The sequence below is a fragment of the Anolis sagrei genome, chromosome 1, assembly GCF_037176765.1.
Source record: "Anolis sagrei isolate rAnoSag1 chromosome 1, rAnoSag1.mat, whole genome shotgun sequence".
Taxonomy (NCBI): domain Eukaryota; kingdom Metazoa; phylum Chordata; class Lepidosauria; order Squamata; family Dactyloidae; genus Anolis; species Anolis sagrei.
In genome coordinates, this window is record NC_090021.1 from 24852679 (window position 1) to 24924767 (window position 72089).

A 72089-nucleotide genomic window follows, 5' to 3' on the forward strand; every position below is an offset into this window, starting at 1 on the left:
TATGGGGTGTGATGTTTAAACTATTGTTTATGAATCTTTTGTTGTGAACCGGCCTGAGTCCCTCTTCGGAGGTCGAGAAGACCGGGATATAAAAGTTCTAAATAAATAAATGAAATAAATAAATAAACCTCTGCTTTACCCTTCTACCCATCTGCATCTGATTTGGCCTTCTGGGAAGATAGACACGCCAGGGGGTCTGAACCCACGGTTTGGGTGGAGCTGAAATCACTCAATGGATGCACCGTTTGTGCCACACAGAGCTCTGGGAGAGAAGGAGAGAATCTCCTCTCAAAAACCTGAATGCATAGTTCTCCTTCTTTCTCACACAAACAGGTCAGGCTAACCATCCACCTAGAAGGAGGCCAGGACTCCGAAGAGTCGGAAGGGAAGCCAGATGCTGTCCTGTGTCCTGTGGCATAATTGCCGCCCTGCCTGCGTGCAGACAGTCATTAAACGGAACAGGGAACATGGAGCATCTGCAGTAATTTAGCACCCTGCATTCACCCCGGCCATGCAGAGAGGGAGAGCGCTCCATCAATCCTTTTCCCTTGCTGATCGACTCCGCAGGCAGCTCCTTACCTCGTTCCCTGGAAAAGAGCCAAGAGTAGCAACAGCAGGAGAAGCCGCAGCTGCGTCACAAGAGAGTTCCCTGGGACTGCTTTTATCAAATTACAAGTGTATCTGGCAAAAAGCTCCTGGGACAGCGAGAAAGGGAGAGGCCACCGTATCCTGTAGAAATATTGTACTGAGCAGATGAAAAGCAGCACTGCAATCCCTTTGGTATCATACACATTTGCAAGTTCTCTTTTTTAATGTTGTGCCATTGAAGCATTGGATTTGTGGCTGCCTAAATGGAGTTCCACAGGTGAAACCATTTCGCCTAAATTCAAAATGAATTGGATTTACCTATGTGTTGACTCACGATTCAATAATTAATTCAATGGCTCTGCCCTACTTGGGTTTTAGCTATGCAGATGCGTGTGCTTGGACGGTTCATAATTATTTGTCAGTACTTCAGGGAACTGTATTATTTATAGGGATTACAGAAACAGCCAACGTGCATTCTCTGTTGTACAGTGGAGACAATAGGCAGACTCATTGGTGGGTGAACAGTAGTGGCATTCAGCAGAAAGGTGGCATCCAGTATGTAACTACAGTCAACCCTTCACATTCTCAAAGGCAAACTAAAATATGGATCAGCATTTTAACAGCTGAACAGAGAAAAGGAATTAAAATGCTGCAATTTAAAAAAATCATGAGTGGATGGGTAAAGCATGCAGAACTGAAAATTTACAAACTAGTTAAAACCTGGAATCACTGACTGCTCAATCTGGAGGTCAGGGCCCCTGGGGGGGTCGCAAGGGGGCTTCACAGGGGTTGACAAAGACCATCAGAAAATGTATATTTCTGATGGTCTTAAGAACCCCTCTGTCCTTTTCATCCTTTTTGGAAACAGACAGTGAATCCTTCCACCAAAAACCCTCCTCGGCCATGATTGGCCGGTCACTCAGCCAAGGGAAGGGCTATTTCTGAGACTCCAAGAATGGAGGGGAGAGCAGGTGTGCTTGGCGCATGGCACTGTGTTGCGCATGTGCGAGCGAAGGAGAGTGTGTGAGGTTGGAGTGAGGCTTGCACCAGTGAGTCCTTTCAAGGCATGGGGGTTCTGTGTGGGAAGTATGGCCCAATTCCATCGTTGGTGTGGTTCAGAATGCTCTTTGATTGTAGGTTAACTATAAATCTCAGCAATTACAACTCCCAAATGTCAAGGTCTATTTTCTCCAAACTCCACCAGTGTTCACATTAGGGCATATTGAGTATTTGTGCCAAGTTTGGTCCAGATCCATAATTGTTTGAGTCTACAATGTTCTCTGGATGTAGGTGAACTACAACTCCAAAACTCAATGTTAATGCCCACCACACCCTTCCAGTATTTTCTGTTGATTGTGGGAGTTCTGTGTGCCAAATTTGGTTCAATTCCATTGCTGGTGGAGTTCAGAATGCTCTTGGATTGTAGGTGAGCTATATATCCCAGCAACTACAACTCCCAAATGACAAAATCAATCCCCCCTAAACCCACTAGTATCCATATTTGGACATATTTATGTCCAGTGAATGAAAATACATCCTGCATATCAGATATTTACATGATAATTCAGAACAGTAGCAAAATTACAGTTATGAAGTAACAACAAAAATAATTTTATGGTTGGGGGTCACCACAATGTGAGGAACTGTATTAAGGGGTTGCGAGATTAGGAAGATTGAGAACCACAGCTATAACGTTAGGGGTGAAGACCCCTGCAAAAGTGAAAAACCATGAATTAAAAAAAAATCCTGAGAGAACATCTTACTATGATTATCTAAGTTCTCCAGTTCAAGTCAATGGTTAATTTCCACCAGATTGCACCGAAGGACCCAGAAATTCCTTAAGAAATGTCATCCCTAGGTCCTCCTGTATGTAGTTGACCACAAGTTGAACTGAAGGGTCTAGAGAAAACATTTTAATCAAATCCATAAATGTGGGTATAGATTAACTGTGAGTATAGATTTATAGGTTGCAAACATGACTCTGGATTGTGAACCAGGCCTTTAATAATTAGAATTCACTGCCTCAAAAAGCAGCAATGACTTCCAACCTGGATAGGATCAAAAGATGACTCCATAAATGGTTGGAGGATGAGAACCGTCACTGTTAAGTCAAATGTGTCACCTCCAAAGTCAAGCAGTATTCATGCCCCTGTGTGTATGTTATTAGGGAACAGGATGTGCTGAACTCAGTCATTCATGTCTTTTTGTCTGGCTTCCCTAGACAGCCGGCTGCCCACCGTGTGAACAGAATACTGGAACAGCCTTTGATCTGGCCTGGTTCATATGGGTTTCTTTTCCCCTCCCAGAGTTTTGAAAACCAAAACTGAGATGCCACCAAGCAGGTGGGCATAAGAGTTCTTGGTAGCATCACAGCCACACGTTAACACTCGTCCAGTGGCACAAAAAGTGCTGATTTGTATTTTGTAGGTCTTGATATTTCCAATTTAGCTTAAAAGTTTAAGGGTGTGCCTACACTGGAAAATTAGTCCAATTTTGTGACTAAATGAAAATCATGTGATCAGTCACATTAACTCACATAATGTTCTTTTAGATAGATTTAAAATGGTCTTTCTTTGTCCATGTGGAAAATCTTCCTCCAGCAGCTTATGAAGCAAGAGCACATTCCTGCAGCACCTGCATAGCCTGAAAAATGTTTGTTGTTGTTGTTCATTCATTCGATCATTTCTGACTCTTCGTGATCTCATGGACCAGCCCACGCCAGAGCTCCCTGTCGGCCGTCACCTCCCCCAGTTCCTTCAGAGTTAAGCCAGTCACTTCAAGGATGCCATCCATCCATCTTGGTCAGCCCTTGGTCAGCCCCTCTTCCTTTTCCTTCCATTTTCCCCAGCATCATTGTCTTCTCTAAGCTTTCCTGTCTCCTCATGATGTGGCCAAAGTACTTCAACTTTGTCTCTAATACCCTTCCCTCCAATGAGCAGTCGGGCTTTATTTCCTGAAGTATGGACTGGTTGGATCTTCTTGCAGTCCAAGGCACTCTCTGAAAAATGTAATAGTATCCCAAAGTCCCAGACTCAGCTAGCATCCCAGACGTAGCCCAATCAATCAGCTTTGTGCATCTTATTTTACAGTTGACACACACACACTAATTGATTTCTTACATGCTCCAACATGACATTACTTTAACTGCCACGGCTCAATACTATGGAAACCTGGAAGTTGTAATCTGATGAGGCACCAGCATTCTTTGGCAGAGAAGGCTAAAGATCTTGTAAAACTATAACTTTTATGGTTCCATAGCATTGAGCCATAGCACCTAAAGTGTTGTCAAGTTGCATGAGTTCCACAGTGTAGGTACACCCAAGACGAGATAAGCCATGCAGCTGAGAATGGAGCCAACTTGTCATCCTGCTTGGATAGTTCTCACAGTTAGGATAGGGAAAATATCAAATTCCATGTCTTGGTTTCCTTTGTTCACTTTTGCATTATATAATGCCTGGGAAACCATCTTCCATGGGCCTCCTTCAAGATTGGAGTGCACCCCAACATAGGGGCCTTCTTCGGCCAGCCTTTGTCATCCATGAGAAAGTGAAGCTAATGCTTGAGGGGAACAACTCTTCCATTTGTTGGGAGGGAATGCTGGATTCCCATCTACTTAATCACTGGAAGGCTCTATTGGCTATAGATCCCATGCGGCATCAATGCTACTCATGAGACGTATGCCTGATTTCAGTACTAAATTAAGTTTTGGAGAGGCCTTGAATCACAACCAGTTCTGGCTCGGAACAAAAGCATGCTTCCTAATCATCCCGCTCTGAAACCCACCCACCCATTTCCACCGTTGCACACTGCTGAGAGCTACTCTTCCTTCTGTATTCATTCAGAGTACAGTCACCTGGCTTCTGCTGATTTAAAAGCCTGGTGGGTGTTTCTCCTTTTGGTTACAGATACACTTAAAGGGAAAAAACGTAATTGTCTAAGATAGATTGACAACATGTTAAACAATTTCTCAGCAGCTGTAATCTGAAACGGTCAGCAGGAGGTTTTAACGTTCGTGCAGCTTTATTGACATGGATGTGTCCTAGAGGCATGATGCATTCATTCTGTTCCCCATGCTCAAAATAATAACTTCTACAGTAGATGTAATTTTTTTAATGATCCAGGGGCCAATTTCCTTTCCTTGGGACATGCTGCTACCTTGGACATTTTGATAATTGTCCATTTTGATAATTTAATTATATTTTATTTTTTATTTTTTAGTATGTTTTAATTATATGGCACTGATTTTAATTTTTACATTGCTTTGAGCCCAAGCCCTGTGTCAGGGAGAAAGTGGGGTATAAATAAAGAAGAGGAAGAGGATGACTACTACTACTCATTGCAGTTTAGAGTGATGGTTACATGAAATTATTTTGGAAAAACAGGATCTCCATAATCTTTTGGAGGAAATGGCATTCCCAACCATTTAAAAATCATAACCTTTTGTAAATGTATGATCTTCCAGAGAAGAGCCAAAAATTCATTTGAGTAAAATCTTCTCTTCAGTGTATATATGCAAGTCAATTTGGTTTTTCAGTTGTTAGACTGATAACCTAGTTGTCTCTGGTCTGTTAGGAACACAGATTATGTCATGCACAAAATATAGCAGTTCTTCAGAAGTGTTCTTTTCAGTTGCCCAAAAATACATCTACTCCCCCATAAAATATCTTGTTTCTATATCATGCTCTCACGAGAGAAAAATAAAGTAGACTTTATAACATATCTGGTTTACTCACAACCTTCATGTATTTAGCACACAGGTACATAACTTGTTAATCCAGTTACAGGTAGGTTTGAAGTTGTTTCTCTGTGCAGATCACACTGGGCATAATTCTAACAATCAACAGCAACATCTTTACATTCTGAGAGTCTAATGGAGTTTGTCCTCTAAAATGGAGTCTGAGCTCTGAGCAGTCCCAGATTTGATCATTTTTTCTCACAAACTCAAGAAAAAAATAGAGTAAAGGGAAATCTGCTTACCAAAACATACATATACAACCAACAGCAACATCTTTACATTCTGAGAGTCTAATGGAGTCTGTCCTCTAAAATGGAGTCTGAGCTCTGAGCAGTCTCAAATTTGATCATGTGGTCTACAGCCCCTCTCGGAACCTCAAGAAAACATAAAGGGAAAGCTGCATACCAAAACATGCATATACAATCAACAGCAACATTTTTACATTCTGAGAATCTAATGGAGTCTGTTCTCTAAAACGGAGTCTGAGCTCTGAGCAGTCTCAGATCTGATTATTTTTTCTCACAACCTCAAGAAAAAAATAGAGTAAAGGGAAAGCTGCACACCAAAACATACATATACAATACAGTAAGCTAAACAGAATCATATGCAAACAAATTACTAGTGGGGGCTTGAAGAAGATTACTATTTCCAACAAGTTAAAGGAAGCAATTGTCATAAGTCTGTAGGTCATGTCTGCTACGCAAGTTGAACTATCTGGGAAGGGAGAAAGGCAACCAGTTTTAAGACCCATGATGTAACAGGGGGAAATGGTTTGGACCTTGTGAAGGAATAATTAAGGCTGCATCTACACATGGGAGTTGTAGTTTTACAAGGTCTTCAGTCTTCTTTGCAAAATAGTGCTGGTGCTTCACCAAACTACAAATCCCAGAATTCCAGAGCATTGAACCATAGCACTTAAAGTAGTGTCAAAACAGTGTTAATTCTAGTGTGGAATGTACCCTAATTAAGACTGTGGTGTTCAAGAACTAATGTGGGCATGGGAAAACTTCGGCTCTCCAAGTGTTTTGGACTTCAACTCCCACAATTCCTAACAGCCTACTGGAAGTTAAGAATTAGTCCAAAACACCTGGAGGGCCAAAGTTTTCCCATGCCTGAACTAACATTTAACCACTAAATTTTCCACCTATGGCATGCTTGGAAAATTCACTTTTTGTAGTAAAATTATTGGAATCCCCTAAATAGCATGGTATAAAGAGATTAAAAGAATATCGAGGCAGGGTGGACACCACAGATCACACCTCCGCCCTTAGATATAGCGTGGAACAAAAGGCTGAGCCTAAGTGACCGAAGCACTTGGTAAAAATATAGCTGCCACCACCTCAGAATTGCCGGCCTGAGGAACCAAAAAGGGTGTGAATGTATTTTAAAGTAAAAGGATGTTTGAGCTTTTAGACTTCTATGGCTGACTGGAGAGTAAAAGATGTGTTGAGGGAATGATTCTTGAGGGAAACGAATGGATTGAGGCGAACACCAGTTAAAAGTAAACTAATAAAGTGTTTATTTTCACTTGAGAATAACAACAACTCGTTGGAATGAGTAGTACAAAATCTTGATGCAGTTGCAGTAACTTGGTTGCTTGAACACAAACAGTTCTCCTGACAGAATAGCTTTCTCAGCTTGAGTCTCTTTAAACCACTGTTCTATTATTAGACACAGTTTTACTTGGAGCACAGACCCCTGTCTGCCTCCCTCAACTGGCTATAAGGTATCTTTGAAACCTCTCTTAGGCTCAATAAGACACAGCTCTCCTTTACTAGCCTCTCTAGTAAAGCTCTAGCCTAATGTCTTCACCATATACCTTACACCTAGAGACTAGCTACAAGCTCTTCCCTTTCTGTCAGTTCCCTGCTCTAAAAATCTACATCCTTCTCTGTCTAAAACTCAGACTCTTCTCCCTCCTGTCAGATAAGACAGCTCCTTTCCCTCCATTCAGCTGACTCCACCCCTGATTGTTACACCCAATCAGGAGTCAGCCTGACTCCTCCTCCTTCTTTGCTCAACAACCAGGAGGCCAAACACTGCTATGCAGGCTTCGGCCTAGCCGACTAAAAGGTAGTTTTATTACACATGGTCTCTGCCAATGGCCATGACGGCTGTAGGATTCTGGGATATTTGTTCAGAAGCCAGTTTCAGTCCAAAATGCACAGATGTGTTTGGAGTGCAGATGTGCCTCCACAGAACAGAGGCATCAATGCTATCAGCCCACTAACAGATAATAACTTGTCATTTAAATAAGGGATTGATTAATTTATCAATTAAAATTTAATAAAATAGGGATTCTGCCAAATCCCGGCTTTTTGATGTAATGAAAGGCAGAAAGCCAGTATTGTTTGAATGCTAGACTAAGAGATTAAGGCTCATAATCCCAGTTCAGAGTTGGAAACCCACTGGGCGACCTTGAGGAAATCACTTTCCTTTGGTCTTAGATAAAGCAATACATCTGAATAACTCTTGTTAAGACAACCATATGATTGGGTCACAATAAATCAGGGTTTACTTGAAGCGTAACTACGACAATGACAATAAACCTCACAACATAATTTGTATTTCAACTAACATAAGCCATCACCCTATATTAGAAATACAACCTCTTAATATATTGCAAACCCCCGGGTTTTTTTAAAGAAGAAATTAAAATGAAAATAACCTTTTTTTTTTCTTTTTTTTTTGCCAAAAGAAGTGTGCAATTTAGATCCCAAATTCAGCTTTGGATAATGACTATATCAGTTAAAATGGGTGGAAAATGTTTGCCTCAACACACATCAACTGTAATTCCCAGCATTCATCACCATTGGTTCTGCTAGGAGATTTTATTTATTTATTGTGTCAGAAGCTAATTGAGGGTACAGTTATAACATATTTAAAAAGACACAAACAAAGTTAAAAACTTGGCATTATGCTAAATGTTCTTTGACCAGAAGCTGGCCACTTGGAGTGACTCTGGTGTCGCTGTGAGAAAGTCCTCCATTGTGCATGTGGCCGGGCTTAGGCAGCATTGTAGTAGGTGATCTGTGGTTTGCTCTTCTCCACACTTGCATGTCATGGACTTCACTTCGTAGTCCCATTTAGCTCTGCATCTCGTGGTGCCAGAACGCACTCTGTTCAGTGCCTTCCAAGTTGCCCAGCCTTCTGTCTGCCCAGGAGGGAATTTCTCATCCAGTCTCAGCCACTGATCAAGGTTCTGGGGTTTAGCCTGCCACTTTTGGATTCTTGCTTGCTGAGATGTTCCTGCAAATGTCTCTGTGGATCTTAGGAAGCTATTTCTTGATTTAAGGCATTGGCGTACTGGCTGATAGCCGAACAGAGGATGGGCTGGAGATGTCAGTGCCTTGGTCCTTTCAATATAGGCTGCTACTTCCTGATGGATGTCAGGTGGTGCAATACCGGCTAAACAGTATAATTTCTCCAGCAATATAGGACATAGACATCCTGTGATAATGCAGCATGTCTCATTAAGAGCCATGTTCACTGTTTTAATGTAGTGAGATGTATTCCACACTGGGCATGTCTATTCAGCAGCAGAGTAGAAAAGCGCAAGGGCAGATGTCTTCACTGTGTCTGGTTGTGATCCCCAGGTTGTGCCAGACAGCTTTCGTATGATATTATTTCTGACACCCACTTTTTGCTTTATATTCAAGCAGAGCACAGTCCAGTCAGAGCACAGTCCAGAGTAACTCTCAGGTATGTTGGTGTGCTGCAATGCTCCAGTGGGATTTCTTCCCAGGTAAACCTGAGAGCTCAACATGCTTGTCGGTTCTTAAGGCGAAAGGCACACATTTGCATTTTAGATAGATTAGGAATCAGCTGGTTTTCCCTCTAATAGGCAGTAAGAGCTTTAGAGAGCTCGTTTCAACCATTTCAAAGCACCCTACTTGAGCAGTGATGGCACAATCGTCAGCGTAGATGAAAGTCTCTGTCCCTTCTGGCAGTGGCTAATCATTTGTGTAAATGTTGAACACTGATGGAGCAAGAACACTCCTCTGAGGCAGGCAGTTCTTCTGTTTTCGACATTTGAAGCAGAAGAAGAAGAAGAATGCTGGGAGATGCAGTACAACAACTTGAAGACTGCACAATTCCATCCTACTGAACTAAATGTTTCAAAATGTGTGCTTTGGTTGATGAGAAGCAAATGCATGGAAAGTTCCAATTTGGTGAAGCACCAGTACTCTTTGGCCAAAAAGGATGAAGATCTTGTAAAACTACAACCGTCCTAGTATTGAGCCATGGCAATTAAAATTATGCTGAACGGCATTAATTATTCAGTGCAGATGCACACTTTGTTTCCTTAGAGGTGTTGGTTAAAAAAAGCATTTATTTATTTGTTTGTTTATTTATAACATTTCTACCCCGCTTTTCTCACCCCAGAGGGGACTCAAGGCGGCTTTACATACAGGCAATGATTTGATGCATTAAAATATAATGTACACTTAAATAAAGATTAAAATAGAATTTAAATATATATTTAAAACAATTAAAACATTTAAAAACAATACATTCATAGTTAAAAATGTAATCCACGAGGGTAATCTGGGCCATTCCAATGGTCATTGCACATTGTTCCAAGTCTATCTATTGCACAAGTTCTCTAAAGGCCTGGTCACAAAACCACATTTTCACTCTCTTGCGGAAGGTCAGGAGGGAGGGGGTTGACCTAACATTGCTGGGGAGTGGGTTCCACAGTCAAGGGGCCACCACTGAGAAGGCCCTGTCTCTCATCTCCGCTAATCGTGCCTGTGAGGGAGGCAGGACTGAGAGCAGGGCCTCCCCAGATGATCTTAAACTCCGAGGTGGGTCATATAGGGAGATATGTTTGGACAGATAAACTGGGTGTAACACATTGGCCTACCTTGAAGGGTTGGTGTACAGGCAATAAACAGGCCTGGCTTGGGAAAGCTAAGGAGAGCAGAGAGCGTGAAGCGATCAAGGAGCCTCATAGCCAGAGGTGCAGTCTGATTGGCTGATGAAATTGGAGGGAATTGTTTAGCAACTGAAGATGGACGGAGCCAGAGGGAAAGAGAAGGAAGAAAGACAGCCATAGTTTAGTTCAGTTAGGAGTTTGATTTTTGAAGAAGAGTTAGGAGTTCTGAAGGGGAAGGAAGGAAGAGTTTTGGAAACTATTATATGAAAAATACCTCTTTGAGGACAGTAGTTAAAGCTTTCGGGGAGAAGGGGAAGAAATATAGTAGGCCTCTATAGTGATTAGAGTGCTGGTGCAGAAGGAAGATTCAAAAGGTTCAAAATAAGTCCTGTATGTGGAACATTGCTTTTAAAGCCTGACAATTTATTGAAACCACTATGCTTATTTACTGTTCAAGAACAAAATAAACATCATATTCTCGTTTTATTTCACCTAGAGAGTTTGTGAGGCTTTAAAAGCATATTGAAGGAGGTGGTCTATGAAATAATTAATTGCTGGCAGAAATGAAAATACATTATACAGTGGTAGCTTTCCACTGTCTGGCCTTGTGTGTGAGGGTGTGCATGTCTCTCATCTCTCACGGCCTTGCCTTGGGCCAGATCTTGTCGTTTGTCCTCCATCTTTATTGCACTGGGCCAGAACAGTTTAGGGCTTTATAGGCTAAAGCCAGCACTTTGAATTGTGATCAGTAGCAGACTGGCAGCCAGTGGAGCTGACGTAACAGGGGGTTGTCCAGTGAGCAATCTGGCTGCCACCCATTGGACCATTTGTAGCTTCCAAACAGTCTTCAAAGGCTGCCCCAAGTAGAGCATGTTGCAGTAGTCTATTCAGGATGTAATCAGAGCATGGACTACTGTGACCAAGTCTGACTTCTCAAGGTATAGGCGCAACTGGTACATCAGCAGCTCTGCCTATATGTAAAAGTAATACTTAAAGTAGAAAATGTATTGATATTATAAACATTTCTTTTTTGATACCTTGTACAAGCAAAAGAGTTAGTATAATATCTATAATTGCAATCTGACAAGTTAGAAGTGACATATAGCCCTTTTGTTGTTGTTTTAGTGGTAGTATATTAACTGTAGAGCATGTATATCTATGTAATTTTATGTAAATTGTGAGATTTGTTATATTTTCTTGTGTGCATTATTTTTCTTTTTGTATGCCCGCAATGTCATTTCATGTCGTTAAAATATGTATGTGAATACAAATTATTTTTCTAGAAAAGACCAACTTGGCATTTTTTCCAAAGGAGCCACAGTGTGAAATAGGCATGCATTTGTTGTGCTATTAAGGCATCAATGGGCCCAGCAAGAAGAAGAAAAACATAGCAAAATAAAATTTAGGAGCCATTCAGCGATGAAGTGAAGGGAGGCAAGAAAAAAAGGTATGATAAAGTCCTTGTCACCAATGATAACTGATGCATTCTTTGAAGGTTTTGAAAACCACAGTTAAGCTGAGATTTTTATTGTACTCTTAATAAATTTCAGTTATGAAAATGTTTGCTCGCAAATGTAAATATAACTGCAGAGGGAAGTTAATTTACGTGAATGTTGACTCAAGTTTCTGCTTTTACCAGACCAGTGAACTGTTTAGCTCAGGCTGAATTACACAGAGCCCCGGGATAGATCGATGGACAGACATCCATCCCACAAGACAGAGAAAGGACACCAACATACAAGAAGAGGTGTTAGGTCTCCTCTCCTGGAAGCTGTCATATGGGGGGCATGATATAACTGTGTCTCCAGAGTTTCAAACATTAGATTTAAGAGCAACTATATCCTCCAACCACATTACTTTTTCAGTGTTCCTGTTGGCTGGGAGAATCCTGGAAGCTGTGGTCCAAAGAGGTCACTTTCCCAAGTTCTGGTGTTTCCTGCTAGAATATCATCCAGCACAATCTCCTTCCAACAGGTGCACTGCAGATATGGGTTTTAGACCTGTTCCTGGGGTTATTTAGGGCACTGATTCAGAAAATTGCATTGGATAGACCACATCAGCTCTAGTTTCTTAGATATGGTTATCATGGTTTTCTATGCGTAAACAGATGGCAATTGGTAGATGCTATAGGTTCTGTATCTCAAAGACTAGAGTTGATAGGGGAAAACTGGTTCCCTTTTTCAAATCAACAGGTCAAATATACCCAGATACAGGATTAACATTTGATACACCAAAATGTGCGCTGGCCAATGTTATAATTCCCATTATCTATAGCAGTGATCTTTTTTTTTTTTGACCAGGGACACCTTGACCAAGGACCACTCCAACATTAGTAGCAAAAGGGTTATGAACCAGTTTTTGGTCAACTTTAGATTCGGTTTGGTTATTTGGGGTGCTGATTCAGAAAATTGCATTGGATAGACCACATCAGCTCTAGTTTCCGATACAGAACATATACCATCCAATAGTCACAATCTGCTCATCCACAGAAAACCATATTTAATAATCTAAAGCAGATGTGGTCTATCTAATGCAATTTTCTGAATCAGCACCTCAAATAAGCCCAGGAACAGGCCTAAAAACGAAGACACCCCTTTTGTGGGTAGTCAGCCTCTATCCACCCGACTTCCCCGTTGCCTCGGCACTATAAAAGGGTTTCGCGAGACCAGTCACTCTTGTTGCAATGGTGTAGTAACAGTGAGGCTGCGGACCATATTTTAGTTCTTGCAGACCACTGGTGATCCACAGACCACAGGTTGGGAACCACTGATCTATAGCCAGCATAGCTGCATTGCTTAGGAACGGGTGGTTAGATTGAAAACTGGAAGGCCTCTGTCACCTTTAATGGAGGTGCAAAATAAGAATGCTTCTAGAACATGCCCATGCAGCCCAAAAAACCTACAACAACCCAGTGATTCTGGTCATGAAAGCCTTCAACCATACATTGACCCTCCTTTTGTTTGCCTGGTTAAACCAGTTTGTTTGCTTCAGAAACAGGGACCTAGAATGTCCCTCTTTTGTTGTTTTCTAAACCCCTACCTTTGATTAATACAAAACCAGACTAAGAGCCATCAGCATATCTTTGCTCTATATTTCTAGGCTGTGCCCTCCCATGGGGGCGGCTCGGTAGCCTCCACTCTAGACAACTCTGGGTGTAGATCCTAGCCAGCCTCTTTTCTGGCCAACAGGAGAGGGATAATTCAAACTGGGACAATGGTAACTTGGTTGTATAAAACTATTTTGCACAGAACATGTTCTTTTATGCTTGTACTTTGGGCAGGAGCCCACAGGCATCAATTCTTGGCCAAGAATGCAATAAAATACCTCTGTCCTTTGTCTTTGCTTCCTGGTGAGATTTTAATTTCGAACTTTGGATATTAATTTTGGTTAGCATACTGCTTACCAGGCAATTCACTCATATGATTATATTCTAAATTCCGTATCACTAGTACAACACTCGGATCACTACATCATGCTTGTTCTAGTAGGTTTCTGGAGAGGCCAACAACACCACAGCGTTATTCTGTAGCTATAGATTTATTTTCAGTAGCAGAAGTTACTGTTGTTGATAAACCATCAGATTGAGGGCTGCCTATCTATTCGTATGTAGCACATTTCAAATGTCTATTCGAATGTAGCATATTTCAAATGTTCACTTTAGCTCCATTCCTCTTTCTCGTTTTTGGTGACCTTCTTTTGTTTGAGAGTTTATATTGTAAGCACCTCAGGGGAGGGAGCTGTACTTTTATGCTTCAGAAAATGCCATCCACCTTGACATTTGTGACATTTTATAAATCAAGACTTCCCATATCTGCCAGTCTCCAAAAGCATTGGACTACAAACACCATAATCCCAGCCAGTATGGCCACACGAGGGTAGATATAGTGGAATTTGTAGTCCAAACCATCTGAATGGCACCTGGTGGGATTGTTATTAATGATTATAATAGAAAAGTGATCTAGATGAGGGTAGATATGAACACACATCAGATTGATAATCCACAGATCATGTGGCAGAGTATATGCAAAAAGACCCGAATAAATGTAGCTTGGCACCATTTTGAGCCATGGCAGTTAAAGTAGTGTGTATCTACAATGTAGATGCACCCAGTGTTGGTCTTGCCATTGTTCTGTTCCATCAAATTGGTTTCAATTTATGGTGATCATACCTCAGGACTTATCTAGGATGAGGAATGTATGAAATGATGTAAAAAAAACCCCATTTAATTGCATATCTGTTGACTTTTCTTCTTTTACCATTCTTAATCTTCTTTCTTCACCCTTCCTGCAAATATATAATTTAATTAAAATCTTCAGTATTACAGATTTATATTTCATGATATAAACCCTCAAATAATTTAGACAAGTAGAGTTATCCCCCAGCAAGGTGCCTGTTTCAATTTCTTATCCAAGAAATACTATTGCCACAGTGATGAGTGTAAAGGTTACGGGTGGGTGGGAAGAGTCTTGCAGCACAATAAGAGCTGAAACCTTTTGGGGAAGGGCACTGATTTTCCATAGGCAAGAGTATACTAGTTATTAATAGAAGGACGACTATAGCTGGCTCTACACTGTAAAATTAATGCAGTTTGATATCACTTTAATTGCTACTTCTCAATGTTATGAAATTCTGGGATTTGTAATTTGGTGAGGCACCTGCACTCTTTGGTGGAGAAGGCATTGTAAAATCACACCTCCCATATTTCCATAGCATTGATCCTTGGGAATTGAACTGGTGCTGAACTGCATTAATTCTATGGTGTAGATGCGCTCTAAGATGTTCGAAATTTTGGCAACCAAGTCGTATGAGGAATAATTTAGGGAGCTGGGTATGTTTAGCTTGGTAGAGACTGAGAGGTAATATGATGTTGTTGTTTATTCATTCAGTCATTTCCGACTCTTCGTGACCTTATGGACCAGCCCATGCCAGAGCTCCCTGTCGGCCGTCACCATCCCCAGCTCCTTCAGAGTCAAGCAAGTCACTTCAAGGAAACCATCTATCCATCTTGCCCTTGGTTGGTTATGGTTTCGTTCATGGCATCATTGAGGTGCTCAAACTCCAGTGCCTTGCCAAGGCAGCAATCCTTTACTGGAGGGTAATGCGATAGCAATACTTTAAAATACCATATTTTAAATCTAGTACACCATTGAATATAATGCGCACCTCAGTTTTCAAAACCCTGAAACAAACAAAAAAAAACCAACAACAAAAAAGGATTTGCTGGCAAATGTAATGCGCAGTGGAAAGAGAATGGAAAGAAGGAACAAGAAAGAAGGGGAGAAAAGAGACTTGAAAGAAAAGGCAGAGAAAAAGAGGGAAAAATAATAGAATGCAGGTACAATAAAGAAAAGGCAGAGAGAAGGAAGGGTGGGTGGGAGAGAGAAAAAAGAAAAGAAGCTCTGTGGCGGTGGAGCCAAGGTTGACTCTTCTGAGATGGAGACCCTGGTGAGCCAGGGTGAAGGAGGCTGTGCTTGCCGCCTCCTCCTCCTCCTCCACTTCGGGGCCTGCGGCTGATGAGGAACTTCACCGGCCATTCACCGCAGCCTCCAGGAGCCAGGGAGGCCTCTCCTTGCTGCATTTGTAGCTGTCTTTGCCTCTTCCTCATTGGCTTCTGGGGCCACTTGCCACTTTACTACTTCACCTTTTACCAGTTGCTTCGCTGGCTCACCCTTCGACGGCCCACACCTTCACCGGCCATTTAGGTTGCTCTTCACCAGTTGCCTTTGCTGGCTCACCTCTTCACTGGGTGCTTGGCCAGCTCGCCTCTTTGCCAGCTGCCGCTTTGCCTCTATGCCGGCCACTTCACTGGCTCACCCGTTTGCTGGCTGCTTTGCTGGTTTGTCATTTGCCGGCTGCTTTGACAGCCTGCCTTTTGCTGGCCGGTTTGCCAGCTCCCAAGGAGTATTACGTGAATCTAATGCGCACTTCAATTTTGCCAGGCCCATATAGCCAAAAAAGTGTGCATTAGAATAGCATAAATAGGTCACCTTAAAGAGATGACATGCAGAAGATGAAATGAGTTTGTTTTCTCCTGCTCCAGAGACTAGAACAGAAACCAATGATTTAAACTATAAGAAAAGAAATTCTAGCTCTTAGGAAGAGCTTCTTTATTGTAAGAGCTGTTCTACAGTGGAATAAATTGCCTCAGACATTTTTCTTTGTTTTCCCCCCCTTTGGATCTCATTATGTCCATAAATACAGGTATTCCAAAATTCAAAACCTTTTGTATATAGGAATACCCAACTTGTATATGCTCAAGTATTGCCCATGATCTTCTGATAAGCCAAGTTTAGCTTTTATGCCCTGCTCTTTCTTTTTGGTTTTTAACCTGAAATCCCCTGTAGTTCACTTACCAAAGTTGAGAGGGACACTTAGCATGACATTCGTGGCAGGTGATATCACCAGTGAACCTCTGTGTTCCAGTAACTGGATGAGTGGACACTGGATCAGGCCAGATCCAACTGGATCCAGTTGTCCACACTTCAAAACAGTGTCTTAGAGTAAATGCCATTCTCCTTTGTTCTGGATCACTGGCTGGGAGTAGCGCTTCTGTTATGACTCCAGATGTAGATCATGAGATTTGGCAACCTGAATCTTGCTTTCTATTTATATTGAAGAGTCAGCATTGTTAGCAGTTACATTCTTCCATCGAGGGCTTTCAGAACAAACTGAGAGTTCCAACTAAGTTGAGAAAAAGCATTTGTCTAAAAAGAACAAAAGACATCTACTGTATTCTAGGTTTTGGCATTTTCCTCTGTTGCTGTCTAGAAACGTGGACTCCTCATCCGATTCTTTATATTCTTTTGACAGCAATCCTACATGTACTTACGTAGGCAGATGCTCCCCTTGACCTCAGTAGGAGTTTCTTTTGAATCAGAACACATTGGATTGGGCTGCAAAACAGGTTCTGAAAGGCTGTTTAACAAAAGGCTCTCTTGAAAGCTGTAATGCCACTTTTGCATTGCTGATGGAAGACTAAATGGTTTCAAGGGGGAAGGGGGAGAGCTTCAAAAGAGTTTTGACAATTGGAGTCCTTAACATGGTAGCCTTTCCAAGCTCTGTTCCATTTCTGTCTTTGTTTTCAAGAACTCTGACTTCCACGAGAATCCCAGAAACAATACATTAAAATGGAAATGCTGAATACCTATAGACCAAAGCTCTATTGAGAATGAATTCAGAACAAGGAAAGTGAACTTGGGGAAGACACATCATGGAAATCCCAGGTGTGCGGTGGGTGGGCACCTTGGAAGTTTAGAGAGGATGTCAAGGGAGGGTTATGTTTTTTTCCTGGCTTATGCCTGTTTTGGCTTATTATGTGTTCGGTTTTTTAGCTGAAAAATATGTCTCTGGGCCTCAGTGTGGAACTAGTTTCTAGGGATGCATCTATACTGTAGTTTCTAGGGGTGCATCTATACATTAAGCCATGGCTTAATGCTGCGAATGCCTGGGATTTGTAGTCTGGTGAGACACCAGTACTCTTTGGTAGAGAAAGCTTAATACCTTGGAAAATTACAACCCCAAGATGCCATAGCATTGACCCAAAACAGTTAAAGTGGTGTCAAAGTGCATCAATTCCATAGTGTAGCTACATTCCAGGTTATCCGGGCAATGGGTGATAGAACAGAAAAATGTGGTTTGTTTAGCTCAGATCCCAATATCCCTTTGAATTCATGTCCCTGGGCAAGCTTGTTTTATTTTATTTTAATCTCACTTTTATCCTGATTTAGGGACTTGACGCAGCACATTTAGTGAGATCATTTTGCTTTCTAAGAAATGAGCATTTTGGGACCATGGCAACCATTTTATAAGTCTATCCATGACACTCAAAATGCCAAATGGGACCACCAACTTCATGCCCCAAGGGTAAACGAAGAGCCTGGACAAGGAACCTCATCATAAAGGAGTATGGGGCAGGCAGTGTCTTGTCAGTCGATTTCATGTATATTCTTTTGGTTTCTCATGGTTTAAGATGATTTTATTGAAATGTCAGAATCAGATTGAGCATCTCTCATCTGAAAATCTGAAACACTCCAAAATCCAAAATTGTCTACTTTGGTGACTGAGAAAGTGACACCTTTGCCGCAGTTCGAAGCCATGGGTCGGGCTGAGCTCCCACTGTTAGCCCTAGCTTCTGCCAACCTGGCAGTTTGAAACATACAAATGTGAGTAGATCAATAGGTACTGCTTTAGCAGGAGAGTAATAAAGGTGCCCATGCAACCATGCCAGCAATGCAACCAGAGAGGTGTCTATGGAAAACAGGCTCCTCGGCTTGGAAATGGAAAAAGAGCACCTTCACATGACCAGAGTGAGCACTGTCTCCAGAAGCCAGAAATGAAAGAGGAAGCCTTTACCTTTGTTCTGTGTGTTTGTGTGTCATTGTTATTCTACTGTATTAAATGCATTGAATGTTTGCCTCTCTGTGTATGTTGTAATCCGCTCTAAGTCTCATCGGGGAGATAGAGTGGAATATAAATAAAATGTTGTTATATTATTATTATTATTATTATTATTATTATTATTTCTGTTGGTTAAATGTACACATTTTTTTCAAGCAGAAATTGTTAGAAATATTGTGTATACAATTGCCTTCAGACTATATGTGGAATGTGTCTATAAAATATAAATGAATTTTGTGTTTAGGCATGGCTCCAAGATATCTCATTATGCATATATACACATTCCAAAAATCCCAAATCCAAACACTTCTGGTCCTGGATGCTTAACTTGTATATGCTCCAGTCTTTCTTGAGATTTCGAGACTCATACAACCTATATGTACTCTTTTCTTTTGGTTTTTTAACCTGAAAATCCTGATGGCTCTAATAAGGAAAGCTAAAACAAGAGATTTCCCCATCTTTAAAGCCAAAGATTATTTCAAAACAATTTGCACAGCTTTCAACGCTTGCCTGAGCCAGTCTTTCACTAGGTCATCCACTTTAGTCGGTGGGAAGGAAAAGATCACTTGCTAGGGTCGAAAGGGGCAGTTACCATGACATTTGTGGCAACCGCTTCTCTGGCACGCTGCTTGCTTTGTGTTATAAACGGAATAAGAAAAACTGTTCTGTTGGTCTCTATTTACACAAAAGCCCTAATTGGCCAGTACCACAAATGTAGGGTAACCCGTTGGGATGGGAGAATCAAGGAGCTTTAAGTTTCAGAGAACTACATCTACGCTTACCAAAATAAGTGCAGCCCTGATGCTGTACAAGAGCATTCCCAGAGCCCATTTGGTGTCCAGATGACTGGCTGAGCCAATAGCATATTCAGACCACTGCCATCATGGTTTTGCTGGTCAAAAGCAGCTCCCCGTCAGAGCCGTGCAGACAGTTTTCCTTCTGATGGGTCACAAAAGGGCATTCAGCAATGTGATCAACAAAAGCGACGTTGCCATTAAGGCTCTGTGTTACAAAGGTGGGTCTATTAGATGTGCAGACATTGGTTTGGGCCAGATCCAGACAAATCCTGCTGTCCACACCTCAAAAATAACAGAATCACTTTGGAGTCAATTCAATTTCCCCTCATTTTGGATTAGCAGTTGGAAGGTTTCTTTGTGCTGTAGATATCAGGTGCATAGCAAGTGGATTTGCCATAGCATTTGCAAAGTATTTGCTTTATTTCGCCCATGTAGACTCAGCCTAAGACAAGTATGTTTGAGCAGAAATGATGTTTGGGGGAAAAATAACCTTTTAACATTCTTTCTTCTCACTTCCATTAATGTTGCCATGGCATAATATACCTACAGTAAAATGACAGAGAGGCAACCAGGTACACAATAGTATATATGAAGCCCTCGGTGGCACAGTGGGTTAAACCGCTAAGCTGCTGAATGAAAGATTGGCTGTTTGAATCCTGGGAATAGGGTGAGCTCCTGCTGTTAGCCCCAGCTTCTGCCAACATCGCAGTTCGAAAACATGCAAATGTGAGTAGATCAGTAGGTACCGCTTCGGCGGGAAGGTAATGGTGCTCCATGCAGTCATGCCGGCCACATGACCTTGTAGGTGTCTATGGACAACGCCGGCTCTTCAGCTTAGAAATAGAGATGAGCACCCCCTCCACCAAGAGTCAGACACATTTAGACTTACTGTCAAAGGGAAATCTTTACCTTTACCTTTTACAATAAAACTACAGAGAGGCAAGCAGGTGCATAGTAGTGTATACGAAGCCTTGATTGTATTTCTTGTATAGCCTTGGTTGCACTGGGATTCAGTTATAATAGGGGCAAAATATGGACATTACTTCCTAAAATAAGAATTCAGCCCTTCTCCTGTGACCTTTTGCTTGGGTTCACAAATTTCTCACATTGCAGAAAGCGATATTGTTGTGTTTTTATCCCCTTGATACCTCTGCCTCCCCCCCCCCCCCCTTTTCTTTGGGTGCCTAAACACCACTTCTACATGCTAATTTGAAATGTTAAGCTACTGAAAAATTAGAAATTTTGTGATGAAGAAAAAATTCACAGGGTAGACAAAATTCCTATTTGGAAGGGGAAGTAACACCCGCTCCATGAGTTATACTACTGAGTTTCATTGTTTATTCTTGCTTACTTGAAAGCAAACTCTTTTGGACTAAGACATTACACACTTATAACACTATTATTCCTCTTTAACTCCCATGGCAACATTCTACAGAATCCTCGAATTTGCAGTTTTGGGAAAAGTACTTAGGATTCTCAGCCAGAGAGCTCTTTGACATAATCAATCTAGGACTTCATCACACGCAATAAAACCAGCATTTCAACACATTTAAGAATCGGCAACCTACGGAGCCCATCACATGATGCAAGCTTTAACTATGGGTTCCAGGTATTTCACCAGTTCTAAAGTGTGGGTAAAAATGCCCAATTTAACATGCAAAGGGAATCCCCCCTTGACTGTTTGTAAATAAAATGATGACATCATCATGGAGGACGGAGTCGAGATCGGCAGTATTGTTTCCTTTCTTTCGTCATTACCGTTTTGGGACCAAGGAGGAAGGAATGGTAATTGATCTCTTTTCAAAAGTAACACAAATAGATTTTGCTTTTTAATTGAGAGATATCTGTGCTTACATAGTAAATTAAATATGCTGTATACGTCAGGGGATTATTATTTCATCTCCACCTGTCTCCTTTGTGACGGCAAATCAAATGGATAAATCTTAAAGAAAGTGGAGAAAAGGATTAGGTATAATGGGGTAGGAAAATCTTTCGTCTAATTTCAAAACAGGGCGTGGAGAAGCTTAAGGGAACCAATAATCTCAAACATTTTACTTATCCTGTGGGCTTAAGTCTCTAGAAACTCCAGAATTTCACAGGGTGTTACCAGGACCATTAAAGTAGAACATAACCCCATAACAAGGTAGAATTGGCAAAGTGTGCTTATGCATCACTAAACTGTTGGATCACGTAACAAATCAGTTAGTGTGTGTGTGTGTGTGTCAACTGTAAAATAAGATACATAAAGCTGATTGGTCGTGCTATGCCCAGGGAGCTGGCTGAGCCTGGGACTTTTGCTTACTGTTAAATTTTTCAAGCTCGAGCTATACAGGTGCTTGCAGAGAGAATCAGAGAGAGACAAGTTTGGAGTGTGCTCTTGCTTCATGAGCTGCAGGAGGAAGATTCTCCACTTTGGACAAAAAACGACCATTTTAAATCTCTCATAAAAGGACATTATGTAAGTCGATGTACCGCCCAAATGATTGTAAATATGTTGTTCTGAATTACGAAGAGTAAACTACTTGTTCTTTGTTGATCATCTACGTCAGTGTTTCTCAACCTGGGGGTCAGGACTCCTGGGGGGGTCATGAGGGGGTGTCAGAGGGGTCGCCAAAAAGCATTAGAAAACACAGTATTTTCTGTTGGTCATTGGGGTTCTCTGTGGGAAGTTTGGCCCAATTCTATCATTGCTGGAGCTCAGAATGCTCTTTGATTGTAGGTGAACTATAAATCCCAGCAACTGCAACTTCCAATTGCCAAGGTCTATTTTCCCCAAACTCCACTAGTGTTCATATTTGGGCATATTGAGTATTCATGCCAAGTTTGGTCCAGATCCGTCACTGTTTGAGTCCACAGTGCTCTCTGGATATAGATGAACTACAACTCCAAGACTCAAGTATATGCCCACCAAACCCAGTATTTTCTGTTGGTCGTGGGAGTTCTGTGTGCCAAGTTTGGTTCAATTCCATCGCTGGTGGAGTTCAGAATGCGCTTTGGTTGGGGGTGAACTATAAATCCCAGCAACTACAAATCTCAAATGACAAAATCAATCCTCCCAACTCCACCAGTATTCTAATTTGGGTATATTGGGTTTTTGTGCCAAATTTGGTCCAGCGAATAAAAATACATCCTGCATATCAGATATTTACATTACAATTCATAACAGTAGCAAAATTACAGTTAGGAAGTAACAATGAAAATAATTTTATGGTTGGGGCACACCACAACATGAAGAACTGCATTAAGGAGTCGCGGCATTAGCAAGGTTGAGAAACACTGATCTAAGTGGTATATTTCCTTTCTCTGACAAGGCAGTGTGTGGGCTGATCAAACGTGAAGTACACATGGTTTATTTTACATTACACCACATAAATTACATATCCCAGGATTCTATAACATTGAGCCGTGGCAATTGAGGTTGTATCAAACTATTAAGTCTATAGTGTAGATGTGGTCTAAGTAAGATGGCATAAAATGTGCAGGATCTGGCTACAGATTCAGAATTAAAGCTAAATAAAAATAATGAACAGGAAGAGAGAGAAACAGATGCTGGAGCCTCATATTTTCTTCTTTACCTACATCTGTATACAAAGTTCAGCAATTTGAAGCTTCCTGCGGTGGGAAAAGAGGATCACCTTGCCAATTTTCTCTTTCTATTCTCTGAGACCAGGCTACCAAATTACAAGAACCCTCTCAGGTTGAGCATACTGTGCAGAAAGAATGGCTGCACCTGCTCCTTAATTTGGTCAGAATAGGTTTGCATCCCCAGTGCCCCAAATGGATGCACACAGAATTTCCAAAGATTAATTTTAAACTATATATTAGGTAGACTTTGTTCTTACAGGAAAGGGTTTGGAACTGAGCAGTAACACGATCCCTGTGGTGACAAATGAAAGCTGTTTTCAGCCCCTCCATTATTTTTGTTTAATGCAGCCGAAACTTGCATCCGCCTCACACTCCAGGTCAACATTAGATCAAATATCACAACTGAAAAAGAAAAAAAGGTGAGAGCCCAAAAGATCACTGCAGAAAGACACGAGAAAAAAATGTTAAGGCTTGGCCTTCACTTTATTGAAAAGAGAAGAAAAGTGATGGGGGAGGGAGGGGCAAAACTGGAACGGGAGATCATGAACCAGCATGTTTCCACACTGGAACTCAAGGTGGGTCTGAAACGGATGCAAGCCCTATGCCCTCATCCCAGACAGTCCCCAGGAATTTAATGGGGCAAGCAGCAGACACAACTTTCTCCAACCATCCCAGAAAGAAAGGTCACCAAAATTGTAAAACCATATGTATCCAACAGGTGTAGAATAGATGCTTTCCTCTTATTTCCAGATCTATTGCAGTAGCAGAATTAGCTACTAGTTGACTCAAACAACTCATGAAGCTCAAAACAACTTAGAGTTGATTCAACAGCTGACTCAGTTTTGTTAGTCACCTTATTCCTCACTGTTATCCACTGAGCTGATTTTGATCCTGGAGCTGCTCCACTTCATGGATCCACCTGTCTGGACTTTATGGTCTGCTCATTCGCACCTTGGCACCAACATTGCGGTTTGTCTTGTCTCACTCCACCACTGTCCTTATCTCAGCCCAAGGAAATTCCAAATTCCAGCAGCATATCTGTGCAACGGGAGGAAGGGAAGAGGGTCACTCACAAACTTTCTGGAAGGAGCAGCACTGACTCCATGGGGCTCAGTAGAGACTCCTTAGTCCTTCTCTGCATCTGATCCTAAGGATCACAGACAGAAGGTATTACTCATTGCCCAGTGTGTGGAAACACAATGTGTCATGTGTTCTCCTGGCCCAGTCCCTCTGGGCAGGGAGTCTGGTTCTGGGGTTTCAAGAGATGCATGACAGGCTGCTGCTGGGAAGTGGTGTTATGTGGTTGTGGGTCTGCAGTGCCAGATCCTGCCGGCGTGTGGTGCAAGTGCTTCCTGTACTGCACAAACATGCAGATCTTGAGAGCAATGGCCAACACATTCTTCCCCATGAAGATACCAGAGACACGGATGTCCTTGAAGAACACCATGTTACTCCCTCGAATGAAGATGGTGGTGATGTTGATGGTGAGCATGCTCAACATTGGGTAGAGCATCATGCGGTGTGGCACGATGCTGATCCCTTGCATGCTTATTTCGCAAAGTGAGACACATGGGAGGACCAAGAGCAAGATGTAGCAGTAGAAGAACATCAGGCCTTCAGCCCAAATGGGAAGCCCTTTCTTCTGGGGCTCCCAGAGGTTGGCTTGGATATCCAGCACATCCAGCATGTCGACAATGACCCAGAAGAGACGGTTACGAAGGTCCTCCTTCTTCTTGAACGTCCTGACATACTCCATGTGCTCTGTCGCCACCAGCAGCACATAGAGGGCTGGGATGCAGATGGACAGCAGAAGAGTCAATGCCTTGCGGGCCATGAGGTCCAAACTTTTACGGTCCGCCTTATAGTTCTGATAGATGAAGTAGACTTTGATCTCCAGGACAAAGACGTACAGGAACCAAAGGATCATGGCATAGCCTCGCTTGGCTGTCCGCACCTCGGCCCCAACCCAAACTGCCACATACCTCAGTATAATCAGGAAGCAGATGTCTCCAACCGAGACCATGATGCAAATGCCCAATTTCCTGGAGCCTTGATTTTGTTCCACCAAATAGGCGTCCATCAGCACCATGCTACTCATGATGAGTGTGGTGGATAGGCAGACGTGGGGTTTGTTGATGGGCGGGGGAGGAACCATCCTGAAACAAGGAACACACACATATATTCATTAGTCAAACAGACTGAGATTCCTGTTAAAGCACAGCCCTGCACTATACTCACTCATGAAAGACTGGATGCTCTGCATCTCTTGATGGTAACGCCTGCTCTCCATCTCTCAGCATCTAATGACCCTTCAACTGCTCATTGCAAATTCATCTGTCCTTATTTCTCAGGGGAACCTAGAATGGATCTAGGACTCTGCACAGAGATTTTTTAAAATTCAAGCTAGCCTGAATGCACTAAATTTGCATTCCAAGCAATAATATATGATATGAAGGTAATAGCAGGGCTGCCTCTCTCTATGGGCAGAGAGATGGAAGCAGCAGACTGAGGATGTCACAAAAGAGCAGGAAACTGTCATTGTTTTACTGCCAGAGATGAGCAAGAGGTGCTTGTGGGATTTTCTGCCTTGTAGAAAAAAACAAAACCTAGATTGGTTTGGAGTATTATGCCTTTAAAGTGAATGAGGAGGAAATGTCATTTACAGCTTTGCCCCAAGCAGCCAAATTTATCCAGTTAGCCTTGGATAATACTACTTCAGGCATATCCAGACCGATTATAAAGACCAGAAAGCCTCAGATTTTGTTCCTATTTTATTTTGGAGATTCATACTAAATTTGTTTATCCCAGAATATTTTCTGTCAGCTTCCGGTACAATCAGAGACATTTTCTATGTGTTCCTCAAGTTGGTTTATTTGACCCAAGATAAAATTGGTAAGAACAAGAACAAAATCTGGGACTTTTCAATCTATCTGGATGCAAATTTCATCCTGAGCCCTTAGGGCAGCGTTTCTCAACCTGGGGGTCGGGACTACTGGGGGCGTCACAAGGGGGGGGGGGTCAGAGGGTTTGCCAAAGACCATCAGAAAACAGTATTTTCTGTTAGTCATGGGAGTTTTGTGTGCCAAGTTTGGTTCAATTCCATCGTTGGTGGAGTTCAAAATACTCTTTGATTGTAGGTGAACTATAAATCCCAGCAACTACAACTCCCAAATGTCAAGGTCTATTCCCCCAAACTCCACCAGTGTTTACATTTGGGCATATTGAATATTTGTGCCACATTTGGTTCAGATCCATACTTGTTTGAGTCCACAGTGTTCTCTGGATGTAGGTGAACTACAACTCCAAAACCCAGGGTCAGTGCCCACCAAACCCTTCCAGTATTTTCTGTTAGTCATGGGAGTTTTGTGTGCCAAGTTTGGTTCAATTCCATCGTTGGTGGGGTTCAGGATGCTCTTTGATTGTGGGTTAACTATAAATCCCAACAACTACAACTCCCAGATGACAAAATCAATCCCACCCCCAACCCTAGTAATCAAATCTGGTACTAATGGGTATTTGTGCCAGATTTGGTCCAGTGAATGACAGTACATCCTGCTGCTGCATATCAGATATTTACATTACAATTCATACCAGCAGCAAAATTGCAGTTGTGAAGTAGCAATGAAAATAATTTTATGGTTGGGGGTCACCACAACATGAGGAACTGTATTAAGGGGTCGCGGCATTAGGAAGGTTGAGAAACACTGCCTTAGGGAGAAAAGTAATTAATACAAAGCATAGAGATGGACTCTTAAGTCCTGCTGAATGAATGGAAGAGTTCCTTCTGTCAGAGGGTCTCTAATCCATTGAAGGCTTTCACTGGAAGAGGAAACAGAAGAGATTATTTGCACCATTTTTCTTTCTTCCAGGTGCAACAACCTTCTCAAACAGAGGAGTATGGCCTGTAGGAGGAAGGGGTATTGGTAAACATTTCCTTTCATTCTCTGCCAATGGAAACAGCATGCCCATGAGTAAAATTCCTTTGAAGACCTTTAGTACAGATTGAGCATCCTTCATACAGATTTCCAAAATACAAAATACTCCAAAATTGTCCACATAGATAGTTGAAATAATGACACCTTTGTATACCAATGTATACCAACTTTATTTCATGCACAAAAGTATTTCAAATGCTGCATAAAATTAGAATCATAGAATGCTAGAGTTGGAAGAGACCTCATGGACCATCCAGTCCAACCCTCTGATAAGAAGTAGGAAAATTGCATTCAAACCTCCCTCGACAGATGGCCAGCCAGCCTCTATTTAAAAGCCTTCACCACACTTCAGGGCAGAGAGTTCCACTTCTGAACAGCTCTCACAGTTATTCTGGTGGAATCTCCTTTCCTGTAGTTTGAAGCCATTGTTCCGCGTCCTAGTCTCCAGGGCAGCAGAAAACAAGCCTGCTTCCTCCTTCCTATGACTTTCCCTCACATATTTATACATGGCCCTCATCCTGTCTCCTCTCAGCCTTCTCTTCTTCAGGCTAAACATGCCCATCTCTTTAAGCCACTCCTCACAGGGCTTGTTCTCCAGGTCCTTGATCACTTTAGTCGCCTTCCTCTGGACACATTCCAGCTTGTCAATGTCTCGCTTCAGTTGCGGTGCCCAGACACAGTGTGGTGCGGCCAAGGCAGAATAGAGGGAGCTAATATTTAGATCCATGACTTCCCTGGATCTAAATATTATACTCCTATTTATGCAGGCCAAAATCCCATTTGCTTTTTTAGCTGCCGCATGACATTGTTGGCTCATGTTTAACTTGTTCCCCACAAGGAATCCAAGATCTTTTTCACACGTACTGCTATCGAGTCAAGCGTCCCCATTCTGTATCTTTGCATTTCATTTTTTCTGCCTAAGTAGAGTATCTTGCATTTGTCCCTGTCGAACTTCATTTTGTTAGTTTTGGCCAATCATCTCTATAATCTGTTCAGATTGTTTTGAATTCTGCTCCTCTCTTCTGGAGTATTGGCTATCCTTCCCAATTTGGTGCCGTCTGCAAACTTGATGATCCTGCCTTCTAACCCTTACTCTAAGTCATTAATAAAGAGGTTGAACAGGACTGACACCAGGACAGAACCCTGCTTATGGCACTCCACTTGTCACTTCTTTCCAGGATGAAGAGGAAGCATTGGGGAGAATCACTCTTTGGGTTCGTTCACTTAACCAGTTACAGATCCACCTAACCATCGTTTTGCCTAGCCCACATTTGACTAGTTGCCTCCATATATAAGATGTAAATAAAACATAATTAGATTCAATGTTTAGATTTGATTCCACTTCCAAGTTTTCATGTATATTCAGATATAGCTATTCCAAAATCCAAAAATATTCATAACTCGACTTTTTCCAAGCATTTCTGATAAGGGACATTCAACTAGAATTAGTCTAAGCCCAAGCCATTGTTTTTAATGAAGAAAATAGGCTAACTGCGGCTGGAAAAATACTTAATGCTTGATTGGAGCTGATATATACACAGATTTCTTTATTTGTGTTAATTTATCAACTGCTTGTCATTTAAGGGAAAATCATGAGCTGTATAAGAAGAAATAAGATCACCAAATGAGAAGGGGAAAATAAGCCCATACAAACTACAAAAAACAATCACATTATGAAGCCCTTAGCTGATAATTTAATCAAGGGATGCTTGCTTGAATAGAAATGTCTTTAGCAGATGCTGGAAGCAAAGCAGTGTTGGCCATGTGCCTGACCTCAGCAGGTAGGGACTTTGACAGAGCGAAAGCCGGTGCACTAAAAACTGTACTCCAAATTGATTTCAGAACAACAAGGAACATCTCTATACAGAAAGACATGTTAAATGACCATCCCAGTGTGCTGGGAACAGAGCTGTAATTCCTGGGTAAATTTATTTTGAAATCTTTAGATAGAAACAAAGGATGTCAGCCATAGACGCAGGCCAAATGTCAGGAGAGAATGCTTCTGGAACATGGCCATTCAGACCAAAAAGCTTACAGCAACCCAAAGTGAAGAAGGTGCATCAGACAATACTGTGGATATTGTCCATCTTTCAACCCAAGCCCTGAAACTCACCTTGAAATCTGGGTACTTGAGTTCTGTGTGGCTGGAAAGCAAGGTGCTGAAGGTTGATACACCTGGCTGTTTTCATCCAGCAAGTGAATATCCATCTAGCAGAAACAATGATCTCTATGGGGTCTTATTACAACTCCTTGTTGCACCATCATTCTGGTGGGAAGTAGATAGATCTATCATCCTTCATCACCTAGAAGAGCTAAGTAGATTTTAAATAGGGTTTGGAGCAGTGTTTCTCAACCTGGGAGTCAGGACCCCTGGGGAGTCACGAGGGGGGTGTCAGAGGGGTCGCAAAAGACCATCAGAAAACACAGTATTTTCTGTTGGTCATGGGGTTCTGTGTGTGAAGTCTGGCCTAATTCTATTGTTGGTGGGGTTCAGAATGTTCTTTGATTGTCGGTGAACTATAAATCCCAGCAACTACAACTTCCAAATGTCACGATCTATTTTCCCCAAACTCCACCAGTCTTCACATTTGGGCTTATTGAGTATTCGTGTCAAGTTTGGTCCAGATCTATCATTGTTTGAGTCCACAGTGCTCTCTGGATATAGGTGAACTGCAACTCCAAAATTCAAGGTCAAAGCCCACCAAACCCTTCCAGTATTTTCTGTTGGTCATGGGAGTTCTGTGTGCCAAGATTGGTTCAATTCTATCCTTTGTGGAGTTCAGAATGCTCTTTGATTGTAGGTTAACTATAAAGCCCAGCAACTACAACTCCCAGATGACAAAATCAATCCCCTCCAACCCCACCAATAGTCAAATTTGGGCGTATCGGGTATTTGTACCAAATTTGGTCCAGTGAATGAAAATACATCCTGTATATCAGGCCCAGCTTACCTGTCTGAATGTATCTCCTGCTATGAACCATCACAAAGTCTAAGATTGACGGGAGAGGCCCTGCTCTTCGTCCCACCATCATCGCAAACGTGACTGGTGGAGATGAGAGACAGGGCCTTCTCAGTGGTGGTCCCTCACCTGTGGAACTCTCTACATAGTGACATTAGATTGGCCCTCTCCCTCTTATCCTTGAGAATGAAACTCAAAACTTGGTTATGGGACCTAGCGTTCGAACAATAGAGACAGCGATTTAGAATGAGACCCAATTTGTGTGAATGACAATGGACTGACGTGGACTATGATTTAAAATCTGCATAATTTAAACAATGTTTTAGTAATTTTAAACCATTAACAAATTGTTTTGATTGTGTTTATAATTTATTACTGTTGTTGGCACTGAATGAATGCCTGTTGTGAAGCTGCACTGAGTCCCCCTCCGGGGATGAAAAGGACAGGATACAAATATGTGAAATAAATCTATATAAATAAAATGTAATGTTTGTTTGTGGGATTAACATAACTCAAAAACCACTGGACAAATTTGACACCAAATTTGGACACAATACACCTATCAGGCCAACGAGTGACCGTCACTCATAAAAAACACTGGAAGAGATTTTAAAAGCCAAAAAACAAAAAATACATTACAATGCACGTGCAAAACCACGTATATACACAAATACACATATATACACATATACACAAATATATACACACACATACACATATATAAACATACAAAACACACATATATAGACTGAGCCACAGCAATGCATGGCAGGGGACGGCTAGTAAATAAATAAATAAATAAATATCAGATATTTACATGATTATTCATAGGTAAAGGTAAAGGTTTTCCCTGACATTAAGTCCAGTTGTGTCCAACTCTGGGGATTGGTGCTCATCTCCATTTCTAAGCCGAAGAGCCGGCATTGTCCGTAGACATCTCCAAGGTCATGCGACCGGCATGACCGTTACCTTCCCGCCAGAGTGGTACCTATTGATCTACTCACATTTGCCTGTTTTCGAACTTCTAGGTTGGCAGAAACTTGGGCTAACAGTGGGAGCTTGCCCCACTCCCTGGATTCAAACCTGTGACCTTTCAGTCAGTAAGTTCATAACAGTATGATTCATACTGTTATGAACTTGCTGACCGAAATACTGTTATGAATCATAGTGTTATGATTCATGACAGCAGCAAAATTACAGTTATGAAGTAAAAACAAAATAATTTTATGGTTTGGGGGGGTCACCACAACATGAGAAGTTGTATTAAGGGGTCGCAGCATTAGTAAGGTTGTGAACCACTGATCTAGCAGAAGCAAGGATCTCTATGGGGTCTTATTACAACTTCTTGTTGCACCATCACTCTAGTGGGAAGTAGCTAGATCTATCATCCTTCACCACCTTGTAGAGCTACGTAGATTTTAAGTAGGGTTTGGAGGGATATTGTGAACGAGTAGGAAAAAGTAATGAGGACAAAACCATAACTCATGGCATCCTAGCTGTTTAATAGGATGCCATCTCTAACTTGAAAAAGTTATGGTTTTGGATTACAACATCTAGAGTCTTTGTTCATCACTCTGGCTGGGGAAATTGGGGAGCTGAAATCCTCTGAATAACCTTCCCAGGATAAGGCAGCAAAGTATTTTGTTAAGTACCGCTTGTGGGTTTCTTATATGAGCGGGTCTTTTTTCTAGCCTAATTGCACTGCATCTGAGATTCTTCTGTAGATAAGGCCTCTCCAAGGACACATGCATGTGAATGGGAAGGAAAGTGACATCCTTGATCAATGTTAAGTACTGAATGATAGAATCCAAGATGACTCTTAACTATCACTTCTTAAATTGTATTCAGGAGGATCTTAGAGCTCATTGGGGAATCCTCAGTGATGAAATCATAATGGAAGATAGCTTTCTCCGAAGAACACCTTGCTAGTACAGTACTACTCTCTCTGTGCAGCTATAGTTGGTACCACATCTCTCCTAGCAAAGTTATATTTCCATGTGTTCAGGCAGGCATTCTCCTTTCCCTTTGTCCAGAAAAAAGGGTACGGGTACAGTAATCAATTTCACACCTCCAAAGATCCTCTCCAAAGCCTCAGGTTGAGAGTTTTCCACTCTAGTCCCAGTTCATTCAAGATCAGGAAGACATCCAAAAGATGAAACACTTGTGGCACTTGGCCAGCTTGATTAGTACTGAATAGCCTTGCAGCTTCAAAGCCTGGCTGCTTCCTGTCTGGAGGAATCCTTAGTTGGTAGGTGTTAGCTGGCCCTGACTGTTTCATGTCTGGACAAGTTTACATAGGGACTACCAAATGCAGAAAACTCACAACAACCCAATTATCCTTATGTATGGTATGTCCAAAAAGTAAAGGGAAAGATATGTGCGTAAAAACCCTTGAGATTTCACCAAATCATCTGGTGAATGTGGTTACCTACCAAAGGTGGTATATCCCCTGCAGTATTTAGGATCTAGCTGGCCCTGATTGTTTCATGTATGGAATTCCCCAGTTTTGTGAGTGTTGTTTTTTATTTACTGTCCTGAATTCCAAATTCTTTTAATATTGGTAGACAGATTTTGTTCTTTTTCATGATTTCCTGCTTTCTGTTGAAATTGCCCACATGCTTGTGGATTTCAATGGATTCTCTGTGTAGTCTGACATCCAACAAAGGATCCTCCAGGCAGGAAGCAGCCAGACTTTGAAGCTACAAGGACATTCAATGCTAATCAAGGTGGTCAATTGCAACATTCACATGTTTCTCAAGCAGACAAGAGTTCTTTCTCCCACCCTGGACATTCCACAGATACAAAAACCTCACTTGCCTAGTTTCCAAGAGACCTTGCAACATCTGAAGATGTCTGCCATAGATGCAGGAGAAACGATGGCAATCTGTCGAGGGAGCTCTGAATGTAATTTTCCTGCTTCTTGGCCAGGGGTTGAACAGGATGGCCCACAAAGTCTCTTCCAATTCTGTGATTCTATGAGTCTGAGTGCAACATTCACACTTGGCTCAAGCAGACAAAGAGTTCTTTCTCCCACCCCAGACATGATTCCACAGACATAAACCCCACTTGCCTAGTTTCCAACAGACCTCACAACCTTTGGGGAGGCCTGCCATAGATGTGGGTGAAACATCAGGAGGGAATGCTTCTGGAACATTGACAGACAGCCCAGAAAACTCATAGCAAAATACAGATACCATGCAGCTGTGGACAAGCCTCCATAGGAACCACCGAACACGAAACAAGGAACATAAAAGTCACTGCAGACTACTTCAACCAGAAAGGTGACCCATAGCAGAGTACTTGATGAACCATCCTGGAAAGAACATATTATTTGAAAACACAGAAATGCTGGACCACACTAACAACTGCTATGTCAAGCTATACAAAGAAGCCATTGAAATCCACAAGCATGTGGACAATTTCAACAGAAAGGAAGAAATCATGGAAATGAACAAACTCTGGCTACCAGTATTTTAAAAAACTCTAAAATTATAATAGTACACAAAGAACAACACTGAAAAACAGGGGAATTCCAGACAAGAAACAATCAGGGCCAGCTAATCATCTCCCAACAAAGGATTCCCCAGGCAGTAAGAAGCCAGACCTTGAAACTGCAAGACCATTAAATGCTAATCAAGGTGGTCAATTGCAACATTCACACCTATCTCAAACAGACAAGAGCTCTTTCTCCCATCCTGGACATTCCAAAGATACATAAACCCTACTTACCTAGTTTCCAACAGACCTCACAACCTCTGAGGAGGCCTACCATATATGTGAGTGAAACATCGGGAGAGAATGCTTCTGGAACATGGCCAGACTGCCCAGAAAACTCACAGCAAAATACAGATCACATTTTTCCACACAAAAATATGCCCCTGATTAACCTCAAACTCTCTTTGGGTATCTAGACCTGCTTTCTCTACAATAGGGCAGAGCTGTCTAAAGTTACCTTTTGGGAGCTACGATTCCCAGACTCCTCAGCCAGCATTATCGTTGATTAGAGGATTTAAAGAATTATAGTTCAAAAGACAACTTTTCCAGGTATCTGGAAAGGGAACGTTACACCTTTTGAACATTATTGAGCTCCCTTTTGCCCAATCCAGCATGACAAATAGTTTGAGGTGTTGGGAGCTGAAGCACAACAACATCTGGAAGTCCACAAGTACCCTACTCTTGTTCTAGGAATACCTGGCAATTGTTATTCAGTGACAGAAATCCAGCTGTTTCTTAGTAAACATAAAAATAAGAAGGTAAAGATGGGAAAGCAGTGCTCCTGAACTGCTAGCATCAACATTTGGGAACAAAGGAAGTAACATCACAGCTTGCTTTGCACATCAAACCATTCAAGCCATGAGCTGCTGAAAATGGGACCTCATCCTACTGAGCGAAATGACTTTTGAAACACAGATGTACTAAAGATCAGGTTGTTCATCCGCGTTCCTGCAGATGTCAAAGGCAAAACCATGATATCGTCAGTGCCTATGGCTCTCACACTTTTATTAGCTGCACACGATATTGGGAAAGTTGGGGTGGTGAGATTTGTTAAGGCTTCTGCGAAGTTGATCTTTCAAATGCCAAGGATGAGCGCTTTTGCCGCGATGAGAAACCCATGTTCCAGAGAGATATTAGCAGAGAGAGGGAAAGACTGAGCTGTGCAATAATAGAGAACAGCATGAGAGAGGAACAAAATGCTAAGTGGCTAAACAAGGAGGAGAGGAAGGAGGTGAGAGCTTATCCTTGTTTTCAAACCATACGTTGATCACAAATGCAGATCTGAAAGTGATAATGTCAAATGGCAAAGGCTGCATGCAGCCACAACGTTGGGTAGCACTGAAATTTTAGCCCTACTATATTTCCCAGGTTTTTTTCCATGCCAGGAGAGACTTAAGAAACTGCAAGTCACTTCTGGTATGAGAAAATTGGTCATCTGAAAGGACGTTGCCCAGGGGATGCCCAGTTGTTGAAACTGAATCCAGACAAGACAGAGGTACTCCTGGTCAGCCGAAAGACCGAACAGGGCATAAGGTTACAGCCTGTGTTGGATGGGGTTACACTCCCCCTGAAGACGCAGGTTCACAGCTTGGGAGTGATCCTGGATTCATCGCTCAGCCTGGAACCTCAGGTCTCGGTGGTGACCAGGAGAGCTTTTGCACAATTAAAACCTGTGTGCCAGCTGCTCCTGTATCTTGGGAAGTCTGACGGTGGTCCACACTCTTGTTACATAGACTACTGCAACACACTCTACATGGGGCTGCCTTTGAAGACTGCTCGGAAGTTTCAACTAGTCCAATAGTCGGCAGCCAGGTTGCTCACCGGAGCGGTGTACAGGGAGCACATGACCCCTCTGTTACGCCAGCTCCACTGGCTGCCAATCAGCTTCCGAGCATAATTCAAAGTGCTGTTTTTAACCTTTAAAGCCCTACATGGTTCTGGCCCAGACTACCTGTCTGAATGTATCTCCTATTACGAACCATCATGAAATTTAAGATAATCTGGAGAGGCCCTGCTCTCGATCACAAACACAACTGTTGGGGATGAGGGACAGGGCCTTCTCAGCAGCGGCCCCCCATCTGTGGAACGCTCTTCCCAGGGACATCAGACTGACTACCTCCCTCCTGTCCTTTAGAAACTTAAGACTTGGCTATGAGACCAAGCGTTCGACCTGTGAATGGCAGCAAATGAAAGAAGACTTAAGCAACTCGTGACAATTAATTGACCCGGACTTGGATTTTGGATTCTTATTTTAATAGGTGTGTTTTAATCTATTGTTTTAATCTATTGTTTTAATATTTTTAATGTATTGTTGAATGTTTTATGATGCTGGCATTGTATGGTGCCCTGAGTCCCCCCCCCCCAGGGGGGTGAGAAGGGTGGGGTATAAATATAGTAAAGGTAAAGGTTTCCCCTGACATTAAGTCCAGTCGTGTCTGACACTAGGAGTTGGTGCTCATCTCTTATTTCTAAGCCAAAGAGCCAGCGTTGTCCACAGACACCTCCAAGGTCATGTGGCCAGCATGGCTGCATGGAGCACCATTACCTTCCCGCCAGAGCGGTACCTATTGATCTACTCACATTTGCATGTTTTTGAACTGCTAGGCTGGCAGAAGCTGGAGCTGACAGCAGAAGCTCATGCCGCTCCCCAGATTCGAACCTGCGACCTTTCGGTCAACAAGTTCAGCAGCTCAGTGGTTTAGCCCACTGCGCCATCGGGGGCTCTGGTATAAATATAGGAAATAAATAAATAAATAAATAAATAATTTTTTGATGTTTTACCATCCTTGTTAGAGGCTTTTCTCATGTCCCTGCATGAGGAGCTGGAACTGACAAAGGGAGCTCATCCGTACTCTGCCCGGATTCAAACCTCCGACCTGTCGGTCTTCAGTTTATTTCAACCATCAGTATTTCAGAGTTACATAGACAACAACAAAGTGTGCATAAGCAATAGCTAATACATACATTGTAATCCTTATCTGAGGATAATGTGACCAGTACAAAAGTTTTTTTAGGACTTCTTGTTGATGAGGATGTTTCTCAGGGTCTGGCACTATATATAATCATAACATCTGGTTGTTGGCCCTGAGCACGCAATCTTGCAGTTACAGCATTTTTAGCATCATGCAAACGACAGAGCTCAGCAAACAATGCAGGCCACGGGGAGAGGTTAGATATTGACAAAATGGAGTAGATTGGGCTTACTGAAAAGGATCAGCATTCAGTTGAATCCTTAATTATAATTTTCCACCAACAGTTCATCGCTTTGGTGCTGTCGCGACCTATGCCCTGCCCAACAACAATATTATTTAGTCTTCTTTTCCCCCTGAAAGAACATGATTAGCTTAGTATTATAAGGGAGAGTCAGCATGCCTATTAGCCAAAGTAAGGCAGCCAAATACTGCAGTAAGAGCTTTGTAAAATCCTCAATTGGGTTGTTGTGAGTTTTCCAGGCTTTATGGCCATGTTCCAGAAGCATTCTCTCCTGACATTTCACGTACATCTATGGCAGGCATCCCCACAGGTTGTGAGGTTTGTTGGAAACTAAGAAAATGGGGTTTATATATCTGTGGAATGTTTAGGATGGGAGAAATAACTCTTGTCTGCTTTAGGCAAGTGTGAATGTTGCAATTGGCCACCTTGATTAGCACTGAATGGGCTTGCAGCTTCAAAGTCTGGCTGATTCCTGCCAGGGGAATCCTTTGTTGGGAGGTGATTAGCTGGCCCTGATTGTTTCATGTCAGGAATTTCCCCGTTTTTGAGTGTTGTCCTTTATTTACTGTTATGATTTTAGAGTTTTTTAAATACTGGTAGCCAGATTGGGTTCATTTTCATAGTTTCCTCCTTTCTGTTGTCTGCAATGCCTTTTATATTCCTTGATTCGTGTCTGAGCTGCATTTGGTGGTCCCTATGGAGACTTGTCCACAGCTGCATGGCATACGGTAGACTCCTGCAGAGTGTACCTCCCAACAAAGGATTCCCTCAGCCAGTAAGAAGCCAGACCTTGAAATTGCTAGGCCATTAAATGATAATCAAGGTGGTCAATTGCAACATTAACACCTACCTCAAGCAGACAAGAGTTCTTACTCCCACCCTGGACCTTCTACAGATATATAAACCCAATTTTCCTAGTTTCCAACAGACCTCACAACCTCTGAGGATGCTTGCCATAGATGCAGGTGAAATGTCAGGAGAGAATGCTTCTGGAACATAGTCATACAGCCTGGAAAGCTCACAACAACCCGGTGATTCCAGCCATGAATGCCTTCAACAATACATTAAATCCTGTCCTCTCTTGACAGTCAACTCCTCCTTGACTGAACATCTCCAAACAACTCATGTTCCTCAGTGGAGATGGAGGATACCATGCCATCATCAATATGTGTGTCTATATGTGTGTGTGCCTTCACATCACCTGTTGATTTATGTCAACCCCATGAATTTAATTGGGTTTTCTTAGGCAAGGAATACTCGGGGAGTGTTTTGCCAGTTCCTTCTTCTGAAATGTAGCCTACAGAACATACTATTCATTAGTGGTCTCCCGTCTAAATACTAACTAGGCCTGTTTACCTGCCAAAGTCAGACAGGATTTGGAGCCTTTTGAGTATTGATGTTCCATCATCAATACTGATGTAAACTCCAATCATTGGTCCAGTTAGCTTCTCCACATGGAGTAGAGGTACAATCCCAACCTTAATCTCAGGTAACAAGATGTTTTGATCCTATCCTGACTGTACTTCAAGGATGGAGCACATTCCTTGCATTCTGAAGGTCACAGATTTAGTCATCAGCGTGTTTTGGGACATGGAGGGCTGGAAAAAAAATCCCTGGCTGAAAACTTAGCGGGTTGATGACAATCCATTTCAATATGGGACTCAACGGATATGTCAACATGATTTCCTATGTCTCTGTGATTCACATTACTTCTAGAGTGTGCAAGCCCTACTCATGAAACAAGCTCCTTTTGGGCATTTTCTTCATGCATATGCTCTATATCAACATTTCTCAACCTGGAGATTGGGACCCCTGGGGGGGGGGGGGGGTCATGAGGGGGTATCAGAGGGACCATCAGAAAACACTATAGTTATGGGAGTTCTGTGTGGGAAGCTTTGCCCAATTCTATTGTTTGTGGGGTTCAGAATGCTCTTTGATTGTAGGTGAACTATAAATCCCAGCAACTACAACTCCCAAATGTCAAGGTCTATTTTCCCCAAACTCAACCACTGTTCACATTTGGCCAAGTTTGGTCCAGATCCATCATTGTTTGAGTCCACCGTGCTCTCTAGATGTAGGTAAACTACAACTCCAAAACTCAAGGTCAATGCCCACCAAATGGTTCCAGTATTTTCTGTTGGTCATGGGAGGTGTGTGTGCCAAGTTTGGTTCAATTCCATCGTTGGTGGAGTTCAGAATGCTCTTTGATTGTAGGTGAACTATAAATCCCAGCAACTACAACTCCCAAAGTGAGAAAATTAATCCCCCCCAACCCCACCAGTATTCAAATTTGGGCGTATCAGGTATTTGTGCCAAATTTGGTCCAGTGAATGAAATTACATCCTGCATATCAGATATTTACATTACGATCATAACAGTAGCAACATTACGAAGAAGCAACGAAAATAATTTTATGATTGCGGTTCACCACAACATGAGAAACTGTATTAAGGGGTCGTGGCATTGGGAAGGTTGAGAAACACTGCTCTATATGCATTAAAAGACAGCAGTGTGGAAATGCTCCAGTCTTTCCTTCACCACTTTCTATGTGAGGATAGTAATCAACTTCAAAGGAGAACCTCTCCTATTCATGGAAGCTTCCCTCAAGGTTTCAGAACACATTTCTCATGTCTTGTTGCTAACAATAGTGCTCAAGGAACCGAAAGACATAATCATAAAAGAAAACAATACGGCTATTTATAGTCAACACAGTAATCAAAACCATGAAAATCACAACAATCAATATTCATCAATGGACAACAGAACAACAGCATCCACAAGATAATACTTCGGAACCGGTGCTCTTCCAGATGTTGCTGAACAAGAGTTTTCAGCCAGCGGGTCCTGAGAGATGAGAGAAATAATAATTCATCTAGAGAGGATTTAAGTGGCCTTAGCAGCAAAAGAGGGAGAGATGCCTCTCCCTACCTACTTTCTATCCATAATTCTATTCTTCTTCATACTGTCTCCCTCAACCAACCTCTTCCTCCCAAATGAAGTAGTTGTAATCTTTCCTCAAAGGGCAATTACTCCAGTTCCTTGATCATTTTGGTTGTTCTTTTTGTACCTTTTCTAGTTCTATAGTATCTTTTAAATAGGTTTGGTGGTTAGAAATGAATATAGTATTCAAGGTGTGGTTTCACCATACGTTTGTGCATAGTAAGACTAGCATAATTGCAGAATTCATGAATACGGCTTCACTTAGCCATGCCTGGTCTCTCAAGGAATTTGCCAGGCCCTCCAGGCAATTCTGTTACACCCCCCAGGAGGTCTTCTGATGTGGACAACAAGTTAAACATGAGCCAACAATGTCATGCGGCAGCTTAAAAAGCCAATGGGATTTTTGTCTGCATAAATAGGAGTCTAGTGTCTCGATCCAGGGAAGTCATGCTACCTCTCTATTCTGCCTTTGTCAGACCACACCTGGAATACTGCGTCTAATTCTGGGCACTGCAATTTAGGGGAGATGTTAACGAGCTGGAATGTGCCCAGAGAAGGGTGACTAAAATGATCAAGGGTCTGGAGAAGAAACCCTATGAGGAGCAGCTTCAAGCGCTGGGCATGTTTAGCCCGCAGAAGAGAAGGCTGAGAGGTGACATGATAGCCATGTATAAATATGTGAGGGGAAGTCATAGGGAGGAGGGAGCAAGCTTGTTTTCTGCTTCCCTGGAGACTAGGATGCAATGGAACAATGGCTTCAAACTTAGGAAAGGAGATTCCACCTGAATATGAAGAGGTAACTTCCTGACTGTGAGAGCTGTTCAGCAGTGGAACTCTCTGCCCCGGAATGTGGTGGAGGCTCCTTCTTTGGAAGCTTTTAAATAGAGACTGGTTGGCCATCTTTTTGAGGTGCTTTGAAGGCAATTTTCTTGCTTCTTGGCAGGGGTTTGGACTGGATGGCTCACGAAATCTCTTCCAACTCCATGATTCTATGATTCTAACCCTATGGTATGACAGGATTCAAAGTCAAGTAATTTAATAGAAATTGGTTGTATCCATGGTTTTAGGCAACTGTAGTTCATTTGGCAACCTATTCCTCGTAGAATCAGGGATCTTACTTAATTAGAATATTATTGTACCTCTTCTAATTATATCCAACAAGGAATTTGCCTTTTCTACAATAGCTGCACGCCGGGTTGACATTTCCATTGAGCTACCCGCCACAATCCTTTTCCTGACTTAGTCACTGCTACCTTAGTAACCATCAGTATATAGGTGAAGTTGAGATTCCCCCCTCCCTCAAATATTCATAATTTATTTTTACCTTTTTATCTCCCACATAAAAGCTAATACATACATTCTTATTTGGGTTGTCTTGTGAGTGAGAAAATCAAAGTGCTCTTCCAGCAGACACCAGCCAAGCCTTCTGCAATGCCAGAAATACAGCATAATTGTGTAACATTAGAAAATGTTGAACTTTTCCACTACCTTGACAGCCACCTCTCCACAAAAAAAAATCAACATTGACACTGAAATACAACACCGCCTGAACTCTGCAAGTGCAGCATTTTTCCGAATGAAGCAAAGAGTGTTTGAGGACCAGGACATCCGTAGGGATACCAAGGTGCTTGTTTATAAAGCTATTGTCCTCCCAACCCTGCTCTATGCCTGTGAAACGTAGACTGCCTATAGGCATCACACTCAACTCCTGGAACAATTCCATCAGTGTTGCCTCCAAAACAACCCTGCAAATCTCTTGGGAAGACAGGTAGACAAATGTCAGCATGCTGGAAGAACCAAAGACCACTAGCATTGAAGCGATGCTCCTACGCCATTAACACCACTGGACTGGCCATGTTGTCCGAATGCCCGATCACTGCCTTCCAAAGCAGTACAAAGATTTAAAAGGTTGTGTTCGTGGTTTAAAATGAAAATATAGAGAGAAAAGTGGTGGGAGGGGTAGGGAAAGCCGATGGGAGGAGAGAAGAGAAAAAAAATACAAAATGTAATATGAATGAATCTGTAAAGAATGTGAATAGATAATATAGAAATACATTATCATAATGTATGTCTACAATAGACAGTTGTTATCTGTTCAAATATGCTATTTTGTTTTCAATTAAAAAAATTTTTTTGAACTTTCTTCTAAAGCAGTTACTATACTTCCAACTCAAGAACAGAAAACGTAATGTTGGTGGACAGGAAAAGTGATTTAAAGACTGTGGCATAGACACCGAGAACTGAGAAGCCCTGGCAATTGAGCACTCTAATTGGAGGTCAGCTGTGACCAATAGTGCTGCAGAATTCAAAGAGGCATGAATGGAGGATGAAAGGGAGAAACATGCCAAGAGGAAGACGCATCAAGCCAACCCTGACCGGGACCGTCTTCCATCTGGAAACAGATGCCCTCACTGTGGAAGAACATGCGGCTCAAGAATAGGGGTCCGCGGTCACCTACATATCCATCGCCAGGACACTGCCCTTGGAAGGCCATCATATATCATACCTGGCTGGATCTTGGTTTTAGTGGCACGTTATTTTATTGTTAATGAATTTGTTAATCTATTGTATAATGGTTTAAATTGAGTATTAAGGTTTTAATTGAAAATTTTATTGTATATGTTGATAGCATTATTGATGCTTATGTGAGACTGCCCTGAGTCCCCTTTGTGGGGAGAAGGGTGGGGTAGAAATGAAATAAATAAATAAAATAAAAAGATACACCCCAGCAAATGCATTACTTTAGGACCATCCTGTGAACTGGGTTGTTGTAGGTTTTTTCGGGCTATATGGCCATGTTCTAGAGGCATTCTCTCCTGACGTTTCGCCTGCATCCAAGGCAAGCATCCTCAGACGTAGTGAGGACCTCACTACCTCTGAGAATGCTTGCCATAGATGCAGGCGAAACGTCAGGAGAGAATGCCTCTAGAACATGGTCATATAGCCCGAAAAAACCTACAACAACCCAGTGATTCCGGCCATGAAAGCCTTCGACAATACATCCTGTGAACTTTTTTCAGAAGCCAAATTTCAAAAGGAAGACTAAATGGATGGACAGAATTATTATTTCAACAGTGATCTACTTGCGATCAAACCATTCTGCCACCATTATCCATGCAGCATCCCTAAGAAAGTATAGAGAACATTATTGTCCCCATTTTACAGCTGAGGACTCTTCCGCTTAAAAGAAAATGGCCTGTTTAAGGCCAGGAACATTCGAGCTGACTCTCATGCCATGCATTTCTGTGCACTGCTATTTGGGGGAAAAAATGCCACATTGACCACAGCAGGATTTACTTCTGACTCAAGGTGCGTAACAGTAGGTCGTTAGGCACAAAACAGCGCTAGCTCTCGAGAAATTTAGTTGGAAAGGGCAATAGCCATGAGGATGGTTGATGGGGGAATCAGGGATTTGTTTAGCGATTTCCTTAAGAAGAGAGAGTAATCGCATGCACGAGTGCAGATGTAGGGAGCTGTGTGAGCACTAGCAAAGACAAGTGGGAAGCGACAAAAGAAACAACCGAGATTACAGACAAAGGCAGAAAATAGCCTGGCGAATACACGAAGCCAGGATCAATGCTGCTAACAGACCTGCCTATGGAAGCGGAAAATGCCCAAAGGAAAGCAGAACTCAAGAAGAAGAAGAACAAAATACAACAGCTGAACACTGTCACTAGGGCTTCACCTATACTGTAGAATTAATGCAGTTTGACACCACTTCAACTGCCATGGCTGAGTGCTATGGAATTCTTGGAGTTATCGTTTGGCGAGGCACCAGCACTCTTTGGCAGAGAAGACTAAAGGTCTTATAAAACTACAAATCCCATTATTCCATAGCATTGAGCCATGGAAGTTAGAGTGGTGTCAAACTGCATGATTTCTATAGCGTAGATAACCATTGGTGGCTTCCATGTCAGTGGGACTGTGAATCTTTTCTGGGTTTCATCTGAACATTAACAGCACTATCCAAGATGCTGAAGCAATTTTGGGATGTTAATGTTTGGACTAAACTCACAATGGAGTTATCACATGGTAATATGTTGGAGCATGTGAGAAATCAGTGTGTGTGTGTGTGTCAGCTGTAAAATAAGATGCACAAAGCTGAATGGTTGGGCTACGTCTGAGGAGTTGGCTGAGCCTGGGACTTTTGGTTACTGTTACATTTTCCAGGCTTGAGCTATACAGGTGCTTGCAGAGAGAATCAGAGAGAGACAAGTTTGGAGTGTGCTCTTGCTTCATGAGCTGCTGAATGGACAAAGAAAGACCATTTTAAATCTCTCATAAAAAGATATGTGAGTTGATGCACATGATTGTAAGTATGTTGTTCTGAATTACAATGAGTAAACTACTTGTTCTTTATAGATAATCTGTGTGGCATATTTTCTTTCTCTGGTAAGGCAGTGTGTGGACTGATCAAATGTGAACTACATGTGATTTATTTTACATTATGCCACATACTACTTTCACCACTATAACCCAATGTTATGGAATCTTGGGAGTTATAGTTTTACAAGGGTTTTAACCTCTCAGCCAAAGAGTGCTAGTGCCTCTCACCAAACTACAGATCCCAGGGTCTCATAGCATTGAGCCATGACAGTTAAAGTCACATCAAACTGCATTGATTTTACAGTGTAAATGCTCCCTACTGTACTTGAAATGTGCTGTTTTTCATGCACAAGGAGATCTTCTGTGCACAAAAACCCAGTGCAAATTGTATGTGTTCTGTTTATTGTTTTTGGCTACATTCAATTCTCCCTACCATGTTTTTAAATAATGAGGAAAAGAGCTCCAAGTTGGAGCACTATTGGTATAGATTTGTGCTGTACTGAATTTATGCCTCCTCTATATGTAACTGGCTTTTAAGAGCCAGGTATTAAGTTGCACTACACCATTAAGTAGTAAGCAATAAAGCATCAGGTCAAAGACCCAGGGCCTGAACAAGTTGAGCCAATCTGCTTCTCCTGCTCAGTCCTCCGTTGACAGAAACACACCTGGACAGCTGTGGACTAATCAGCCTTCACATTGGGACTAAGAATAGCTTCCCCTCGTGTACCACATACGAGTATTTATGGGCAAGTAAAGACAGCTGGTTAACACTAAGAGAAGCTAAGCAGAGGTGGCATCTCTGGAAAATGTCTTATTTAGTTCAGAGGGTGCTTCCTAAGAACACTCTAATCTGCTAAACCAGACTGTCTGAGTAGTGAACAGCTAAATTTGTCTACGGGTGCATCTATACTATAGGATTAATACCATTTGACACCACTTTCCCTGCCATGACTCAGAGCTATTATGGAAACATTTGTCATCTTAAGCTTTTTCTACCAAATAGCACAGGTGCCTCCCCAAACTATCACTCCCATGATTTCAGCACTGAACAATGGCAGTGGTGTCAAGCTGAATTAATTCAACAGTGTAAATCAGTGGTTCCCAACCTGTGGTTCGTGGACCACCAGTGGTCCCCAAGAAGGAAAATATGCTCTGCAGCCTCACCGTTACTACACTCTTGCAACAAGAGCAACTGATCTTGCGAAACCCTCTTATAATGCCAAGGCAACAAGGATGTTGGGAGAGGAGAGACTGACTATACACGAAAGGTGCGACAACAAGCCTCCTGATTGCTGCTTCTCTTCCTCCTCCCTTCTCCTGAGTGGAGCCGTTCCAAATGTCACCAGGAAACGGGGGAGTCTTGGTGTCTTCATTTTTAGGCCTGTTTCTAGGGTTATTTGGGATGCTGATTCAGAAAATTGCATTGGATACACCACATCAGCTCTTGATTATTAAACATGGCTTTCTCTGGGCGAGCAGATGGCAGCTACTGGATGGCATAAGTTCTGTATCAGAAACTAGAACTGATGTGGTCTATCCAATACAATTTTCTGAATCAGGAACCCAAATAACCAAACCAAATCTAAAGTTGACCAAAAACTGATTCATAGCCCTTTTGGTACTAATGTTGGAGAGTGGTCCCTGGTCAAAATGATCCCTGTTCAAAATGGTCCCTGGTCAAGTGGTCCCTGGTCAAAGTGGTCCTTGGACAAGTGGTCCCTGGTCAAAGTGGTCCCTGGACAAGTGGTCCCTGGTCAAAGTGGTCCCTGGACAAGTGGTTCCTGGTCATAGTGGTTCCTGGACAAGTGGTCCCTGGTCATAGTGGTTCCTGGTCAAAGGGTCTCTGGTCAAAGTAGTCCCTGCTCAAGTGGTCCCTGGTCAAAGTGGTCCCTGCTCAAGTGGCTCCTGTTCAAGTGGTCCCTAGTCAAAGGGGTCCTTGGTCAAGTGGTCCCTGGTCAAGTGATTCCTGGTCAAAGTGGTTCCTGTTCAAGTGGTCCCTGGTCAAGTCATCCCTGGTCAAAGTGATCCCTAGTCAAAAAGGTTGGAAACCACTGGTTTAGATGCACCTTAAATAAAACTGGCATTCAAGAACTAAAGTGTTACAGTAAAGTTTCCACTGCTGACACTGATGACTCTTGAGAACCACAGAAGATTTTCATACTTTCCCAACATTGTAATTCAGCTACTTCCACTGAGCCATGGCAGCTAAATTGGTGTCAAATGGCCTTAAACCTACAGAATAGATGTCCTCTAGGACAGATTTCGGGATTTCTCAAAACTTAGGAATAATTAAGCAGAGGTTGGATGGCCATCAGTCAGGAGTGCTTTGCTTCCTGCATGACAGACTGGGTTTGGCCTGAAAAAAAACTTGGGTGTCTCTTTCAAATGTTTCATTCTATGATCCTATATTAAAATTAACGGTTATGGGGGAGGAGAGGAAACCTATACAAAAATAAACTAAACATAAAAATGCATTATTAATATATTCTGCATGCTTAACTGCTGAAGGTAGTTACAAAACTTCCACGCTGCCTAATACATGTGGAGTCACAACCCAAGCAGCATAAACAATTATTTTAAAAATAGAAAATAACTTCCTAGGGCTTTAGGGGAAATCTACATTACAAGCCAATTGAGTTTAGAACCAAGAGAAGCCTTTTGTCAAAGTCTAGATTTTGGAATAATGGTTTATGCAAAAAAAGACTGGGCAGGCTTTTTAGAAAAACCAATAATCTGATTAGAGAAATCAGTTTTGGAGTCCATGGACGAGCTGTGTGGCTGTCAGATGGAACAGAGAAGGCTGATCAAAGAGAAGGCGCCTAAAGTATTTGGAACGCCTTGAACCTCATCTCAGGGCTCTCTCATTCATAATCTCTGGTCTGGAAGTTAAGCATGCAGTATGGAAATGCATATTGAAGCGACCCACCATTTTGAGGAAGGCAATATAAACAACGCCTATTTTAAATATAGTGCTCTGCTTCCACATCTCGGTTACAGGTGCATTTTTCATCCTTGTTAGCAAAAGAAATGTGTGGGCTGCACCCTTGCCTTGCAAAGATGTATTGCTTCGTAGTGAATGGAAATGTGGAAAATCAGCTCACAAATACTTCTCCTAAATTGTTATCGCACGTCACTTGTCACCGGTGGATCTGAAATTACTGCTTTGTTACAAAGCTGACTGCTTTGAAATTGCATCTGACAGTAAATCAAGTAGCCTGCTCAAGATTATTTAAGAGATATCGGAGTGACTGGAAAACATTATAGATAGGAAAGAAATGTAGGAAGAGTCAACTGCTATCGTCAACATCTCTTTCTGTATGTTTGTATTTATTTGTATTTTATTTATTACATCTGCATTCCACTTTTGATCCTCCAAGGCACAGCTGCTCCTTTTTTAAAAGTTCATCTATTTCAGCGTTTCTTAACCTGGGGGTCAGGACCCCTGGGGAGTTCACAAAGGGGGTTTCTGAAGGGTCACCAAAGACCATCAGAAAACACATATTTCTGATGGTCTTAGGAACTCCTTTGGCAGAAAAGGCTGAAGATCTCTCTGTCTGTCCTTTTCTTCCTTTTTGGAAACAGATAGTAAATCCTTCCACCAAAACCCCTCCTCCTGCTTTCTGGATGTAGGTAAATTAACACTCCAAAACTCAAGGTCAAAGCCAACCAAACCCTTCCAGTATTTTCTGTTGGTCATGGGAGTTCTGTGCACCAAGATTGGTTCAATTTCATTGTTGGTGGAGCTTAGAATGTTCTTTGAGTGCCGATGTGCTATAAATCCCAGCAACTACAACTCCCAAATGTCAAGGTCTATTTTCCAGAAACTCCACAAGTGTTCACATTTGGGTATATTGAATATTTCTGCCAAGTTTGGTCCAGATCCATCATTGTTTGAGTCCACAGTGCTCTCTGGATGTAGATGAACTACAACTCCAAAACTCAAAATCAAACCTTTCCAGAATTTTCTGTTAGTCATGGGAGTTCTGTGTGCCAAGTTTGGTTCAGTTCCATCATTGGTGGAGTTCAGAATGCTCTTTGATTGTAGGTGAACTATAAATCCCAGCAACTATAACTACCAAATATCAAGGTCTATTTTCCAGAAACTCCACCAGTGTTCACATTTGGGCATATTGAGTATTCGTGGCAAGTTTGGTCCAGATCCATCATTGTTTGAGTACACTGTGCTGTCTGGATGTAGGTGAACTATAACTCCAAAACTCAGGGTCAATGCCTATCAAACACTTCCAATATTTTCTGTTGGTCATGGGAGTTCTGTGTGCCAAGTTTGGTTCAGTTCCATCGTTGGTGGTGTTCAGAATGCTCTTTGATTGTAGGTGAACTATAAATCCCAGCAATTACACAACTCCCAAATAACACTCCAACCCCACCAGTATTCAAATTTGGGCATATCGGGATTTTGGGTCAAATTTGGACCAGTGAATAAAAATACATCCTGCATATCAGATATTTACATGACGAGTCATAACAGTAGCAGAATTCCAGTTATGAAGTAGCAACGAAAATAATGTTATGGTTGCGGGTCACCAGAACATGAGGAAATGTATTAAGGGTTCATAGCATTAGGAAGGTTGAGCAACACTGATCTATTTGAATGTGCTGTTTGCTCAGGGCAAGTAAGGAGCAAGTACTCAGCACAGTTATTTGTGTTAATGAGCATATCAGCAAAGCAGATCTAAATTGCTACACAAAAAGAACGCAGGAGCTGACCTAGGAAGAGCCTACTGCTATCTCTCTCATATCTGTTGTGTTTGTGTGTTTATTTTATTTGATCTGCACCCCACTTTGGGTCCTCCCAGGCACACCTGCCCTCCACTAGACCTCTTTAGAGTTAATCCATTTGAGTGCTAAGTTTGCTCAGGGCAAGTCAGAAGCAAACACTGTTATTAGCAAAGTTATTTGTGTTAATGAGCACATCAGCAAAGCAGATCTAAATGGCTGCATAAAAATAATGCTAGAGCTAGCACAGACATTATATTCACCACAGGGAATCGGCATTCGAATGGCAAATCCCCTACCTTCCCTGTCCTGGTCATGGATTGAATCAGGACTGGGAATTCGAGGCCACCCAGACTCTAAACTGATCAGTCAATATGTAGTAGGGTCAATACCAAGAGTGGGAAGAGTTGCTGTTGCATCAGACAACATACAAAAAGCCACAAGCTCCTTGGACCTGTTCTGCAATGATCTGAACAGCAGTCAATGGACCAAGTCATGGAATGAGTTCCAAATAACACAAAGCTCTGGTGTGATTGCAACAGCAGATCTCTCATGATCCACCAGATCTAGCATTATCCTGGGGGAAAAGGTGCGGTTCAAGTACTACACAAAGAAGAGGCACCTACAGTGTAGAATTAATGCAGTTTGACACTATTGTAGCTGCTCAGATTCAATGCTACGGAACAGTAGTTCTCAACCTGGGGTCCCCAGATGTTTTTGGCCTACAACTCCCAGAAATCCCAGCCAGTTTACCAGCTGTTAGGATTTCTGGGAGTTGTAGGCCAAAAACATCTGGGGACCCCAGGTTGAGAACCACTGCATGGAATCATGTGAGTTGTAGTTTTATAGGTTCTTTTCTCTAGCAAATAGTGCTAGTGTCCCACCAAAACCCAGCTCCAACTGTCCCACAGTTCCATTGTATACAGCATTGGCCATTAAAATTGTGTCAAACAGCATTCATTCTACAGTGTAGGTCAGGCATGGGCAAATTTGGACTCTCCAGGTGTTTTGGACTGGAACTCCCACCATTCCTAACAGCCTCAGGCCCCTTCCTTTTCCCCCTCAGCCGCTTAAGCGGCTGAGGGGGAAAAGGAAAGGGCCTGAGGCTGTTAGGAATGGTGGGAGTTCCAGTCCAAAACACTTGGAGGGCCCAAGTTTGCCCATGCCTGGTATAGGTGCATCCAAAATCAACAAACCCATCTTTCTTCCTTCTCTTCTTGCTAATTTCCCATCTGAAATATACCATCATTGAGACATTGTGCTTCTTTTCATGTAGGGATAATAGGGATGCACAAGAATGCCCTTTGGATGTACTGATCCCCAGATCCTTTTGGACAGAATGACTGATAGCACATCATGAGTCCACATCCCCATAAACCAAGTAAGAGTAACAGTAAATAAAGAACAACACTAAAAAAATAGGAGAATTCCAGACAAGAAACTGTCAGGGCCAGCTAATCACCTCCCAACAAAGGATTCCCCCAGGCAGTAGGAAGCCACACTTTGGAACTGCTAGGCCATTAAATCAAGGTGGCCAATTGAAATATTCACACCTACCTGAAACAGACAAGAGTTCTTTCTCCCACCCTGGACATTCCACAGATATCTAAACCAATTTTCCTAGTTTCCAACAGACTTCACAAACTCTGAGGATGCCTGCCAGAGATGCAGGTGAAACGTCAGGAGAGAATGCTTCTGGAACATGGCCAAACAGCCCGGAAAACTCATAGGATTCTCCCAGGCAGGAATCAGCCAGGCTTTGAAGCTGCAAGGCCATTCAATACTAATCAAGGTGGTCAGTTGCAACATTCACACTTGCCTCAAACAGAGATGACTTCTTTCTCCCACCCTGGACATTCCACAGATATATAAACTCCACTTGCCTAGCTTCCAACAGACCTCACAACCTCTGAGAATGCCTGCCATAGATGCAGGTGAAACATCAGGAGAGAATGCTTCTGGAACATGGCCATACAACCCGGAAAACTCACAGGGTTCTCCCAGGCAGGAATCAGCCAGGCTTTGAAGCTGCAAGGCCATTCAATGCTAATTAAAGTGGTCAGTTACAACATTCATACTTGCCTCCAACAGACAAGAGTTCTTTCTCCCACCCTGGACATTCCACAGATATCTAAACCCATTTTCCTAGTTTCCAACAGACCTCACATCCTCTGAGGATGCCTGTCATAGATGTAGGTAAAATGTCAGGAGAGAATGCTTCTGGGACATGGCCAAACAGCCCGGAAAACTCACAGGATTCTCCAAGGCAGGAATTAGCCAGGCTTTGAAGCTGCAATGCCATTCAATGCTAATCAAGGTGGTCAGTTGCAACATTCACACTTGCCTCCAACAGACAATAGTTCTTTCTCCCACCCCGGACATTCCACAGATATCTAAACCCATTTTCCTAGTTTCCAACAGACCTCACAACCTCTGAGGATGCCTGTCATAGATGTAGGTGAAATGTCAGGAGATAATGCTTCTGGAAAATGGCCCTACAGCCTGCATAATTCACAGCAACTTAGTGATTCCAGCCATGAAAGCCTCCAACAATACAAGTAAGAGTGATCGCAGCCTTACCCAAACTGGCATCCATGCCAACGAAGCACCACAGTTCCAATCATCTCCAGCCAACATCCTGGCTTCTTGAGGATGACAGGAGTTATGATCCGACACATCCAGTAGGAGAGTGCTAAGTTTGGAAAGGTTGCGCTGTGTCAAAACACAGGGGATCCACCTGCCATCCTATCTGCCCGCTTGAGCATTGCAAATGAGGCTGATTTGTACATGGTGAAGCTTTCACAATGGCACTGATGGAAAATGACCCACTCGAAACGTTATTGCCGAGCTCGCTTGCCACATGGCAATGGCATCTTACGCGAAGCATGTTCCCTCTCCCGTGCATTCTCTCCTCTGCTCTCTGTGTTTGCTGCCTTGTACATTGCTCTAGTTAACTCTGCCAGAGGCATTTAATCGAATCAGCACAAAGAGTCTGTTCAGAGACTACAATGCAGGCATCCTGCAAGCTGGCCAGGAAGTTTCCCCATCCTTCCACTCCTCCCTGCCACATCCTCCTCTCGCTGGCCGGCAGCACGTGCCCACCTGTTCCCCACTCACCAGGGCTCCTTCATTCATACAATTCTCTGAGCCCGGGTTGGACCGAGACACCAATTGTACGGCTGCCAATCTCTGCTGAACCTGGGTCAGCTTTTGGCATTCAACCATAATTGCAGGGTTTTCAGTAGTGGTGGAAGAGGGCAAGAGACAAAAGGCAACCAAGGCTCAGTTTAGCACATGGTGTGCAGGCAGGGAATGGGGAACCCTTTTGCCCAGGCTCAATGCACTGCAGCAAAGAAGGCACTCAGAATGGGAAGGATCTGCCACTGGGTCAGTCAGGCAAACGGATTTCTTTATATTTATTTATTTACTCTATTTATATCCAGCCTTTTCTCTACCCCGAAGGCGGCTTTATATATGGAAACTAATCAATGCCATTGGATAACAAACAGTTAGAATACACTGGGTTGCTGTAGGGGGGTTTTTTGGGTTATATGGCCATGTTCTAGAGGCATTCTCTCCTGACGTTTCACCTGCATCTATGGCAAGCATCTTCAGAGGTAGTGAGGTAGACCTCACTACCTCTGAGGATGCTTGCCATAGATGCAGGCAAAACGTCAGGAGAAAATGCCTCTAGAACATGGCCATATAGCCCAAAAAAACCTACAACAGCCCAGTTAGAATACACTTAAGTTAAAAAAATAAAATTAAATGCACATTAAAACATATATAATATTGCATTCACTACTGAAATCATGCCATCCTCAATCATAATCCGGGGCCATTCCAAAGATCAATTGCACATATTTCAAGGCTATTATTGCACTATAGATTACTCTCCAAAGGCTTGACCCCAGAGCCAGGTTCTCACTTGACAAGTCTTCTGAAAATGTGAGAGAAGGCAACCAAGACGGCTGAATTCGTCTTCCAGCAGGAGCCCAAAGCATGCAGCACAGACCGAGAAGCAGGAGGAGGAAGCAGTGTGTGTAGAAGCAGTGTGTGGAGATAGATGTTCATTGACACGGCTCCCTCAAATATGCAGGACTACTAACCCCATTGTCCGCAAGACACACTGGATGGTGTGATGGGGATTGCAGTACAAACACATCTACAGGGTGCCAAGTTGGGGAAAGGATCTGTATCTCTCTGCACATAGAGCACATGAGATAGAGAAAGAGAGAGAGAGAGAGAGAGAGAGAAGGCTAGATTTCATGGGTGGCACAGATAATATGATTCTCAAATAAGGGTTCTATAATAATAATAATATTTTTTTCATGTCAGGAGCAACTTGAGAAACTGCAAGTCACATCTGGTGTGGGAGAATTGGCCGTCTACAAGGACATTGCCCAGGGGACGTTTGGCTCTGTTACCATCCTGTGAGAGGCTTCTCTCATGTACCTGCATGAGAAGCTGGAGCTGACAGATGGGAGCTCACCCTGCTCCCCGGATTCAAATCACCAACCTTTCAGTCAGCAGTCCTGCCGGCACAAGGGTTTAACCCATTGCACCACTGGGGGCTTCATAATAATAATAATAATCATCATCATCATCTATTTATAATCCGCCCTCTCTCTCTGAAGGGACTCAGCGGCCACTCTCAAATAATTTCCTTTTACCAGGTAGGTAAGGAGAAGCAATCTGGACTGCTGGCCACTCCTGGTCCCAGCAAGGAAGAGCCTCATTTTGGCCACTTCTGTATTGAATTCTGCTGCTCCCAACCTACTTGTCCACTCCCAATCCCACCAAATAAAAACACAGAAATACTCACTCGCTTTTGAATTGGATCCTAAATATTTCAAGGGATGTGCCACCTTTGGTGGGTAACCACATTCACCAGATGGATTTGGTGAAATCTCAAGGGTTTTTTATGCACACACCTTTCTCTTTACTTTTGAATATACATAAGGATAATTGGGTTGCTGTGAGTTTCCTGAGTTTGATGGTTCCCTATGCAGACTTGTCCAGGCATAAAAATCAGGGCCAGCTAATCACCTCCCAACAAAGGATTCCCCCAAGCAGGAATCAGTCAGTCTTTGAAGCCTCAAGGCTATTCCGTGGTAATCAATCTGGCCAAGTGCAACATTCACACTTGCCTCAAGAAGACAGAGTGCTTTCTCCCACCCTGAACATAATTCCACAGATATATAAACCTCAGGCAAGAAGCAGCCATGCTTTGAAGCTGCAAGGCTATTTGGTGCTAATCAAGCTGGCCAAATGCAACTCTCGTCTGCTTCTAACAGACAATAGTTCTTTCTCCCACCTTGGACATTATTCCACAGATACATAAACCCCACTTGCCTAGTTTCCAACAGACCTCACAACCTCTGAGGAAGCCTGCCATAGATAGATGTGGGCAAAATATAAGGAGAGAATGCTTTTGGAACATAACGAGACAGCCCAGGAAAATTCACAGCAGCCTAGCAATTCCAGCCATGAAAGCCTTCGACAACACATAAGGATAAGGAACAACCACATTTTAGTGGCTGTCCAAGTTTGCAAAGAATCACCAAATCTGAATGCTTGGTGACCAAGAGCCACCTTGGTACCAAATAGCCCTACTTTCATGAGGACCTCTCCATCCTCACAAGGAGCTCATCAACACAGTCTTGGGCCATCTATCTATCCCAGCATTTCTCAACCTGGGGGTCAGGACCCCTGGGAGGGTCATGAGGGAGTGTCAGTCATGGCGTTCTATCTGAGAACGCCCATCTGTTGGTCATGGGCATTCCACTTGAGACGTTTGGCCCAACATTATGGTTGAGGGGGTTCAGAATTCTCTTTGATTGTAGGTGAACTATAAATCCCAGCAACTACAACTCCCAAATGTAAAGGTCTATTTTCCCCAAACTCCACCAGCGTTCACATTTGGGCATATTGAGTATCTGTGCCAAGTGTGGTCTAGATCCATCACTGTTTGAGTCCACAGTGCTTCCTGGATGCAGGTGAACTACAACTCCGAAACTCAAAGTCAATGCCCACCAAACCCTTCCAATATTTTCTGTTGGTCATGGGAGTTCTGTGTGCCAAGTTTTGTTCAATTCCATCCTTGGTGGAGTTCAGAATGCTCTTTGATGGTAGGTGAACTATAAATCCCAGCAACTACAACTCCCAAAAGACAAAATCAATCCCCCCCCCCCAACCCCACCAGTATTCAAATTTGGGCATATCAGGTATTTGTGCCAAATTTGGTCCAGTAAATGAAAATACACCCTGCATATCGGATATTTACGTGACAATTAATAACAATAGCAAAATGACAGTTATGAAGTAGCAAGGAAAATAATTTTATGGTTGGGGGGGGGGGTCACTACAACATGAGGAACTGTATCAAGGGGTCCTGGCATTAGGAAGGTTGAGAAACACTGATCTATCTCTATCTCTATCTATTATCAGGAATGAGCAAACTGGGATCCTCCAGGTGCTTTGGGCCATATCTATAGCTCTATCTCTATCTCTATCTAACTCAGGCATGGTCAAACTTGGACCCTCCAGGTGCTTTGGACTCCAACTCCCACCATTCCTAACATCCTCATGCCCTTTCCTTTCCCCCCTCAGCCGCTTAAGCGTTTGGTGATCCCTATGTAGACTTGTCCAGACATTAAACAATCAGGGCCAGTTAACACCTCCCATCAAAGGATTCCCCCAGGCAGGGAGCAGCTAAGCTTTGAAACTGCAAGGCTCTTCAGTGCCTGAGGATGTTAGGAATAGTGGGAGTTGGAGTCCAAAGCCCCTGGAGGGTCCAACTTTGCCCATGCCTGATCTATCTGCTTTGCTTGAGCAAACCCTTTTGGGTGCTCTCCAGAGAAACCCCCCGTGCTTTCCCCATCCCTTCCTCTTCTCTTTCCCTGATATGAAAATCGAAGGGTGGGATTCAGTGATATTACCTCGTGCTGGTCTTGGAAGCCTTGGGACTTTCCTCCGGCGCCTGGAGCAGCAGAAGAAGGAAAGAAGAGTCCTCCTAAACAGGGATGAGAAGGCTCTGGACGCGATCCAGTGGGTGGACCAGCTGCTTGAGGCGGAGAGAAAGAAAGAGAGAGAGAGAGAGAGAGAGAGAAAGGGATCCTCTAAACCGGAGAGGAGAGCCAATCAAAACCCCGCGAGTCCTGCGCTTGGATCCTAAGGAAGCTCCGCACGGATCCCAGTTGGGGGAAAGCGAGGCCAGCCTTTCTCATCCTCGCCTAGAAGACCCCAAAGTGTGAAGGCACCATGGCTAGGTCCGGGTCTGCCTCCCTTCGCCCCTTGGAGGCTTTTCGGCTTCTGCTCTGGCTGCTCTCCTTTCTCTCCCAGCCGATCCTTGGCACTCTCTCGGCGCCTCTGCCTGGCTTCTCCTCCTCCTCCTCCTCCGCCTCTTCCTCTCGCTATTGGCCAAAGGGGCCACCAGCAGCCCTTGGCCACCCGCCCTGCAGGCCTGGAGCCCTGGAGCCCCTTTGGCTCCTTTTCCCCATCTTCAGAAGGTCGGCACAATTGCGCCCCAACGCCCTCGTCATGGTTTCTGCCTGGCGGGCTCTTCTTTGCCTCCTCAATCCTCCCGAATCCACTCCCACGAGGAAGAGGGGAGTCCTCTTCTTGCTCCGGGGAAGAAGAATTGTCGGAGGAAGGGAGGTGGGAAAGCCGACACGCGCGTCTCTCCGGCGCGCACTCGCCCCAATGCCTCTGGCGGCTTTTGCGCAAAGTCTTTGCCTCCAGCCGGGGCTTCCAATGCCTTCTCCTTTCGGGTCTTTCCTGCCCCTCGTTTCCCGAGGAATGAGCCCGGGAGGGAGGCGGGGAGGCGGGGAAGAAGGAGCCCCGTCCCTCTCCAGGAGTCCTGCGCCGTGGCCGCTTGGCTTCTGCAGTCTGGCAAAGGACTGCCTGCTTTGGGAAGGCTGGCGGAGAACTGGGTGGATCTGGAGCCTAAAGAGACAGGGCACTGAAGTGGGTCCCTCCTCAGGTTGGAGGGAGGGAAGAGAGGGACGAATTGAGCCAATCGAGGGTCTGCCACTAACCCGGGGGGCATCTACCCCAGCAGGTATGGGCAAACCCAGGCCCGGGGCCCGGAGGTGGCCCCTTGGGATCTTTTCTCAGGCCCTCCCTCTCACTATCCTATCTTCCCATCCTTCCTCCTTCCCTCTCTCTTTCTCCCTCCCTCCTACCTTCCCTCTCTCTCCTTCCTTCCTTCCTTCCTTCCTTCCTTCCTTCCTTCCTTCCTTCCTTCTCTCTTCCCTTTCTCCTTCCCTTCCTTCTCTCTATCCTTCCACCTTTTTGCCCTGAATTACTCAATCCCTTCCCTCTTTCCTCCTTCTTTCCCTCTCTCCCTCTTTCTCCTTCCATTCCTCCCTTCTACCCTTTCATCCTTCCTTCTCTCTTTCCTTTTTCCTTCCCTTCCTTCTCTCTGTCCTTCCACCTTTTTGCCCCAAATTACTCAATTCCTTCCCTCTTTCCACCCTCCTTCCCTCGCTCTCTTTCTCCTTCCATCCTTCCCTTCTACCCTTTTGTCTTTCCTTCCTTCTCTTTCCTTTCCCCTTCCCTTCTTCTCTCTATCCTTCCACCTTTTTGCCCTGAATTACTCGATTTCCTTCCCTCTTTCTTTCCTCCCTCCTTCCCTCTCCCTTTCTCCTTTTATCCTTCCCTTTTACCCTTTTATCCTTCCATCTTTCCTTTTTCCTTCCTTTCCTTCGCTCTATCCTTCCACCTTTTTTCCCTGAATTACTCAATTCCTTTCCTCTTTCTTTCCTCCCTCCTTCCTTCTCTCCCTCTTTCTCCTTTCATCCTTCCCTTCTACCTTTTCATCCTTCCATTCCTTTTCTCAATCCTTCCACCTTTTTGCCCTGAGACACTCAATTCCTTCCTTCTTTCCCCCCTCCTTCCCTCTTTCTGCTTCCAACCTTCTCTCTACCCTTCTCTCTTCCACCCTACCCTTTCCTCCTTCCTTCCTTCCTTCCTTCCTTCCTTCCTTCCTTCCTTCTCTTTCCTTTCTCCTTCTCTTCCTTCTCTCTATCCTTCCAGCTTTTTGCCCTGAATTACTCAATTCCTTCCCTCTTTCCTCCTTCCTTCCCTCGCTCCCTCTTTCTCCTTCTCCCTCCTTCCCTCCCTCTTTCCCCTTTTGCCTTTCCTTCCTTCTCTTTCCTCCCTTCCTCCCACCATTCCCTTCCACCCTTCCTTCCTTTCATCCTTCTCTTCCTCCCTTTTCTTTCTTCTGTCCTTCCTTCTCTTTTTCTTTCTTTCCTTCCTCCTGGGGGATGTTTGGCTGGGAGAAGAGAAGGTAGAGAGGGAACATGAAAACCATGCTTCAAGATGAGGAGTGGGTCCGGGGGGGGGGGGGGACGGGACGGGACTTGCTGCTGCCCTAGAGACCAGGGCACAAGGGGACGATGGGTTCAAATGGCAGGGAAAGAGATTCAAGTGAAAAGATTAGGAAGAACTTCCTGGAATGGGATAGGCTTCCTGGGAGTGTGGTGGAGGCTCCTTCTCTGAAGGCTTTTCTGCAGAGTCTATCTATCAGGAGTGCTTTAATTCTGCCTTCCTGCATGGCAGGGGGTTGGGCTGGATGGCCCTTAGGGGGTCTCTTCCAGCTCTAGGATTCTATATCAGGGTTAAGTAGGCAATACGGGGTCTAATGGATACACTTTTTCTCTCTTGTCCACCATCTCATTCTGACTAAAGCTAACCCTTTTGTGATCCAAACATTTTCTGTTTTCTGTGATCCATCACTTTCTGCCTCCAAAAGAGAAGAGGAAGAGAAGGAAAGAGCAGGGAGGGGTCTTGGGGCGAATCCCCTCCCTCCTGGCCCACCCATCCTGTTCTGACCCACCATGAGGCCCCCAGGTTAGAAAGTTTGCCCATGCCTGATCTACACTGTGGAAGGAATGCAGTTTTCACACTGCTTCAAAGCTAGGAAACACTTTTGTCAGAGAAGCTGAAAGACCTTGCAAAACCACAAGCTTTGAGGATTCCATAGCATTGAGCCAGGGCGGGTCAAGTGGTGTCAACTGCATTAATTCCACAGTGTAGATCAGGCCTGGGCTAACTTCGTCCCTCCAGGTATTTTGGACTTCAACTCCCACCATTCCTAACAGCCTCAGGCCCTTTCCTTTCCCCCCTCAGCCACTTAAGCATTTGATGATCCCTATGTAGACTTGTCAAGACATGAAACAATCATGGCCAGCTAACACCTCCCAACAAAGGATTCCCCCAGGCAGGAGGCAGCCAAGCTTTGAAGCTGCAAGGCTCTTTAGTGCTAATCAAGCTGGCCAAATGCAGTTGTGTCAAGGTGCATTAATTCCACAGTGTAGATCAGGCCTGGGCCAACTTCGTCCCTCCAGGTTGGCCCAGGCTTAAGCAGCTGAGGGGTTAAAGGAAGGGGTCTGAGGTGAGTCCAAAATGCCTGGAGGGCCAATGTTTGCCCATGCCTGGATTGGCGTCATGATCATTCAAGTGGTATCCAAGTGTTATAACTGTGCAGTGTAGCTGCAGCCTTTGACAGTTTCGAAAGGGGATTAAACTGGGCAGTAATTAGGGGCACAGGACCCCTGGAAAACCATGAATAAGAAATGCACTTTTTTAACCCGAGAGAACAGATAAATGTTTTTATATCCCTTCTCCAGCTATTTATAGGACTCCCCTTCCCCATAAATAAATGTCTTCACAAACAAGAAAAAACTATCATTTGAAACATGAATAAAGCAAGGTAAAGCCAAGTACCATCACTCTACCATTGAAGAAAAATGAAAACAGTGTAAGGAATCAAGGCCAAACTCCTGGAAAATGATACCAAAGTGAAACATTTGTTAGGTCTCTAACACTAAGGTTAGAATACTGATCTGTATCTTTTAGTATGTTTTGGAATACACCAGGAATACTGTGACTAATTCTGAGCACCGCAATTGAAAAGAGATATTGACAAGCTGGAGGGCGCCTAAAATGATCAAAAGTCTGAAGAATAAGCCCTATAAGGAGCGGCTTAAAGAGCTGGTCATGCTTGGTCTGCAGAAGAGAAGGCTGAGAGGAGACATGATGAGGGCCATGTATACATATGTGAGGGGAATCATAAGGAGTAGGGAGCAAGCTTATTTTCTGCTTCCCTGGAGACTAGGACATGGAACAATGGCTTCAAACTAGAAGAAAGGAGATTCCACCTGAACATGAGGAAGAACTCCTGACTGTGAGAGCTGTTCAGCAGTGGAACTCTCTGCCCCAGAGTGTGGTGGAGGTTCCTTCTTTGGAGGCTTTTAAGCAGGGGCTGGATGGCCATCTGTCGGGGATGCTTTGAAGGTGATTTCCCTGCTTCTTGGCAGAATGGGGTTGGACTGGAAGGCCCACGAGGTCTCTTCCAACTCTATGATTCTATAGAAGAAATCCAACCTGCTCCCAAATTTCTTGAATGTGCTAGATTATCTCGATTTTGGAAACTAAGTAGGATTAGGCCCGGTTGGTACATGGATAGGCGACCACCAGGGAATACCAGGAACTGTAAACTAGATAGACAGCTCTCCACATTATCTGAGGTTAGAAATTGAGGAATGCCTGCAAATGCAGAAATACTACAAATAAGAAACCACTGGTTTTTATCTTTACCTAGGAGGACATCTATCTTGAAAAGTCTAGGTCTTCCAGTGTGACTCTGTAGACCATATTAATCAAACTGGCAAATAAACAAATCTGTAAAAGTTAAATCTACAAATGTGGAGGATTGGCTGCATTTCAGAGGAAGGCAATGGCAGAACACCTTGTCTAAGAAAACTCTGAAATTCAAAAGATCTCACAATACTACAACTCCCAGGATCCCACAGTGTTGAGCCATGGCAGTAAAAGTGATGCCAAATATCATTAACCCTACAGCAGTGATTCCCAACCTTTTTTTTTTCTTTTTTGACCAGGAACCACTCTCCAACATCAGTACCAAAAGGGTTACGAATAAATTTTTGGTCAACTTTAGATTTGGCTTGGTTATTTGGGGTGATGATTCAGAAAATTGCATTGGGTAGACCACATCACCTCTAGTTTCTGATACAGAATGTATGCCATCTAGAAGTCACCATCTGCTTGTCCAAGAAAACCATATTTAATAAGCCTCACCACTATAAAAGGGTTTTGTGAGACCAGTCGCTCTTGTTACAACGGTGTAATAATGGTAAGGCCACGGACCATATTTTAATTCTTGCGGGCCACTGGGGTCCATGGACCACAGGTTGGGAACCAATGCTCTGCAGTGCAGAATGATTCAGCCATGGAAGGAATTGAGTAATCCAGGGATGCTTCATTGTCTGTCTGTCTGTCTGTCTCTCTTTCTCTCTCTCTCTCTCTCTCTATAGAGAGAGAAAGAGAGAGCTCCCTGATACGAAGTCTGAGCTAGTGTGAAATTTTCTTTGCTGTTGAAGAATTTCCGGCTTTGCTAAGCCTCATTATAAAAGACAGACCTTCTATCATGATCAGAAAAGAAAGTTAAGTCCTCAAAAGCAATCCTCAGCTGGATGGATTCATTAATGTAAAACTGACAACCGGTGTGAGATAACGAATAGGGGATTAACCCAGTGAGTTCACTAATAATGTTCATATCCTATATCAAAATGGGATAAAGCACTCCTTTCTGAAGCCCCCCACTAGTTATTTGCTATCTATATAGTTCAGATTGCTTACTGTATTGTATATATGTGTATTGGTTTGCAATTTTACGTTATCTCTTTGTTATGAGAGGGGTTGCAGACCATGTGATCAGAACTGGGCATGTTCAGGACTCAGACTCCATTTTAGAACACTGTTCAGTTTACACTTCAGTAGGAACAGAAGTATGCTTTAGACCTCAATGCTGGAACTGTATGCTTAGAGACTATACCAGTGGTTTTCAACCTATGGGTCCCCAGGTATTTTGGCCTACAACTCCCAGAAATCCTAGCCATTTCACCAGCTATTGGGATTTCTGGGAGTTGAAGTTGAAAACATCTGGGGACCCACAGGTTGAGAACCACTGGACTAGACAGAGACTCTAAAAATGGAGAGATGCTTTGGACAATGGACTATTGATTCTAAAGAAGATACCCCATGTTACCTACACAGAGAAACTACTTAAAATCCTATTGTAACTGGATTCATATGCAAAGTACCTATATGCTGAGTACATGAAGTTTGTGAGTAAATCAACAATGTTTAAAGAAGTCTGCTTGTTTTTGTCTCTTGAGAGCATGATTTAAAGGCAAATATATTTTATGGGAGAGTAGATGTTTTGGGGCAATTAAAAAGAACACTTCTGAAACTCTGCTGAATATGTGTGTGTGTTGTAATCATTGGGTTTCCAAAAGGTTATGAATCCCATTTCCCAAATGGTTATGGAGCTTCACATTTTCTAATAGGATTAAGCACTCCCATCACCTATGTAGCTGCTGAATGACCTCAATTCCAAATACCTGGACTCTCAAGGACGCGACTAGATTACAAAATGCAAACAAGTTCTTTGCAGCATTGTGGATTATCAACTCATAATCTAGAAAGCTGTTCTCTGAGGCAGTTGTAGGAACTAATTAATTGAAATCAATTAAATTGCCAATTAAGTTGGCATTTTCTAATAAAAAAGGGGAAATTCAATTAAATTTATTTTAAACTATAGTGATTGACTTACACTGTAATTTCAGCATTAACTTAATCCCCGAGTTAAGTTATTAATTAGTTAAATGAGAGATAGTGCTAAAGAGCCATTGCATTTTATATTTCTCACTGGTTACTTTACCAAACGAGAGTCTGCATGGTGCACTAGTTTGAGGAACTTTAGAAATCAGTGTTTAAATCCCCATTTGGCCATGGAAACCCATTGGGTGGCCTTGGGAATGCCACACTATCTAAGCCTCAGAGGGAGGCAAAGGCAAACCTTCCCAAGAAAACCTCATGATAGATTCACCTTAGTGTCACCATGAGTCACTACTATTCACATTTTTGTTTAAGTCCTTCACGATTGGCAGATTCAAATGTTTAATGTCACAAGTTCCTGTTTGTTCCTGTCATGATTAAGGTATGATAGTTTACTTAATTCTAGAAAATTTTAAACCAGTGAAATCTCTCCAAGAAAACCCTATAATTGCATCACCATAGGATCTCCATAAGTCAGAAACTACTTGAAAGCAAACAGCAGCAACAGTAGTAAGGCCAGGTTGGATGGAGGTGGCTATCTTTGCATCCAGATTATTTGCCTGTATTATATGCTCTATAGCAGTGCATTATATGCTCTATAGCAGCCTGTATTATATGCTCTATACAGACTCCCTCATGTTGTGGTGACCCCCAACCATAAAATTATTTTCATTGCTACTTCATAACTAGAATTTTGCCACTGTTATGAATCATAATGTAAATATCTGGTATGCAGGATGTATTTTAATTCACTGGACCAAATTTGGCACAAATACTCAATACGCCCAAATTTGAATACTGGAGAGGTTGCGGGGGGGGGGGGGTATTGATTTTGTCATTTGGGAGTTGTAGTTGCTGGGATTTATAGTTCACCTACAATCAAAGAGATTCTGAACTCCACCAACGATGGAATTGAACCAAACTTGGCACACAGAACTCCCATGATCAACAGAAAATACTGGAAAGGTTTGGTGAGTACTGGTCTTTAGTTTTGGAGTTGTAGTTCACCTATATCCAGAGAGCACTGTGGACTCAAGCAATGATGGATCTGGACCAAACTTGGCACAAATACTCAATATGCCCAATGTGGACAGTGATTGAGTTTGGGGGAAATAGACCTTGACATTTGGGAGTTGTAGTTGCTGGGATTCATAGTTCACTTGCAATCAATTAGCATTCTGAACCCTACCGACGATGGAATTGAACCAGTTTTGGCACACAGAACCCTCATGACCAACATGAGCATTGGGCATTGACTTTGAGTGGTAGTTCACCTACATCCAGAGAGCAGAAGGAGGGCTTATGGTGGAAGGATTCTGTTTCCAAAAAGGAAGAGAAGGACAGGCGAAGAGGTCTTCAGCCTTCTCTGCCAAATGGGTTCCTAAGACCATCAGAAATATGTGTTTTCCAATGGTCCTTGGTGACCCTTCTGAAACTTGCCCCACGACCCCCACTCCCCCCCCCCCCCCCCGGGGTCCCAACCTCCCGGTTAAGAGAAAACGATAATAGAGAATCCTCATTTGTCCCAAGAAAGTTAGATTTTAATAATACATTTTGTTCAAAATGTTATGCAAAGTAAAAAAATATATGATAAGGAAATTCAGTTTTGAAGCTCTTAAGTCTAAGACTTTTCCAGTGATCTCTGTTGGAATCAGTAAACTAAAGAGGCAGTGATAAGGCAAGAAGATGATAGGGAGGCAAGGGAAAAGAAGATAAGGGGCCTTTGTAGGCTGGATTACAAATATGGTTTCTGTAATTCACACAGCTGTTTTTCTCTCTCTCCAAAACCCCAAAGAGGGAGAAATAGAGGAAGCTCTTAAATAATAGATGGTATTTTTTTCAGCTTCATTCTACTAAAGCTTTTAGTGCAGGCGTTTAACTTAAATTTAAATGGCTATTTAAGATAAAATTCATAGTTACAATTCGTCCTATCATCAATGCACTTGAATTAGATGTTTAGATGGTTAACGATTAGTTGGACACTCTAACAGCACACCTTTCTATTTACTTAAAAATATTCACATTGAGCATACTTTTATCAGGAATGACAAAATACGAACTACTCAGAAAATCAAAACTGTTCACATGTGTGGCTGAGATAATGATCTCTTTGCTTTCTGATGGTTTGGTGAGCACAAACTTTGTTTCATGTACGACATCATTAAAATATTGTATGAAATTACCTTCGAGCTATGTGTACAAAGTGTCTGTGAAACATAAATGTGTTTTGTTTTTAGACTTGGGTTCCACACACACACACACACACACACATATATATATATATATATATATATATATATATATGCATGCAAGTACAAGCATTCAAAAATCTGGGTGGAATATCCAAGCACTTTGGATAAGAAATACTCAACCTGTATTGTGTCTTGACCAAGGAGGAATAAATACCCTGTTTCCCCGAAAATAAGACAGTGTCTTATATTAATTTTTGCTCCCAAAGATGCCCTAGGTCTTATTTTCAGGGGATGTCTTATTTTTTCTTGAAGAAGAATTCACATTTATTGTTGAACAAAAAATAAACATTTATTACATACTAGTCGTCCGCTGCCACGTGTTGCTGTGGCCCACTCGGGTGGTCATGGGAGTTCTGTGTGGGAGGTTTGGCCCAATTCTATCTTTGGTGGGGTTCAGAATGCTCTGTGGTTGTAGGTGAACTACAAATCCCAGCAACTACAACTCCCAAATGTCAAGGTCTATTTTCCCCAAACTCCACCAGTGTTCACATTTGGGCATATTGAGTATTCCTGTAGAGTTTGGTCCAGATTCATCATTGTTTGAGTGCACAGTGATCTCTGAATGTAGGTGAACTACAACTCCTAAACCAAAGGACACTGCCAACCAAACCCTTCCAGTATTTTTCTGTTGTTCATGGGAGAACTGTGTGCCAAGTTTGGTTCAATTCCATTGCTGGTGGGGTTCAAAATGCTCTTTGATTGTAGATGAACTATAAATCCCAGAAACTACAACTCCCAAATGACAAAATCAATTTTTTGAGTGAAGGACATACATTGGGTTGTTAGGTGTCTTGTGTCCAAATTTGGTGTCAATTCGTCCAGTGGTTTTTAAGTTATGTTAATCCCACAAACAAACATTACATTTTTATTTATATAGACTGTATAGTCAAGAATAAGGCTCCACAGTCACCTACGGACCCTGGAAGACTATCCTACTCGGACAACGAGGGATCACCTAAGTAAGTAAGTACTGTACAGTAGTTGTCTGCATATAAGTACCTGGCTCCCACACACTGTCTGGAGACTGTAACAATCTCCCATAGCAGTTCCTGGACCACTTGTACAGCAGGAATGGTATTGCAGCTTCTGGCCACCAGGGGGAGCATGCTTCCAAACAAAAACTTTGCTAGGTCTTACTTTTGGGGGAGGCCTTATATTTAGCAATTCAGCAAAACCTCTACTACAGTGCTTCTAATCCTTCCTAATGCCAAAACCCCTTAATACAGTTCCTCATGTTGTGGTGACCCCTAACCATAACATTATTTTTATTGCTACTTCATAAGTGAAATTTTGCTAGTGTTATGAATTACTATGTAAATATCCAACATGCAGGATGCATTTTAATTCACTGGACCAAATTTGGCACAAATACCCAATATGCCCAAATTTGTATACTGGCGGGATTGGGGAGGGGGGTTCATTTTGTGATTTGGGACTTATAGTTCACTTACAATCAAAGAGCATTCTGAACTCCAACAGCAATGGAATTGAACCAAATTTGGCACACAGAATTCCCATAACCAACAGAAAAGACTGGAAGGGTTTGGTGGGCATTGACCTTGAGTTTTGGAGTTGTAGTTCACCTGCATCCAGAAAGCACTGTGGACTTAAACAGTGATGGATCTGGACCAAACTTGGTATGAATACTCAATATGCCCAAATGTGAACACTGGTGGAGTTTGGGGAAAATAGATCTTGATATTTGGAAGTTGTAGTTACTGGGATACATAGTTCACCTACCATCGAAGAGCATTCCGAACCCCAGCAACGATAGAATTGGGCCAAAATTCCCACACAACCCCTATGACCAATAGAAAATAATGTGTTTTCCGATGGTCTTTGGTGACCCCCCCCCCCCTGACACCCCCCTCACAACTCCCCCAGGGGTCCCGACTTCCAGGTTGAGAAATGCTGTTCTAATAGGTCTTATTTTTGGGAGGAAAGGGTACTAGATCCTGGCTGATCTTAGAAGCTAAGCAAGGTCAGCCCTGGTTGGTGCTTGGACGATGATGATGATGATTTATATCCCTCTTTTTTCTCCACAAATGAGACTCAAAGCTGCTTATGTATGGGAGATCACCAATGAATGCCAGCTCCTGTAGGCTATAATTCAGAAGAAGAAGCTGTCAAAACCATCATTTAGTATTCCTTGGCTAAGAAAACCCTAAATCAGTGGTTCCCAACCTTTGGTCCTCCAGGTGTTTTGGACTTCAACTCCCAAAATCCCAGCCATCTTACCAACTGTTAGGAATTGTGGAAGCTGAAGTCCAAAACACCTAAATAGTGTTTCTCAACCTTTGGTCATTCAGGTGTTATGGGCTTCAACTCCCAGAAATCCCTGCTGGTTTACCATCTGTTAGGAATTGTGGGAATTGAAGTCCAAAACACCTGGAGATCCACAGTTTGAGAACCACTGCCTAGTGAAATTCATGGGATCACCATACACAGAAGTACACCTACATTGGCCACCACAAAAATAATTATAAGTACATAACTATATATCTTCTCCTGAGTCCCCAAACCTACCTTAACAGTCAACAGCCCTACTAAGCAACAGAGGTCTGTTTTGCTGGCAATTGAGACACCGCACTGTCACAACAGTAAACATGAATCTATTATTGTTGTGATCCTTCAAGTCATTTCCAACTTATGGTGACCCTATCATGAATTATTCATTCATTCAAGCTGAGAGAGAATGATTCACCCAAGGGAAACCAGTGAGTTTCCATAGCCAAGTAAGCAATCGAACCCTGATCTCCAGAGTTGTATTCCAACACTCAAGCCACTTCATCATACTGGCTCTGTTAACATTAAAATATGCAGGGATGTGCTCAGCAAGATGCTAGTCATTATTTGCAACTCTTATGATATAATGACAGTTATGAAATTTAAAATAATTTGTTGTCACAATAAGCAGATTAATTGACGTATAGCTTGAAATTTTTCGATTAGATGATAACAGAGGTCCTTAGAGATACTGGTTCCTTCCCAGGACAGGCAGCACCTCACATGCATAGCCCTGTACAGTTGCCCTGACATATCCGTGGATTCTGCATTCATGGATTCCATCATCCACAGCTTCAAAATATTATTTTGAAAATCCCAAAAGCAAACCTTGATATAACCATTTTATAGAAGGGACACCATTTTACTATGTCACTGTATATAATGGGACTTGAGCACCCATGGATTAGGAGCCCCGATGGTGCAATGGGTTAAACCCTTGTGCCGGCAGGATTGAAGACTGACAGGATGGAGGTTCAAATCTGGGAGAGAGGAAGAGCTCCCTCTGTCAGCTCCAGCTCCCCATGCGGGGACATGAGAGAAGCCTCCCACAAGGATGGTAAAACATCAAAACACCCGGGCATCCCCTGGGCAATGTCCTTGCAGATGGCCAATTCTCTCACACCAGAAGTGACTTACAGTTTCTCAAGTCGCTCCTGACACAAAAAAATCCATAATTTGGGTATCCACTGGGGGTCCTGAAACCAAACCCAAGTGGATACCAAGATCTCATTGTAAAAGCAAAGAGATGGCTAGGATGTTATAAAAATACAAGTTTCTACTTACTTGGTGGACTATCCAATGTTATAACTTCTTTACCAGATTGACAAGTCTTCAGTATCTTAGTTCATTTTTCCAGCATTCTCCAGAACATGCTGAACTGTAATCTTGAGCCTTCAGGGTTGTGTGTTTCCTATTTTTCTGCAACACCGCATTCGAGTGCAGAAATTGATACTTGGCACAACTGCAGCATCATGAGAATCTAAGCTGTCACTATTTACATAATTGAAACAAGTTACAGAATCCAATTTTCTTTTTTAGAGTACACAGTTTGCATAGTCTTGATTGACTCTGAACTAATGGGGTGTGTGTGTGTGTATGCATATATGTTTGCACACATACAGATGAAACATTTTCACAGCTGGTGTGAACTCAAAGAACTGACTTCAACATCCACTGTGACATTGGAACATGTTGCAAAATTATAATACGTTTGTATTGATGTGTTTGTTTACTGTTTTGATTGGTTTGGTTTGTTTCAATTGTTTATTATGGCATTGAATGTGTTGGGAATCAGAGCTGTTAGACTCAAAAAATAACCCTCACTTGGGGTGATTCCACCATAAATATAGCAGAGTGATAGGAGCAGCCTTCATAACTAGCAGAAACTTACATGTGGTGAGACAGGATTAGCTTTCATTCAACAGGATGGTACAGGTTTGCAGAGACAGAACTTTAGGTTCAAAATATATTTATTGAAGTAAAAAAGAACTCCGCTCTAGATAGAAAAGGGACTTGGAGCTAACTAGCTTACTAAGCACATCTTCTAAGGAAGGTAAAAGGATAAAATATCAAAAATATCCATGCAGCTACCTTTTGCCTGGAGAAAGGTAAAATGCGTCCTTACTGGAAGGGAGACAAAAGCAGAGGAGAAAGGGCCAAAATGGAGAATGACCACATGCCCAACAAGCCAGGACAATAAAAATATCTTTTAAGAGGAAGTAACCGCATCCCGCACAGAGATTACATTGCTACATATTAATAGGGGGGAAGAGATAGTGGCAAGTAAGAAGAGTAAAGATAAAGCCCCTTCTGAGATAAGCATGTATAAGAATGTGGGGAACTGAATTGCTCACTCTAATCCTATATCTAAGTCTAGCTACTCATTGAGGACTGGAGACTTGTGCAGTCCAGGGATGAAATGCAACAAAATGTTTGCCATCTTTTGTTGGAAACCACCCTGAGTCCCCCCGGGGAGATAGGGCGGGTTATAAATAAAGTATTATTATTATTATTATTATTAGAGACACAACAAGATGAGTCCACAGCAAACAAGATCACTCTGCTGGCTATTGTATTGGATCACACATCGGACACTTCCCAAGTGTCTAGTACTGTGTGATGTATCAGCGAATAATGTGTGCAGATCCCAGTAAGGTGGCCTTCTGCAGCTGGTAGATGGTAATTTTGTCAGCGCCGATTGTGTTAGGCACTGCACCCAGTGTGCCAATTACCACTGGGACCACCTTTACTACCTCTTTGCAGTTCGAGCTTTTAAATCCTCATATCGTGTCAGCTTTTCCAGTTGTTTCTCTTCAATCCTGCTGTCGCCTGGGATTGCAACATCGACGATCCATACTTTGTTTTTTAACATGATTGTGAGGTCAGGAGTATTGTGCTGCAAAACTCTGTCTGTCTGAATTCAGAAGTCTTGGAGTAGCTTGATGTGTTCATTTTCTGTAACTTTTTCAGGCTTGTGATCCCACCAGTTCTTTGTTGCAGGCAGATGGTATTTGTGGCACAAGGTCCAATGAATCATCTGAACAATGGTGTTATGCCTCTGTTTGTAGTCTGTCTGCGCGATCTTCTTGCATCAGCTAAGGATGTGATCTATTGTTTCATCTGCTTCCTTATTATTATTATTATTATTATTATTATTGCAATAAACCTCCATTTTCTTTCTACACCTTTGAGCACAACGCTGTTGGTTCAGGTACTCGTTGAGAGGTTACTTCCAAAGAAAAACAAGAGAGGTTGTGAATTTCTACTTTGACAACATAGGTGCCAAACATCAAGGTTTGACAGGCTATCTTTAGGGCACAGACAATCTGGTACCAGGCATCTGATCTGATGATGGGGCTTCCCTTGAAGCTGATAAATAACAAGCAGTAGGTTTGAAGGGATTCCCCTTGGGCTCGAGTAATCCAGCTCTGAGTGACAGGTTTGTGAGAGGATTAAGCGTTGGCACCGTCAGTCACCAGGAGTTGGGTCTCAAGGGATTCCCCTTCTAGTCAGCCAAATGCAGCTCTCAGCAGCAGGTGGGGAGGGAATCAGAACCAAAGCAGCCGCTCAGAGAGATTTCGACTTGGGCAGAAGCAAATTGGCACCAGGAGTCAGATGGGAAAAGGAACAAAGGGAGTACGTGGCATCATCACAACAATCATCCATTTGCTTGTGGGCTGTAGGTCAATCTGAGGTTTCTGTCATTGAGACCCTCCTGAAGCGTCACGTTTTCGGTTTTAAAGCACAAAAGCCTCGCCCTCATATTTCTGTGTGTATTTTATTATATAGTGTACAGAGACTCTAAAGGGAATTAAAGAGCTAGTATGGTGTAATGGTTTGACGGTTGGACTAAAACGTTCGAGACTAAAGGTACATCTACACTTAGTTTGACACCATTTTAACTGCCACAACTCAGTGTCACAGAATGATGGAGATTGTAGTTTAGTGAGGATCACAACTATTTGGTAGGGAAGGCTAAAAATGTTTTGAAACATCAGTTTCCATGATTCCAGAACACTGCATCATTGCAGATGAAGTGATGCAAAACTGTATTAATTCTACAGTATAGATCAGGCATGGGCAAATTGGGCCCGCCAGGTGTTTTGGACTTCAACTCCCATCATTCCTAACAGCCTCAGGCCCTTTCCTTTTCCCCCTCAGCTTAAGCGGTTGAGGGGAAAAAGGAAAGGGCCTGAGGCTGTTAGGAATGATGGGAGTTGAAGTCCAAAACACCTGGTGGGCCAAAGTTAACCCATGTCTGGTATAGATCACCCTAGGGTTCAAATCCTCCGTCAGACATGAAACGTTTGAGAAGTTACACTCGCTCAGCCTCAGAGGAAGGCAATGAGCAAATCTTGCCATGATAGGATTGCCTTAGGTCTCCCATATGTTAGAAAGGACTTGAAGGCATGCAGTGCCAAAGTTTAGAGACTTTAAGATGTAGGTTACTTGGCTTATGCTAAAACCAGCACTGCTGCAAAGCTAAATTAGCAGGAGAGTGTGAAAATCAGTTCAGGTCCATGCCAAAGCACTTTCCTTCCTCCTGAATCATACCTTTTCAAAGCACTCTTTTCGACATTGAGATTCCAGTCAAGTTCTCTGCTTGTATTGTGACTCCAAATGAAAACAAAGCTTCCATTCCTTAATTATAGTCCAATTCACGGCATAAACGGATGGAATTACTGCAAACCATGTCATATATTTGCTCCTGGCCTCCAATAAACAGACGGGCAGGTGGAATGAGTCAACTAGCAATGCTTCTTCAAACAACATGTTGATTGCTTCTTCATGTCTCATTAATATGACTAGGTGGGTGTTATTCACGAGATCGTATTAACTGGCTGAGTCAAATAACGCTTTGTGTTCAACATAAACCCATCTCCTGATTGCTCAGTTTTTGTTAGCTGGAAGATAACATATTGCTTGGGCACCAAGACACAGACATGGGACCTGGTGCACACAATAAAGATTACAATAATAAGGCATGAGCACAAGACTGCACATAATAATTAGGTGAACTATGGGCATATGGGTATTCAAGTTGTCTGTCAATTTATGGTGACCACATTAATTCCATAAGGTTTTCTTAGGCAAAGAATACTCAGATGTGCTTTTCGTGGGGATTTGTAAAAAGGCACCATGGTGCAATAGGTTGACTGGGAAGGACATGTATCAGCACCTGATTGGCTGAGCATGCCAGGAGCCAGAATTCTGATTGGCTACTGTCTCTAGCTTGCTGCTGAGACAAACGGTTTTAACTGCTACTTTCACCTCGGAGAGTGAAGAGAGTGCTGACTGGAAACACTCTCCTGTG

The 72089-nt window shown here is 42.8% G+C and overlaps 1 protein-coding gene across 1 annotated transcript; it reads right to left on the minus strand.

The window, feature by feature from the left end:
* Positions 1-22730: 22730 nt before the first annotated feature.
* On the minus strand, positions 22731-56686 carry LOC132761516 (transmembrane protein 121-like). The gene is made up of 2 exons (XM_060754455.2): positions 55529-56686; positions 22731-25137 (listed from the first exon to the last, which is right to left on the minus strand). The coding sequence occupies exon 2, from the start codon at positions 25134-25136 to the stop codon at positions 24186-24188; it is 951 nt and encodes a 316-aa protein (XP_060610438.1). The 5' UTR covers position 25137; positions 55529-56686; the 3' UTR covers positions 22731-24185.
* Positions 56687-72089: the final 15403 nt, after the last annotated feature.

What these genes read in the sequence shown, in the direction of transcription:
- LOC132761516 (XM_060754455.2), bottom strand. Translation starts at nt 25,136, where the DNA reads ATGGTTCCTCCCCCGCCCATCAACAAACCCCACGTCTGCCTATCCACC.